At 32.8% G+C, this 72,089-nt stretch overlaps 2 protein-coding genes across 2 annotated transcripts; both read right to left on the bottom strand.

Annotated features, from left to right (window-relative positions):
• Positions 1-3,341: 3,341 nt before the first annotated feature.
• On the bottom strand, positions 3,342-5,269 carry LOC107625617 (glyoxal oxidase-related protein). The gene has a single exon (XM_016328302.3). It carries the CDS (start codon positions 5,184-5,186, stop codon positions 3,570-3,572), a length of 1,617 nt encoding a protein of 538 aa, XP_016183788.1. The 5' UTR covers positions 5,187-5,269; the 3' UTR covers positions 3,342-3,569.
• A 35,504-nt stretch (positions 5,270-40,773) lies between these two features.
• Positions 40,774-46,290, bottom strand: LOC107625616 (uncharacterized). Its single transcript, XM_016328301.3, has 6 exons — positions 46,132-46,290; positions 43,467-44,892; positions 43,313-43,388; positions 42,381-42,760; positions 41,304-41,402; positions 40,774-41,177 (listed from the first exon to the last, which is right to left on the bottom strand). The coding sequence occupies exons 2-6, from the start codon at positions 44,799-44,801 to the stop codon at positions 41,031-41,033; spliced, it is 2,037 nt and encodes a 678-aa protein (XP_016183787.1). The 5' UTR covers positions 44,802-44,892; positions 46,132-46,290; the 3' UTR covers positions 40,774-41,030.
• Between the last annotated feature and the right edge of the window lie 25,799 nt (positions 46,291-72,089).

The raw sequence follows: 72,089 nt of genomic DNA, 5'->3' as shown, positions 1-72,089 counted from the left end.
GGTTATAGCGCATTAGAGGGGGTTGTTGCCAAGAGGGTTGATCAAATCCTTGTGGCTTCTCCCATCTTTGATTCTTCCAACCTGATGCCTGTTCTTATTATAGCTTCCATTCCTTACAACAACATTGGAACCAAACTTGAAACCAGAGGGGTGAGAATTCATAATAGCTAAAGAAAATAAAAATTAATAAAAATTAATGAAAATAAACTCCTAAAACTAGAAACACTAATAGAGAAACGAAAAAGCAAATATTTATAAAAACCAATAATAAGGCACACGTTTGTAATTCCCCGACAACGGCGCCATTTTGACGAACGAGACTCTCGCGCGGTCTAGAATTTTCACAATTAAGTCCTCGTTGCAAGTATAGCTTCTAGACCGACAAGAAATCCTTTCGTACAAAAACTTGGTTGTCACAAGTAACAAACCCCTAATAAAATTGATAACCGAAGTATTTAAATCTCGGGTCGTCTCTCAAGGTATTGCAGGAAAGTATGATTTATTATTGGTTATGGAAGATTATCTTTTTGGAGTTTTTGAATAAGGAACAAGGAAAAGTAAATTGTAAGAAAGTAAATTAATAACTAATAAAGCTCTTAGCAAGGTATGAAAACTGAAAATCCTATCCTGGTTACCCTTATCAATTGTGATGAAAATTGTTCATTACTCCCACTTAGTTAACCCTTACTAAATAAAGGAAAGTCAAGTGGACTAATTAATTTGATTCCTCAAGTCCTAGTCAACTCCTAAGGAAAGACTAGCTTTAGAGGGATCCAAATCAGCCAGTAAATTCCAATTATCAATTAACAAAGGATTTGATAACTCAAGTGTCACCAATTAATCAATTCAAGTTAAGAATGTAAAAAGCTAAATAAAAATCATAAATCTGAAATAGCTCAAATTGCATTAAATAGAAATTCAAATCTAACATGAAGAGTTCATAAGCCAATTTGGCAATATAAATAATTAGCAAGTGAAATAGAGCAACTAAAGTAATAGAGTAAATAAAAGTAGAAGAAAAACTAAATTAAAGGAACATTGAACTTGGAATGGAGAAGAAATAAACCTAAAACTAAGAGAAATCCTAAATCCTAAAACCTAAGAGAGAGGAGAGAGCCTATCTCTCTCTAAAAACTACATCTAAAACCTAAAATTGTGAATTATGAGAAGTTGTATGATTGAATGAATTGATTCCTCCACTTTATAGCCTCTAATCTGTGTTTTCTGGGCCAAACACTGGGTCAGAAATTGCCCCCAGCGATTTTTGATACGTCCAGCACGCGGCAAATTCACGCGTATGCGTCGTCCACGCGTGCGCGTGGATTGAATTTTCTCCAGGTCATGCGTACGCGTGATTCAGGCGTACGCGTCGCCTATCTTCGGGGCAGTTATGGAAAATTAAATATTGTTGCGAAGCCCCGTATGTTATCTTTCCAACGCAACTCGAACCGCCTCATTTGTACCTCTGTAGCTCAAGTTATGGTCGATTTAGTACCAAGAGGTCAGGCTGGACAGCTTTAGCAGTTCCTTCAGTTTCTTGTATTCCTTCCACTTTTGCATGCTTCCTTTCTATCCTCTAAGTCATTCCTGCCCTATAAATCCTGAAATCACTTAACACACATATCAAGGCATCGAATGGTAATAAGAGAGGATTAATAATTAGCAATTTTAAGGCCAAAGAAGCATGTTTTCAATTATAGCACAAAAATCATGAAGGAAAACGTAAAACATGCGAATTGTATGAATAAGTGTGAGAATAATGGATTAAATCCACTAGATTAAGTATAGGATAAACCCTAAAAATGGGGTTTATCACCCACTTATAGCCGACCTTCTAACAGGTCGGACCAAGGTGCCACATCACTCAATCCACACTTCCAAGGAAGTTGTAACCTCCTCCTAATACCTCTCGCCCACTTCTAGAAGAGAGATCTCAACAATTCTAAGATAAATGGGCAGTTATCCACCACCAGAGGTGGAACTACTCCAATGGTGGTTATTGGTTCTTCACCTATAAATACACTGATCCCTCAGGTATTTTTAAGTTCCAATATATCTAAACTTGCTTTACTCCCTTGCTAACTTAAGCATCGGAGTGTCTTGCAGGTACTATCCCCACTTCTTCAAACATACAACTCGGACGGCGGCTCCTTGACACAGATCAAATTGGAGACCACTCCACTAAGTATTTGGGATTCACATTTTCAATCCAAATATAATCCAGTTTCAAATAACCCACGAAACAATAATTTTTAAGTAGATTAGAATTAAAATTAAAATTTGGAATAAGGGTAAAATTGAAAAAAAAAATTCATTAACTATTGACGGTTAAAAAATTGACTGTAGGGATAAAATTAAAACTTATTTGAAACGTTAAGGATAAAATTGAATCAAATTAAATATTAGGAATAATTTTAAAAAAATTTAAAAATATTAGATACAAAAAATATACTTTATCCTTTATATATATATATTGATAATTAAATATTTATTTCAACATATTTTAATCTTTTAATTTTGATCAACGCTAAAACATAATGTACTTTAATGTTAGTCTATTTGCATTTTGTGGAGGGACAACCTCAGGAGAAAGGAGATTACATCTTAGGCGCTTATCATCATCATCTCCCACCACTTGAAATCACTTGAGAAAGAAGAGACTTGCAACTCAAAATACCTCAATCTAGCACTCAAATCAATCTGCATTAGTAGTTTAGTACTTTCTACTAATTAGAGATAATCTATAATCTCCATGAAAGTAAGGAGTGTCGTTGAACTAAAGAAGCTCATCTTTCCATAACCAGAGTCTCAGAGTTGGGTTATTTGCTTTGAGTGTGAAAAAAATTAATTATGAACTAAGTATGTCCCACTTTAACATCACTTATGTTGTATTAATACACGACAACATAATACATTAATACTGGCACCAGTTTGTATTATAGTGCTGATTGATTTATAATTAAGAATAACAATTATACTTCAGTTGTTATATTAATCAAAATCATACCCGTGATTCCTTTTTCTTCTAAAGTCATATATTATATAATCTCATTTCTTTAAGCATAATATTCCACTAACTACATTGATTTCATAAGTGTATTAAAAGTAATACACTTTAGGGTCCCAAAAGTCACATTATGCAGCAATAGCATCTCAAGGAGCCAAAAGTATGAAGTGTAACTTTCACACCAACTTTCTCTGTCTCAAATAATTGTGATCCTTACAAGTTATAATAATCAATCTTAGTGAAACACTGCACACAAAATCATGAAGACTTGATCTATTGAACTGTCCACCTTTGTTTAAACAATAACACTAAATAATAAACTTCAAAACAAAACTAAACCAAATAATTCAATAATATTCCATTTGATCATATAATTCATTAGTGAACACAAATCAACCAACTGCGTAAACTATCCGTTCCTTTTAATACTATTAACAATTGCAGAATCCAAAACTAAAAATGTTTTACTGTAATCAAATACAATCCCAATGTTCCAAATTTTTCAAGTTTCGAAAAATCAGAACCCAACATGATTTTTTTTTTTTAAAGATTGCCGAAGCTACTACGACACGTGCACCCAACGTGCAACGCTAGGCACGCCATGATTCACGGCGAACACCATGTAATAACCCGGTGGCGCAACCATCCCATTCGGCGGCGCCGTACACCCAATCCTATACCTACCAACACCACCGTCCGGCACAGCAGAAGTAACGGCTAGTTTGACCAAACGTTGACCCTGTGAAAATGAGTGCGTTGCAAAAGGCGCACTCGCCAAATTCACCTCCACAATTTCCACCACAGGCAACTCAACCGACACAATCACATTAAACGTCGCTCCAAAAAGCACCGTTTCGGGAACCTCCAAAATCTCGGGTCGGATATTCGCCTTATCCGGACCCAAATACTCGGGAGAAAACGCTTCAATTCTCAATTCCGTTGGAAATTCAGCATCGAACTTATAGAACACGTGCGGGTTGCTCCCTGCAAGAAGCACCCTTCCATCGGGTAACAAATTCGCAGTTGAATGGTACATCCTGGGAACTGTTCCCGGGTTCAGAACCATGAACCGAAGGCCTAACGGTTCGTTAGGCCGGTAAAGAACCGGGTTCAAACAGGGATTCGATGCCATGTCAAATCCCTGCGAACCCGACATAGCGCCGTTAATGATCAAAACGTCGCCGTTTGGTAGCATTACCATGTCTCCCATTATCCTCCCATACGGCATGTCCTCCGTGACCCAAACCGGATCAATTTGAGTTGCAGAGATCCGGCCGCAGCTTCCGTGAGCCGGAGTATCCGTACTCCGCTCAAGAAACGCACCGTACTGTGCTCCGCCGCAGATAACAATCTCCGCATTGGAATAATCTCCTTGCAACGCAAGCATGACGGAGGACCCCGCGGAGGGGTAATTCCGTGGACCACCGTCTAGCTGCGGGTACACCGTAAGGACTATGTTCTTGGTGTAATCGTACATCACCGCCTTCGTGTTCGCGAACACGAAGAGGTGACCATTTGGGAGAAGATGAACGTAAGGGTAGAGGTTATCCATTTGCGTGTCTTCTGCTTCAAGAAGGAACGGGAACGAAATGGCACCATTTATGCGTTTCGGGTAGAATTCGACGGTGTTGGAGCCACGTCCACCAACTATGATAACGGAACCGTCAGGGAGGATCTGATTCGATGCGTACCAGCGTCCTTCCGTTAATTCGACGTCGTTTAGCTCAACCCAATCGCATGACCCATTTATGTCACACGGGTCTATTTTCCGGATCTTTTTGAAACCTTCTAAGTCGCCACCGGTTTGGAGGAGAGTGCCGTTTGGGAGAAACTGCCCCGATGAGCACCACGTGTCGGTGAGGATTTTTAACGGTCGGATTTGGTTGGTGTGGAGGTCGAGGAGGACGGAGTGAGCGTAGCAGTCAAGCTTCAATACGGCATCGTTTTTGTCGAAACGGCAGTGACCTTTGGGGAGGAGTTTGCGGGATGGGCCGATGTTTGTTCGGTCTAAGAGGACCACCGTGTTGAACCGGGTCACCGCCGTGTGCATTGAGGCGATGCCGGCGTCGGCCACGAGGAGTTCCCACGTGCCGGGGAGATCGGCACGTGAGTGAGTTAAATGGAAAAGAATGATGAAGCAGTAGCATAGTTGAGATGCAAGGACACTGGTCTGGTCCATGGCGAAGATAGTGTTTGTGTTAGTGAGTGGAAATAAGAAACTGAAGGGTGATGAAGTGAGGTGAAGTGAAGCTTCTATTCTGATTATTTTATATTATTATTAATTATAAAAGAATATTCTTGTTTGAAAAGTTAAAAAAAAAAAGAAAATGGATAATGGAGTGGGAATTGTACAGAGGGAAAAAGGTGTATTATTATCATTATTATGATAGTGGTTTTGTAGTTTTAGACTTTTAGGACTGCCATTAATTATTAGTTTGTATTTGTGGATGAGAGAACAATAATGGTTGTAGAGAGTAGACAATTGATGGGATGCAATATATATAGAGGAATGCTAGGCACCATCAACTTTTGTGATTTGTAACTATTAAATAGTCATGAATAATGGTTTAAATAGTGTGAGATTAGTATGAGATTTCATCCAATAATTCACTTTTCTTTGCTAATTACATACTGATCAAAATTTAACAAAATTACTGGTTTTCTAGACTTTTCCATATATATACACACTGTAGTGATATTTCATTTTCTGCTAATTGGCTATTGACTATTGAGTATTTTTTTATATGCATTCATTATCTGGTTGGACCGTTGGTGTCTTAGTGATATGTCCTTCCAATTTGAGCTAAAATTAAATATTTTTTGTGTTTCACATTTAAAAATAGGTATCATTATATATTTCTAGTAATATAATTGTTTTTAATAAATTTTTGCAAATATATAATGAACAAAAATTATGTAAGGATGATATTACAAAAAACAGAAGTAACAATATTATTATCTTTAACATTTTCCATTTATTTTTCATATGCAAACTTAAAACTTTATATGAAAAAGATAACATCAAGATTAAAAAAAATTGAAATATATAATTTATGGATACTAGATTTTGTTCCAGTCAAAATGCAAGTGAAAAAGACCAAAAGTCCATTGAGCCAGTGAAAAAGACTAACCGAGCAAATGACAGAATTAGGGTTTAAGTGACATTAGTTAGTATTTAGTAGTCAATTCTGGAATAGATGTTTATGTAATTTTATTTTATTTTTTTGTGAAAGATGTTTATGTATATGTTTTTGAATTTGATTATTCTTTTTATCTTTGACCTCCCTCACCAAGTTTTATAATCTATTGATGAATATATAAACATTTTTTTGTTTTATTTTATCAAACATTAGTGAAGATAAAGAGCTTAGAAGTTAGTCACTCTAAAACATGCTTAAATGCTCTCTCTTTTGATTTATTGGTTAGTTTTTAATTTGAATAAAATTCTTATTTATTTTTAAAAATAAGAAGTAAACTAATTTATAAGTAAAAATTATTTTGACCACAAGCTTTTATTATCAATTCCTTGTTTATTTATCATATAACAGTGTTATATATGCTATATATACAAGAGTTTTTACCAATATATTTTTAAAACTTTAAAATATTTTTTTTATGACTAAAAAAATTAAAATAATTTAATTACTCAAACATATTTTTTAACCATTTCTTCCATCCCCTAATTGATGATTATTATTTTTTTTTTTCTTTAAATTTGACCCCCTTTAAAAATATGGTCTAACTCCGTCCTTATAACGGTATTGACTAATTTCAAGTTGATTTATAATTTTATAAACATATTAATTAGTGGGTGAAACAATCTATCCATAACTAAAAGAATATATTAAAATATGAGAGGATATGGATACATCCTGTATCATAGATAGTATTGGGATGAAAATCAATTAAAAAAAACATGTGAAACAAAATTGAATTAAATATTTTCTACTTAATGTTTCCCTTTTTTTAATAAAATTGATATCTGCTCAAATTAACTCGAGAATTGATTTCAGTTAAAAGTGATTTTGAAGCAAGTAATATACCACTAACAAAGATGACATAATGATATACAGTGTGTGTGTGTATTTTTTTTTTTTTTTTTTTTTTGAAGAGTGGATTTAACAAAGTAAATGATGTTGAAATAGTATGTATCTGAAAAACAAAAAATTCTGGCTTGTGAGGGAATCGATTTCATTTAAGTGGTTGAAAACAAACAAAAGCAAAAGCAAAGGCAAACATGATTTTTTTTTTTTTTTTTTTTGAAAAAATAAATGAGTAAACCACTCCTAAAGTCTACAAACCTCATATAATGATGTCTAACTTAAATTACGAGTAATACTAAGAAATTATTTTTTCAGTTAATATTAATCAATTTTTTAAAGAAAGTATTTTATTCATTTTAAATTTTATACTTTAAATCATAAATCTTTAATATTATATTTTAAATTCTAAATTTTTTATAAAAATAAAAATTTTATGATTAAAAAATAAAAATTGAATAATGATAACTAGCTATAAAGTATGGTATGTGTGTACAATGTTGGATTTGAGTTTTTGTGGGGAATGTGAAATGGATAGGATTGGTTTTTAGCATACATGAAGAACCAAAGAAGGTGGGTGACGTGTGGGAAAAGCGAAGGTGTTGAATTTGGACAAATTTGTTTTTTTTTTTTTTTTTTTTTTTTGATTTTGGATGGTATTGTTTGATCTGATAAATTAAAGATTAATTCGTCACAAATTTAATTTTAATTTAAAAATTTGTTATTAGTCAATAAATTGTTATATGTACAAAATAAAATTTAAATTTTTAACATTTATTTATTCAGACTAATAAATTAATTACTAGATGAAGTCAAGTTGGCTGAATTTGGACACATTTAAATGTGGCTAAACTCACACACGGGCATGGTTCTTCAATGGCCGGTCCAATGTCCACTACTCCATATACCATCTCTCTCCCTGTATTATTCTTAGGCCTACTAATGTTCTTTGGTTTCTAATGATGTTGGACAGGGGATAAAAGTGACTCTTTCTTATTTATCTAAAACTAAAAGCAAATCACCAATCACATACATCTTCATTTAAAATGAACCGCATGATAGTTATCTTGGGATTTTATTTTTGTGTTTAAATTCTTTAAAATGAGCAACTATATATATGTAAAGTGAAAATTTTAAGAATTAATCGTTCAGAAGATCATTTTTTAGGACTTTTCACCATGCTATTAGAAGTTAATATAATTCACTTTTCATTTTCTTATCCTAAAACCTTGTTCATTTTAGAGGATTTATATTTTTTTTTTCTTTTTATGTTTTCATTGATATATGTGCGTGTAGGTTTACATAAAAGATAAAAAAATTAATTAAATCAAATTTTTAATTAATATATTTTTTCTTTTCTTTTTCTCTAATTGCAAGTTCAAGAAAGTATTTAAAATTTGTTGGGTATTTATTGGTTAAAAAAAATAATTGATTCTCTTGTCGAAACTATCTATTGTTATAATATGAGAATTATATTTGAAGTGTTTGTTTTAGTGTGATTATTTTGATAAAAAAAATATTTTTTTATTTTTTAGTATATTTAGTAAATTTCTGATAATAAAAATAAAAGCATTAAAAAAATTAAAAAAATATCTTTTTTGAGAAGTTGTAATTTACATCTTTTTTAAAAGATTTTTTTTTTAAAATTTCATGTAATAAATAAACAAAAAATACTTTTATATCGTTATATCTAAACATAATTAATAGATAAAAAGATTTTTTTGTATGTGTTCTTGCCTGGTTGAGCCGAGTTATAGCCTGTCCTCTGACGTAGGCCGACCAATTCTTCTAGCTGAAACCTGGTATACCTCGGCCAGCTAATACAGCAAGTGGAGGAGCACCTGCAAAAAACACTCTGACGCTCAAGTCAGTTAATAGAAAATGTGTGAGGAGTTATTATCTTGGATTAGAAAATCTACCTTTCAAATTCTGATAGCTCCGTTTTATAGCTAGAAAACGAGGATAACCGTTTTGCTAGTGTTTAAGAGGAATTAATCTCTTTCGGAGCGTTACTTGCAGAAAGATCGGTTACGATCATAACTCGGTAAAATCAGTGTGTCAGTTACAAAAACGGCAGCCGAGCTATAACTTTTTGGATGATGTATAACGGCCGTATCAATATGAGATACCCAAATATAAAATTACTTTTACTTTTTTATAAGATCTTTTAAAAAAAAGATAACTAAAAAAAAAAATCTTTTTTTAGAAGTTCACTCAAATAACCCCTAAATACGATTGTAAGTATTTAAAAAGTATAGATAAATCTCTTAACTATAAAAGAGTTAGATACAAAAATTACCGTTTTTGTATTAAAATAAAAATAAATAGATGACCCTTTTTAAAATAAGTCTTCTTTACTTTTTGATGAATCTAAAATATAAAAGAGAGAGTTATTTTAGAAAGGATAATGATTATATATATACATAAGATATTAAACCAAGATGAATGAAAAAAAGTATTGTTATATAACGGCCATAATAAGCAACCCTCCAGTAACTTCATTGAGCATTTGATCATTAACCCTTATTTTTAGTAAAGTATTATACAAGCAACCTCCATTAACTTCCCTTACCTAATTTTGACCATTTTTTTTCCTAACAATATTTAATTTTGCTCCTACCTGTATAATTAGTCGATAGATCCTTGTCCAAAAAGTATATATATTCTTTTGTTTAGTTTTTTGAAAAATGGTAGTGGCGCCGCCTAGTGGATATAGATTTCAGTGAAATACATAGGTAAAATGTATGATTAAAGGAGATGGGGTATCTTATAATATAAGAACCTTTTTATTATGCCAAAAATTTGGTACAATTGGTTGGTATCGAAAAGATTAAATAATTAATGTAAAAAATTATATATTCATGAAGTATATTATGGTTAAAAAAAATAAGAATGAATTAGATTTGATGGTTAAGTTATTTTATATTTAGTGTTTAAATTTATTTAAAATTTAAGACTATTTAAAATTTAAATTTGCTTGAGATTTTATATGCTTAAAGTATAATTTACTTGAAGTCCAAAGTTATACTAATTAATTTAGGATTTTTTTTCGATAAATAAGATTAGTTTTAATATGTAAATGATAAAGATAAGTTACAAAAAGGTCAATAAGTAATAATGGATAAAGTGGTAATTATAATTCTGTTAGTGGTAATTTAAGTTTAGAATCTTGAGTGTGTATATTGTGTAGCTTGGTTTATTTGGTTGCCTATAAAAGACCTTATGCATCTATTATAAAAAGGAATGAGGAGTCACAATAGAGGATTTTATTTTTCGTTCAAATTTGTGTCTCTTTATGCGTATTACTTACTACAGAATATTGTAGAATTACTTCAAGTCTTCTAAAGATTTCATAGGCTTTTTTATTTAAATAAATTAAGAGAAGAATCAAATTACTCGATTCTCCTAAATGGATTTTAAAAACGTGATTTTCCTAAATCATATAATATATAAATCGTCCTAGACTTTTGTGTTTTAAATAATATATGAATCATGTTATCCTGGGACGATCAATGCATGAAATGCAACGCTCAAAAACACATAAATTGTCCCAAACCTTTGTGTTTTATAAAATGTATATAAATCCTCTTAGACCACCATGAGTTACATTTTTTTATCCTAAATTTCATTGTCCTAGCACAATTTATGTGTAACTAGTCACCCCTCAAGACCCTAGCACGATTTATGTATTACTATGGTAAGGCGCATTAGGTTGGGACGATTTACATTTAAAAACATAAAGCTCATGACTATGGAATAATTTATGTGCTAAAAGAGGTTATAAATAAAGAAGAACCATGAATATCTATCCATAGTTAAGTTGAGAGTTTTAGGAAGATAGTTGAGAATATGTTTTTGTAGTTCATTACCACAGAAAAATTGATGAAAAAGTAAGAATGTAACGTTCAGCAGTAAAAAATAGGTCAGAATGTTCGTAAATTCTTTAACGAATTTAGAAGATTTACGAAATAGTATATTATAGAAGTAAAAAAAATTACAATAAAAAGTAAATAAAATTCATATGAATAAAATTAAATAAAAAATAAAAAATTTTATACACAACATAAATATAACATAAATATAGTACAATAAAATATACACAAAAAAATAAAAATATCATAAAAATTAATAAAAATAAGAATTTATATAACAATATTTGTCATATAAATAAAAAAATACAATAAAAATAAATATAAAATTATATAAACAAAATCAAATAAAATAAAAAAAATTTCATAAAAAATATACATATAAAAAATAGTATAATAAATAATTAAAAAAATAGTATGTACTCTAAAAATATAAGATTAGAATACTAAAATTAATATAAAAAATATAAGATCATATTGTATTTTTATGGACATGATAAATATTTTTTATATTACTTTTTAGTGTGCTGATCTTATATTTTAGAGTACGTATTACTTCTTAGTTCAGATGAGTTTTTTTTATCATTTACTAAACTATTTTTTATATGTATATTTTTTATGAATTTTATTTTTATTTGATTTTATTCATATGATTTTTATTTATTTTTATTGTATTTTTTATTCATATGACAAATATTGTTGTATAAATTCTTATTTTTATGATATTTTTATTTTTTTATCTTTTATTGTACTATATTTATGTTGTATATAAAATCTTTTATTTTTTTATTTGGTTTTATTCATATGAATTTTATTTACTTTTTATCGTAATTTTATTTACTTCTATAATATACTATTTCGTAAATCCTCTAAACTCGTTGAAGGATTTACGAACACTCTGACCTACTTTTTACTACTGAACAGAACGTTACACCCTTACTTTTTCATCAATTTTTCTCTGGTAATGAACTACAAAAACACATTCTCAGCCATCTTCCTAAAACTCTCAACTTAACTATGGATCAATATTCATGGTTCTCCTTTATTTATAATCTCTTTTAGCACATAAATTATTCCATAGTCATGAGCTTTGTATTTTTTAATGTAAATCGTTCCAACCTAATGTGCCTTACCATAGTAATACATAAATCGTGCTAGGGTCTTGAGGGGTGACTAGTTACACATAAATCGTGCTAGGACAATGAACTTTAGGATAAAAAAAATGTAACTCATGATGGCCTAGGACGATTTATATACATTTTGTAAAACACAAAGGCCTGTGATGATTTATGTGTTTTTGAGCATTGCATTTCATGCATAAATCGTCCCAAGGTAACATGATTCATATATTATTTAAAACACAAAAGCCTAGGACGATTTATATATTATATGATTTAGGAGAATCACGTTTTTAAAATCCATTTAGGGGAATCGAGTAATTTAGTTCTTCTATTAATTTATTTAAATAAAAAAGCCGATTTCATATGGTATCAAGAGCGTAAGATCCTTGGTGCCTTTTCTTTTTTTTTTTTCATGGCTCTCACCATCAATGATACTGCGCAAAATCGTCCTCTCCTTTATCCGATTCCAGAGAAACTGCACGAGAATAACTTTTTTACGTGGCAACAAGTCCTCTTCACAATTCTTGGCCAAAATCTTCATGATTATATTATTTTTGGAAAGAAACCACTGCAATATGCAATTAATGCAGAGAAAACAGCTGGTACAGTTTCTAAAACCTATTCTGATTGGGTTCTTTAGGATTACATCCTCAGCTCCTAGCTCCTAGCATCCATGGATGTGTACTTCAAAAATTATATGGTTCATTGCATCTCTGCCTGTGAAATGTGGGAAAAACTTCAAATCTCTTTTTCTTCTTCAATTAAATCCAAGTCCAAGCAATTCAAATCACAGCTCAAGAATTGCAAGAAACTCAATCTTACAGCCTCTCAATACGTTACAAAAATAAGAAATCTTGTGAATTCTCTCTCTGCTATTGGTGATTCAATTTCCACAAATGATCACATTGAAACTTTGTACGATGGCCTCACAGAGAAATATTCTTCATTCATCATCACTGTACGTGCAAAATCAGATTTGTACACTATCAGAAAGGTGGAGGCTCGTTTAATTTCTCACGATGACATGTTAGAAAATTTCAAACAAAATTCTATCGCCATGGCTCAAGCTCACCTTGCCCAACCTTCTTCTTTAAATTTTAAAAATTTTGGACGGGAAAGCTTTGATTCTAGAAGAGGCAGAGGTGGATGCTACACACGTGGTGGAAGAAATTCTTGGCAACTTGAAAATCTCTCTCAATGCCAATTTTGCAGATGGTTTGGACATGTTCTTCTTCATTGCTATCACCGTTATGATCAGAAATTTCAAGGTCCTTCATCTTTTAAATCGCCATCTGTTCCTTCCTCATCACAACAGGCTTCATCTTCTTTTGCAAACCTGAACCCACCTCCTCCTCCTTGCAACACAGCCCCTCCACCTACTTCCTATTTGGCCACTCTCTCTGTAACACCCTACCACACAGAGTCTTATACTTAAGTCATAAAGTTGAGGTGGCAAGGAATTACTACCTCTAAAAGTAAAAATATATATATAATAATAATAATTGAAAGGAATTTATACCGAGGAGCCTTTGAAGAAAGTTTAAAACAAAGGTGTAACGCTCACGAAAATGAAAAACTTGCGTACGAAGAAACATAATATATATATATATATATATATATATATATATATATATATATAGTAAAAAGGGAGTGTCAAAGATACAATTAACAAAGCTTCCAACTCGGTTCGCAAAGATAAACCGGCCAGAGTATATATATATAAGAAAAATCCGAAAATAACCCAAAGCAGAAAAAAGACAGCCTATTTCACTGAGTCAACCTTTAAGAGGGACAAACATAAAAATACAAGGTGGAGAATCTACATACATATGTAAATATAAACAACATACGTCCCTGAGCCCCTAAGAGTTCTTCGCTTCATCCAAGTCTCCAAAATACAGAGTGGTGCTTCTCAACATGCATCTGAAAAATAACAATATTGTATGGGATGAGAACCGGGGGTTCTCATATATATAATAAATAAGGTCCCGGAAAAGCCAGAGGCATTCTTAGAACGCCGACACTCAGATTATAAAACTTAAAGGACTAGAGTAAAAACCATAAATTAAGGTGGTTTTCTAAGGATTCCTAACTTAATCGAGTCTTAAGCCTAACTAAATCCCTAACTTCTCTGTCTTTCTTCCGTTCCTCCAACTCCGATGACTTTACATAGACAAACAAACAGATAATAGAAGACACAGGAAGAATACAAGTAATACAAATAGCAAGTATAACAATTAGCATGTTAAAATCACTTAGGCAATCCCAATTAATGCACAAGCAAGCAATTCAAAAAATATGCATATGATGAATGCCTTTCCTACTAGCCGTGAGCTTACGTGTCAGTTATTTTGCCAGAATCCAACACATCCGATAGTTAATCCAGATATCGTCCTCTTGAAAATCGGTGGGTGGTACACCACCAGGAACCCCACCATTGCGAGCGGTACACCACCACGAATCTCGCAAGATCTTCAATTGGAAAAACAACACACACATGTGGGCGGTAAACCACCACGAACCCAACACAATATTCTCTTTTAAAAACATGTAGGTGGTACACTACCACGAACCCCATATACGTCTCGACACTGGGCGAGCGGTAAACCACCACGAACCTTGCCCTCTCGACCGTTCCGGCCACACACACATCTCGACCGTTCCGGCCACACACACATCTCGACCATTTCGGCCATACACAGTCATCCTCAATCTCATCATTAACATCTCAAGCTCTCTTCACTTCCAAGTTACCAACCCTTCATACTTTGATCCCTCTACTATGTTTACAACTAAGGTTTAGGGTCTAAAAGAGTGAAAATAGAGGGTAGAGGTTCGAAATTTATCTTTAAAACACAAAATCCATTTTTGCTGAAACAGGGGCCACGCGTACGCATGGGAGTACAATTTTCTATGCTCGCGTATGCAAGCACCCTGCTCGCGTACGCGAGATACCCAACCCGAAAAGGTTGGTCGCATCGCGTGCAGGTGGTCGCGTACGCGAGTTATGCAAAACAGTAAAAATGCTGAATGCTGCAGAATTTTCAGCTTTGCACTCCAAACTTTAGACGTGCATAACTTTTTTTATTTTAAATTATTTTTCTTCCGTTCTTCGAACGATGTAACTTCACGGACCCAATTTTCTTATGGAACAATTTTAAAACCATTTGGGGGACCGGAAGCCGAGTTATGACTCGTCGAAGTTTGGCCAAAAACTAAGTTTTCACCAAAGACTTCTAAACCTCTATTTCACCAATTTCCTTTACCAAAACCAAAATTCTACATTTCAAAATGACTCCAAACTTACCCAACATAGCTCCATATTCAATCACAACCAACCTTGCCTCAATTTGAACCACTTCACTCCATAAATCCTCAAATATACAACCACAATTGTCAATTTATCAACATCCATATGTTCACATTTAAAATTCTCATTCATTAATATCAAAATCATCATTCATCAATCAATTTTACCAACATCAACCACATTCACATCAATAAATAATCCACCTAGCAATACCTCATCATTTTAATATATATAGACAACTAAAATCATTAAACATGCCCCAAGCACATATTCGACTTATCCTATAGTCATCTAACCTAAGTTTCTATGAAACGTTATATATTAAATATGAGAAACCAAAACCATACCTTAACCGATTTTTTGATAAACTCGGAACACCTGAAGCGTTCCCTGCAACACAAGCTATCAACCACCGCCCCTCACCAATGAATCCTAGCTTCCAAAATTGATCCAAAGCTTCAATTTCACAAGTTTGACCTCCAATTTGATTTTTCACCAACAACATTCAATCTAAACCACATATATCACTATAATTAATCCCTAAACTCAAAATCTCAAGAATCTACAAGAGAGTTAGGGTTTTTACCTTGTTCATAGCTCAAGTGAGTCAAACCCAACAAAACTCTCAAGTTAATTCGAACCTAAATACCAAAATTAAGAAAGATTCAACATGGATACACATTGAATTTCAAAATTGGGAAGGAGAGAATATGAAACTGACAAGTGAATTTCTTACCAAATTTTTGGATGAGTTTTGTAGAGAATTCTGAGATGAACGCGTGGCTGCTGACGGCTCGTCAATCGGAGCTCCTAATCAAAAGTTATGTTGGATTGAAATTTCAAGAGCAAGGGTTTTGTTCTTCCCCTTGCTTTCCACCGTTCTGCACTCTCTCTCTCTCTCTTCGTTTCTTATGCTGAATAAGCTATGAGCTCATGGAGGGTAGTTAAATATATTGGGCCTTGGACCTAATACAGGCCCGGTTCGTTCGGTTAGGCCCCTTCGGCCTAATCTTGGGCTAAATTCTTTAAAATTGGTGTCAAAATTCTTATTTTAATTAGTTCTACCTCACTAAATCATAAAATTCTATTTTCTAATTTATTTTATTAATATTTAATTTATTAACTAATTATTCACTAATTACTCAGAATTTACACCCTCTGCTGTTTCTGAAGCATTTTGGTATGCTGATTCAGGAACCTCCCACCATCTCGTTAGTGATGCATCCAATCTCAGTATCTGATTATGACGGCTAAGACCAACTCTATGTTGCTAATGGCACAGGTTTGTCTATTGTTAAAACTGGTTTTATGCTATTATCTATTTCCGAATCTAATAGATTATTTGTTTTGAAAAATATTTTACAAGTTCCTGAAATTGCCAAAAATTTGTTTAGTGTCTCAAAATTTTGTCTAGATAATAATGTGTATTTTGAATTTCACCCATTTGATTGTTTTATTAAATCTCAGGTCAACCGCGAGACTCTTCTTCGAGGATTCCTTAGAAATGGCCTTACACCTTCAATAATTTGGTTGCACAAACTCATCTTGATTGTAATATTTTTTATCAAGCTTGTCTTTCTCAATCTAATATTCCTAGTTTAATATGGCATAAGAGGCTTGGACATCCCTCTATGACTATAGTTAAGATTATCTTGCAATTCTGAAATATTCTTTTTGTTCAAAATAAAGATGCTACTTATCTATGTGATGTTTGCTGTCTCTCCAAAATATATGCTCTTCCAATTCCTGATTCTAAAACTACATATCACTTTCCTCTTGAATTAGTTTTTATTGATTTGTGGGGACCGGCCCCAGTTCACTCTCGATCTGGTTGTCGTTATTATATTAGCTTTGTGGATGCTTATACACGTTACACTTGCCTTTATCTTTTGCATGCTAAGTCCCAAATTTTTTAAATTTTCGTTCAATTTAAAACAATGATGGACAAACAAACAAGTTTTTCTCTAAAGTCCATTCAAATGGACAATGCCAAGGAATTTCTATCGTCTTCCTTTAATACTTTCTTGCAGGATCATAGCATAAATCATAGTCTCGCATGTCCATATACGCATCAATAACTGGGTATTGTTGAAAAAAAACACCGCCACATTGTGAAAGTTGGATTTTCTTTATTTGCTACTGCATGGATGCCTCAAACACATTGGAAAGATATCTTTCTTTCATCTATCTTTTTAATTAATCGTTTACCCACACCAGTTTTGAAAATGAAAACTTCTTATGAAATGTTACATCTTAAGAAACCTGATTATAGTATTTTGTGCATATTTAGTTGTGCATATTATCCACACACTCGTCCTTATAATGCACATAAACTTGATTTTAGATCTGAGAAGCGTATCTTTTTAGGATATGCACCTCAACATAGAGTTTTTAAGTATTTGAACTCTTCTAAAAAAATTCTTATTGCAAGAAATGTTGTATTTGATGAATCATACTTTTCTTTTCAATCTATGTTTACTGATTTAGTTACTAATTCATCTCCAATGTAGTCTAGTATTACTCTAACTAATTCTAGCTTATCATCCACTCCTAAATTGGTTAACTTTGCCCCTCCACCAAACACTTTTACACCACCAAGACCTTAATCCCTTCATGCTCCCTCCCTCATCGAACCTATACAAACTCTAGCCATTATGCTCATCCTCCTCATATACCAAAAAATAATCATCCTACGACTATAAGAGCTAAGGCTGGCATTCATAAGCCCAAAGCCTTGGCTGCCACATCTACTAATTTGGACTTAGTGCAAAATATTCCTTCATTCGTTAAACAAGCCAAATTCTCTCCTCATTGGGTTCAGACAATGCAAGAAGAGTATACTGGACTCTTGAAAAATTAAACCTGAACCCTTGTTACCTCCACTAAATTCAACTATTATTGGGTGTAGATTGGTATATGCTATTAAGAAAACTCCTAACAATTCAATTCTGAGGTACAAAGCCAAACTTGTGGCTAAAGGGTGTCATCAACAACATGGCATAGATTTTACTGAAATCATTAGTCATGTTGTCAAACCTCCCACTATCCATATTGTGCTTACCATAGCTCTCTCTAATAGTTGGTGTCTAAGGCAATTTGACTTTAATAATGTCTTTTTTAATGGTGACCTTAATGAGGTTGTCTATATGACTCAACTACCGGGATTTGAGGATCAAGACACTACTCTTGTGTGTAAGTTAAATCGTGCCATTTATGGACTCAAACAGACACCACGTGCCTAGTACAACAAAATTATGTTCTACTCTTACAAAATTTGGGTTTACTCCTACAAGAACTGACACATCTTTGTTTACTAAATTTACATCCTCCTCTACTATTTTTATTTTTGTCTATGTCAATGATATTATGATCACTGGAAGTGATCCACAAGAAATATTTAATTTGATCTCTAGTTTAAATAATATTTTTTCTCTCAAAGATTTAGGAAGCTTACATTTTTTTCTTGGGCTTGAGTTTAATACACTATCTGATTCAAGTATTCATGTTTCTCAAAGAAAGTATATCAGCGAATTGTTGAGCAAAGTTGGTATGCTTCATAGTAAGCCAATGCTTACACCCATGCTATCAATTTTGAAATTAACTTCTAATGGCTCTGAGTTATTTGAAGATGTAACTTTTTATAGGTCTATTGTGGGAAGACTGCAGTATCCTACTCTTACTCATCCGGAGATCGCTTTTACTGTAAATCGCGTGAGCCAGTTTATGCATCGGCCTCTTCAGTAGCATTGGCTGGCAGTGAAGAGAATATTGAGTATCTTTCAGGTGCTAGTGATTATGATTTATGTTTTTCAAAATGTACTGATTTTCGTTTAATAGCTTATGTAGATCCATATTGGGTCAATGATCTTGATGATTGAAGGTCGACGAGTGGATATTGTGTTTATTTGGGCTGCAATCCAGTGATTTAGTCGAGTAGAAAACAAGTTGCAATGAGTAGGTCATCGACTGAAACGGAATTCAGGTGTTTGGCAGATGCAGCAGCTGATATTACTTGGATGAAAAATCTGCTCAAAGAGCTTAGGATCTCTTCTTCAGTCCTACCAACTATCTTTTGCGATAACTTGAGTGCTGTGTTGTTGGCGGCTAATCCGGTTCTTCATAGCCGTTCCAAGCATTTTGAAGTGGACCTTCATTTTATCTGAGACAAAGTCAAGAAGAAGAGCTGGTTGTGGTTCACATCCCAGCAGTGTTGCAAGTTGCTGATCTTCTAACTAAGCCAATTTCCTTGGCACTCTTTCATAATTTTAGAAACAAACTCGGACTCCAACTTTTGGAAGTCATGAGTTTGAGAGGGGGTATAAATGATAAATATAAGTTACAAAAAAAGGTCAGCAAGTGATAATGGATAAAATGGTAATTATAATTCTATTAGTGGTAATTTAAGTTTAGAATCTTGAGTGTGTATATTGTGTGGTTTGGTTTATTTGGTTGCCTATAAAAGGCCTTATGCATCTATTGTAAAGGAGAATGAGGAGTTACAGTAGAGGATTTTATTTTTCGTTCAAATTTGTGTCTCTTTGTGCATGCAAAATATTGTTACTTCAAATCTTCTAAAGATTTCACACAATAAATTAGAGGAATTAGTCACATTAACGTCCAAAAATGCAAGTCACGAATTTATATAAGTAATGGGATACTTTATCTTTTTTCTTTTTAGTAATTTCAATTATGACTTTTTTTTTTATTATTTAAATTCTATCATTTTCATTCAAGTACTTGTTAAATTTTACATATTTTAATATAATAATTTTTAATTCTTTATGTTTTTGTATTTATTGTTTCTTATTTTTTGTTTTTTATAATTATTATTATTTACATTTTTATTGGATATGATCTCTAAATCCTAAAAATAATTTATAAAAAAGAATCATATCTATTTTTCAAATTGGAATTATTAATACAAGTTTGGTAGCCGCTACCTCTTGATAAGGTCTAAAAACCAAAATCAGGCGAAACACTTTCAAAAATATATTTTTATCGACCTTCTTACCAGAAACAATTTTGTTCATGATTTTTAGATCTCATAAAAAAGTGTGGAAGCTTTCATAGAGGTTATTACTGGAGCTAGAGTAACTTTGATAAGTTAATTAACATAAAATAACAAATTAAAGATAATAAGATTTGTTGTTAACTTAATTTTATGAGGAAAAAAAGGAGAGTGACTCGCATACAGTTGCCAAAAACGATTTTTCTAAGGACGACAACATAAATGGTGTTGGAATAAATTATTTTAATAACCCAGATTATCCATATTGAATCACCAAAAATATATATATCATAATGCGGAAGCGTACCTGAATTCATAAACATGAATTATGATTGGAAGAGTTTGGATCTTGTGGTTCTTTCAATCTTCCTCAACCAAAGCCTTCTGTATTCCTAGGAGGCTGAACTGCAACTCTTTTGATGGGGAAAGAGCAACAAAGGTGGCTTTGGTATATTGGGGACCGAAACCCTGAAGGTCTATTTATATTTGAGTATGGCACCCATTAAACCCTTAAGCCCAAATAAAATAGTATCTAAAGCTCAAAAATAATATATCTAAAATCCAAAAAAGATAATTATCTAAGGGACAAAAGATAATATCCAGTTTTATTCTCATTTAATTCCAAATCAAAAGTAATAATGACTTATTCAATTTAGCATTTATAACGATAAATGAGATCATCATTATATAAGTCATTTATAGTGAAATAGCATAATTTGTGATTACAGTTAATATATGTATTGCCCACAAACAAATTAGGAAATTAAAATAATTTCCTAACAATCTCCCACTTGGGCTATACATATATTCTTTCTTGACATAATCACACCTTATAAACTTTATGCGCGCATCTGAATGCTATTTCTCTCATTACTTTAACAATCTGGTCCGTCTCATACATTAGATATGGAACTACCGCAGCTTTTATCACATTAAATGCCGTGACTAAACCACGCCAATCACCATCCTAATATACTTAACGACATAGATCAAATTTGGATGAGTAATATGGAAATTACATGCCAAGTGATCTCATGCATGTCTATTTCCAGCTGGTCCAACTTTATTGAGATCAAACACGATACAAATATTGTAAAATGAACATTTCACATAACATGAATTAAACCATCAACTTAATTCTGCAGAAAAATAACTCAATATCTGTCATAGGACATATAGCATAAACTCCCACTAAACCAAAGCATCACAAATATTGACACCTATTTGAGCAGTGTGCTCTTGAAAGACTTTAGGGATCAATTCCTTAGTTAATGAGTTTGCTAGCATATACTCTGTTTCCATATGTCCTATGGAAATCTGTTTTTCTTAAACCTTTTTCCTTGACAACTAAGTAACTTGATGTCTGTATGCTTCGATTTTGTCAAGCTCTTATTGTTATTGGAGTATAGTACTATTGACTTATTGTCACAAAATATCTTTAATGGCCTTTCAATGTCATCTACTATATGAAGCTTAGTGACAAAGTTTCGCAACCATATGCCATGAAATCGGAATCAGAGTACCTAATGATCTCCAAATTTTCTGATCTCCGATAAATAAGCATGTAATCCTTTGTTCTCTTTAAACAACGCATTACGCGTTTAACAGCTATCCAATGATCCATATCCTGATTGCTCAAGTATCTACCCAACACTCCCACTATAAATGATATATCGAGATGTATGTAGACTTGAGCATACATTAAATTTCCTAGTGCTGATGCATAAGGTTTATCATGCATTGTTATCTTCTTAAGATCATTTTGGGGCATTGCTTGAGACTAAACTTGTCTCCTTTAACTACGGGTGTGTCCATTGGTCTATAACTTTCTATGACATATCTACTTAAAATCTTTTCGATATAGTTTTTTTGTGACAATCCAAGAATACATTGAGAGTAATCTCTTAGTATCTCGATTCCTAATACAAAAGAGGCATCACCAAGATCTTTCATTTCGAATTCGTTCGATAGAAATTTCTTAGTTTCATGCAACAAGCCTATATCGTTGCTGGCAAGTAGAATGTCATCAACATATAAGACCAAAAGGATATATTTACTCCCACTGAACTTGCGGTATACACACTCATCTATGATATTCACCTCAAAACCGTAAGAGGTAATGACTTGATGAAACTTGTGATACCATTGACGGGAAGCTTGTTTGAGACCATAGATGGATTTCTTTAACTTACAAACCATAGATTTTGAATCACCTGATACAAAATTTTCTGGTTGTACCATATACATCGTTTTATCAATGTCACCATTGAGAAACGCTGTCTTTACATCCATCTGATGTAGCTCCAAGTCAAAATGAGCTACTAGTGCCATTATGGTTCTAAAAGAGTCTTTCGATGATACTGGAGAGAAAGTCTCTTTATAGTCTATGCCTTCTTTTTGAGTAAAGCCTTTAGCGACTAGACGAGCTTTATATCTCTCGACATTACCCTTAGAATCCCTTTTGGTTTTAAATATCCATTTACAACCAATTGGTTTCTCACCCTCAGGTAATTCCACGAGATCCCAAACGTCATTGTCTTTCATAGACTTCATCTCTTCTTTCATGGCATCGATCCACTTTTCAGAGTTAGAACTTTGCATGGCTTGAAGAAAATTGATTGGGTCATTTTCTGTCAAACCAATGCCATCCTCATGTTCTTGGAGATAGACAACATATTCATCCGAAATTGCACTTCTCCTTTCTCTTATGGATCTCCTTAATGGCACTTCTTGAGGTTGTTGAGCTTGCTGTATGGGTTGGGTTTGAGGAGGATTCTCATTATTTTCCTGTACTGTAACAATATCTTGAGCAACAACAATATTCTCATTGTTCTCTTGTACTGTAGCTGGATTTACAGCAGGATTCTCATTGTGCTCTTGTACTATAACTGTATCTTGAACAATAATAGGCACAAGGTCCTGATCATTTCAGTTATAGAATCCTCATCAAAAGCAACATTCCTAATATTTCCTTCCCCCCCAAACTCAACATCCTCAAGAAATCTCGCATTTCCCGTCTCAAAAATAGACCTTGATGCAGGATTGTAAAACTTGTACCCCCGTGATCGCTCAGCGTAACCAACAAAGTAGCAACTAATTGTCCTTGAGTCCAATTTTCTTTCATGCGGCCTATAAGGTCGCGCCTCAGCTGGACATCCCCAAATATGCAAATGCTTTATACTGGGCCTTTTCCCAGTCCAAATTTCATATGGGGTTTTGTTAACTGCTTTGCTTGGCACCCTATTAAGGATGTACACTGCGGTCTTTAAGGCTTCTCCCCAGAGTGATTCAGGCAAGGAAGAATGACTAATCATACTTCTCACCATGTCCTTAAGAGTTCGGTTCCTTCGCTCTGCAACACCATTCATGCTAGGTTTGCCTGGCATGGTGTATTGCGGAACAATACCACACTCCTCTAGGAAAAGAGCAAAAGGCCCGGGACGTTGCTCACCTGAACCATCATATCTTCCGTAGTATTCACCACCACGATCAGATTTGATAGCTTTAATTTTCTTTCCAAGTTGAAGTTCAACTTCAGCTTTGAAAGACTTGAAAACATCCAAGGCTTGGGACTTTTCATGAATTAAATATAGATACCCGTAACGAGAGTAATCATCTATGAACGTAATGAAGTACCGTTGTCCATTCCAAGAGACAGTAGGGAATGGGCCACATATATCGGTATGTATCAGTTCTAAGACATCTTTAGCTCTCTCGGCACCTAATTTCCTTTCGTTTGTCCTTTTCCCCTTTATGCACTCAATGCAGACTTCAAAGTCCGCCAAATTTAGGGGTCCGAGAATTCCATCCGACACAAGCCTCTGAATTCTCTGTTTAGAGATGTGGCCTAGGCGTTTGTGCCATAATGATGCCGAATTCTCATTTAGTTTTCGTTTTGTACCTGTTTGCAGTATTTCATTATTATAGGAATTTGAGTCAAGCATGTATAGATTATCCACCAAATGACCAGAGCAAATATTATTCGAATTATAAAAGAGACTGACTTTATTGTCTCCGAATGAATAAAAATAACCTGATTTGTCCAAACGAGAAACAGAAACCAAATTTCGTCTAAACGACGGTACAAAAAATGTCTCTAATAAATCCAAGTAAAATCCACTCGTGGAACATAATCTAAAGGTTCCTATAGCTTCGGCTGCAACTATATTGCTGTCTGCCACGTAGATGTATCTTTCAGCATCACTTGGCGGTTGGCTCCACAGGCAACCTTGCATAGTGACACTTACATGAGTAGTAGCAGCAGAATCTACCCACCAAGTATCAACAGGTGCATAACTTAAACTAGCCTCAGAACAAACGAAAGTAAGAATTATACCCTTCTTTACGCGCCAGGTGGCATATTTGGTACAATCCTTCTTCATGTGTCCCACCTTCTTACAGAAGAAACAGGTTGAAACTTAATCTTGTTTCTTAGCCTTTTTCTGCTGAGAAGGCACATTCGCAGTAGTATCACGCTTTCTTTTATACTGAGAAGATGAAGCCATGTGAGCACTTTCAGTCTTATCTTGTTGTAGCCTTTCTTCTTCTTGCACACAGTGAGATATAAGCTCATTTAAGGACCAAGTGTCCTTCAGAGTATTATAACTCACTTTGAATTGCCCAAAGTGTGCAGGAAGGGAAATCAAAATGAAATGCACGAGTAAATCTTCAGACAACTCTAACTTTAGTGCTTTCAATTTTGAAGCAAGATGAGACATTTCCATAATGTACTCCCTTATGTTCCCGTTACCTTCATACCTCATGGAGACAAGTTTGCTCAAAAGACTACTTGCCTCCGCCTTTTCATTCTTAGTAAAGAATTTTTCAACATCCTTTAGGAACTGTTTGGCATCTTTATCCTCAGTAATTGAGCCCCGAAACGCCTCAGGAATTGAGCGTTTCATGATCATAATGCTCATTCGATTGGATCTCTCCCACTTCTCTATTTTAACCTCATTGAGGTTTTCCGGAGTGGAAGTGGATTTCTCCTCTCGAAGAGCTATATCTAGATCCATACAACCGAGGACAATCTCCACGGTATCCTTCCAAACTTTAAAGTTTGTACCATTCAGCATAGGAATACTGTTAATTTGCGCAGAAACATTGGTAGCTAAAGCCATAGTTTCTGGATTATAACAAAAGGAACATGCAGTAGATATTAGTTAATTAATGGGTAAAAATCCATATTGAGATATCTAGCACAACATTAATTTTCAATCTTTGGATAGAAAAATTAACTGTAAGTGATACTCTCATTGCAGTAATCGAATATTGTCAAAATTCCTGTCACACATTGAGCCTTTCTTTGGACCGACTTAATGCGCACATGGAAACTTAAACTTCGCAACCTATTTATTACCGCATATATTTTCTATTAATTGGCCAAACAATAAACTTCCTTTGGGCCGATTATTGACCGCATAATTAATAGAAAATAAACAAAAGTGTGCAATGCTTATTATTTGGCCAAACAATAAACTTCCTTTGGGCCGATTATTGTTCGCATAAATAATAAGTATTACTTTATTCTTAATCAGTTACCCAAATATTTATTTACCATTAATATGTGTATGTAATTCGGCCAAATATAGACCTTCCTTTGGGCCGACCAATATTCGCATGAATTACATAACACCATATTCCTAATGTTTTAAATAAATCAATTTTCACAAAAGAGGCTACTTTGGCAGCATAATGTTCAATCAATTTATTTCAAAACCAAATCTTTATAATAGATGGGTATAATAATCCAAATTGTTACTAATTTCCTTATGTAACAATTAAAAATATTTAAATCGTAAAAGGATTTAAATTTTAATGGTGTATTTTCAGACTCTTTAAAAAAAAATTATAATTTAACAGTACTTCATCGATATTTCAAAGGAAATTATCAATTTTACAAACAAAATAAAATAGAATATGCTTTACACTTTCTGCACGCAAGAATGTATATATGCAATCAAAGAATAATATATATATATTATACATATATATATGAATGGCCGAAAACACGATCGGTTCAACGCAAATAATATATTATATATACGGAGAAGCGTTTCATATACGAACCAATTTATATGTATGTATATACGAACCAATTTATATACATTGACGCACAACGCAGAAAAGTTCGTATGCGTGTAACAATTTCATAACGTGAACAACATACATATATATTGATTCGATAACAGAAGAAATAAATTGAATATTTTTTATGACTAAATTATGGATGGCTCTGATACCACTTGTTGGAATAAATTATTTTAATAACCCAGATCATCCATATTGAATCACCAAAAATATATATATCATAATGCGGAAGCGTACCTGAATTCATAAACATGAATTATGATTGGAAGAGTTTGGATCTTGTGGTTCTTTCGATCTTCCTCAACCAAAGCCTTCTGTATTTCTAGGAGGCTGAACTGCAACTCTTTTGATGGGGAAAGAGCAACAAAGGCGGCTTTGGTATATTGGGGACCGAAACCCTGAAGGTCTATTTATATTTGAGTATGGCACCCATTAAACCCTTAAGCCCAAATAAAATAGTATCTAAAGCTCAAAAATAATATATCTAAAATCCAAAAAAGATAATTATCTAAGGGACAAAAGATAATATCCAGTTTTATTCTCATTTAATTCCAAATCAAAAGTAATAATGACTTATTCAATTTAGCATTTATAACGATAAATGAGATCATCATTATATAAGTCATTTATAGTGAAATAGCATAATTTATGATTACAGTTAATATATGTATTGCCCACAAACAAATTAGGAAATTAAAATAATTTCCTAACAAATGGAACTATGGAAGAATTTTTTTTTTTTTTTTGTGACGAACTATGGAAGAATTAATGTACGCGTGTTGGGATCTATTAATTAATTAATATAATCAAAGTTGTAAATATTAGAAAAATCGATCGGCTTATAATTTTTGGTTTGAAGTGAACCAAGGGTTCATTTGAAAACTTTAAAAATAACTTTTTTTTTTTTTTAATTTTTGACTTATGAAAAATAGTAGTATATCTGATGTAATTTTTAAAATTAAATTGTAATTTTTTAAGAAACTATTTAAGAGTTTATAGAGAAGTTAAAAAAAATGACTTCTCTCATAATACTTCTATTTTTTATCACATTTCTATAAAATAAATATTTTTAGAGTTAAAAATCTAAATATAAAATAACTTATTTATAAGTTATTTTTAACAAAATTATTTATTATTTAAATTATTTTATCAAAAAGAGTTTAATTAAGTTGTTTACCCAAATTGAAGTTAAGTAAATATATTACACCTTTTTAGACGAGAGTTGTGGGATTCTTATTGTCAAACAAAAATATATCTAATAGAAATTACCTGGACTATATAATGGGCTTTTATAACCTGGAATTTTGTTGTTTTAGCATTTTTTTTAAATGATAAATTAACACTTAAAATCGAAAACTATAAACCAACCGATTTTTTTATTTTATAACTTTTTTTTTTACAAAAAATATGAGACTCGAACTCGCAACTTCTTAATTGAATATGAGGAGACTATGTCATTTGAGCTATTACTCATTAGCTTCATATTATAACTTTGATTACATTAATTAATTAATTAATATCATGCCAATACAGGTACATCATTTTCTCCATCTACATTATTATCCTTAGGAAAGGACGTGGCAACTGTACGTGAGTCGCTCTACAAAAAAAAAAAATGCTTACGCTTCTTTCACTTTTATTTACAAAGATTATGGAAAATATTATTGTCTTTTAAATTTTATTTTTTAATTAATCTTTAAATTTAATAATTTTATTATATTATTTTTTAATTTTTTTAATTATATTTCTTAAATTTTAACAATTATTAATATTTTTATTTAATTTAAATTTAAAAAATACAAATATTTAACATCGGTAAGTAACTATTTTTTATATTTTACGTTTTTTAAAAAATTAGTCATTTAAGTTACTCTATTCACCTTATTTTATTTTTATGTGTAACTACTAATCCTATCTTTCCAAATTTTAGCAAACGAGTAATAGCTCAAATGGCATAGCCTCCCTATACTCAATTAAGAAGTTGCGGGTTCGAGTCTCCTATCTTTGGTAAAAAAAAAAAAAAAACTACTAATATTCGTCATTGTATTTAGTTTTTTTTATTATTATGTAGTTTATAGTTGCGATTCTTTATTCTTTTGACAAAGTAAATAATCATTTATTTATAGTTTTAGTTTTTTATTTACGGTTTTTTTTTATTTTTTATTATTTACAAAAATTTAGCAATTTTTATTCACAAAATCTGCCACTTCAATTATTTTATTAAACTTAGTTTCACAAAGAACATGCACTATATAGGCATTAGTAAAAATTGATATTTAACATTATATTAACACTTCAAATCGTTAATGGTATGTCTCGTCTAATTAATTTGTTTGTGTTTTTTATTATTTATATATTATATATATATGGGAAGTTCTATGGTCACATTGATTTTAGTGATTAAAGGTGGCATAAATTTGACCAATAAATAAAATAATGACACATGACCAAAAAAAATTAAATCTAAAACTAAAATAATTCTCTCTTTCTTATAATTTTTTATAATTACTTTTATCAAAATAATTTTTTATAATTTTTTTTATAATTATAAAAATAATTTAAAAAATATTAAAATAATTTTTTAATTATATTTTTAATTATTATTTTATTATTATTTTTATTTTTAAAAAATAATTTCTTATAATTATTTTTATAATTATTTTTACTAAAATGATTTTTTTATAATTATTTTTATTTTTTAATTATTTTTATTATTATTATTTTTAATAATTTCTAAAAATAATATCAAAATTATTTTTTAAGTATTTTTATTATTATTTTTTATCATAATAAATTTTTTATAATTATTTTTTCTTTTTGTAATTTTAAAAAATTAAAACTAAAATAATATTCTTTCTCTTACAATTTTTTATGATTATTTTTAAACTAACACCGAGAAGGAGAATATCATTTTGGTGTTAGTTTTTTGAAATTATAAAAAAATAATTATAAAAATTATTTTTTAAAAATAAAAATAATAATAAAAATAAATAAAAAATTATTTTAGTAATATATATATATATATATATATATATATATATATATATATATATATATATATAAAACTAGGGGTGACAAACAGGTCGAAACTCATCGGACTAGACCGCATAAACTGCTAGACCGACTCGCATAACCTGCCAAAAAAGGTAGGTTAGATTGGAAATTTGAGAAAATCAAACTTAAAAAGTCCATCTAATCCATATTGCCTAATTCGTCAAATAAAAAAAATTTATCCATTTTTTCGTAATAACCTCATTAAGATTTTATATTGGAAGTAAATTATTGGTGCAGATTAAAATAGTTCAAAGAGGTAATTTTTTAAAAAATAAATTTATTCAGAATATTTTTTCTTTTCAAATTATTATCATACTCTTTAACGTACTCTAAATACCTACATAACATATAATGTCAATCTAAGTTCTAGTAGGGGTGTTCAAATCCAAACCGATCCAAATTAAACCGTTCATCCAATTCGATCCAAACCGAAAATCGATTAAAACCGCACTAATTCGGATTTGATTGGATTTTATTTTTTGCAAACCGCTGGATTGGATCGGATTTCGGATCTACTTTTCATAACCGATCCAATCCAATCCAAACCGCACAATGTGCTATAATCAATGTTCTGAAAACCGGTTCGAACCGGCCGGTCGGACCGGTTGAACCGTGAACCGGTGGCTGTAGCGGTTCGGGCAATAGTAAAAACCGCAGTATTTGAAAACCGAATTTGAATCGACGAACCGGCCGGTTACCGGTCGGTCGAACCGAACCGGGACCTGGCCGGTTTTTTAACATTGCAGCAAAACGCCGCCGTTTTGTGCTGCTGAGGGAACCCTAATTCTGAGTTTTCTTTCTCCTTCGCAGGTTCGCAGCCTCCAGCCCTCCACTTCCTCGTTCCTCCAGCCTTCCAAGGAACAGAACACCACCCAGTCACCGCACTCACCGCACTCACCGCACTCACTGGACTCACCACCCAGTTGTCAACTCCAGACTCCAGGAGGCCCTCAACGCACTCACCGCTGTCGCACTCACGCCCTCAACTCCAGCCTTCAGCACGGTCACGCCCTCACCGCCGTCGCACTCACGCCCTCACCGCCGTCGCACTCACGCCCTCAGCCACTTCGCATGTCACCTCCGTCGAGCTCTGCCTCTGAGAAAGCAGTAGAGAAGCGTTGAAGCGTTGAAGCGTTGTCCTTCAAGCTCTGAGAGAAAGCAACAGATTTCCTCATTTCCAGGTAATTTTTAATTAGGTTATCAACATGATTTTGTGATGCAATCCGATTCTGATGAAACTGTGCTCTGATGAACTGAAGTCTGAGTCTCTACTCTCTAAAAAATGAAACTGTTATGAGTTCATTTTGTGATTTCATTGATTTTGATGAACTGAACTGATGAACTGAACTGATGAACTGAACTCTGGGTCTCTACTCTCTGAAACTGTTTTGAATTTATTTTTTGATTTCATTGATTCTGATGAACTGTGCTCTGATGAACTGAACTCTGAGTAAACTGTTATGAATCTATTTTTTGATTTCATTGTCATTGATTCTGATGAACTGTGCTCTGATGAACTGAACTCTGAGTAAACTGTTATGAATTTATTTTTTGATTTCATTATTTCTGATGAACTGTGCTATGATGAACTGAACTCTGAGTCTCTACTCTCTGAAACTGTTATGAAATAATTTTGGGATTTCATTGATTCTGATGAACTGAACTTTGATGAACTGAATTCTGATTTTGTGAACAAAGAATTTTATTGAACCTGAGATGTTGTACTTGTTTGTATACTCTGATTTTGGATTTTGGATGTTGTTTGTTCATTTATTGTGAAATTGAGAGTTGAGATTATTGGGTTGGATTGCTGGTAATATTTAGGTATGGAAGAAAGTATCAACCAAGACCTACCTAGGAATAATAATGCTGAAAAAAATTCTACTTCGAATGAACGTTCTCCTCCTCCCGCGAGTAACGAAAATCAATCACAAACTTGTAGTGTTAGGGGGAAAAGTGATCCTGCTTGGAGATACATTGCTTTACAGAATATAAATGGAAAACCGCATTACCAATGCTTATTTTGTCTGAGTACTTGGATCATTTTGATGATGCTATGTTGGGTTTGATTGGTTATTTGAGGACTTTTGAACTTTGAATTTGTATTTGAATGAGATGATAACATTTGGTTTATGTAGTACTTTTAATTTGAATGATATTTTAAAGTTTAGATTAGACTATAATTATATTTTCATGTGCTTATTTACATTTTAATTATTATTTATTATAAAACGGTTTTTACGGTTCAACCACGATCAAACCGGTTGAACCTATGAACCAGTGAACCAGTGCTTAGAGCGGTTCAATGACCGGTTCGATTTTCAGAACCTTGGCTATAATATTATTATTTTATTATTATATTTACAATTATACTTATAACATGTTCAATTTGTTATACATTTTTCTATTATTCATGTATTATTATTATCTAATAAATATTTTATGTTCAAAATGTTATTTATTTATTTATTTTAACTAACCTATAATTTTATTTCTATTGTTATGTTATCGTTGGCTTTTTAAGATATTGTTAAAACTTGTTATGTCATTGTTGATTATTCAAAATTTGATATTGAGACTTGTTATATGTATTTAATTTTTTTTTATTTAAAAAACCGCAAATCCAAACCGATCCAAACCGCTTGTAATCGGATCGGATCGGATCAGATTTTCAAAAAAAATTCATCCAATCCAAACCGCACCGCACATAGATTAAGCGTTCGGATCGGATGACTTTTTTCCTTAAAACTGCACCGCGAACACCCCTAAATTGAGTAAATTCTAATATTTGTCCTTAACGAGAGAGGTTTATTATTAAAAAAATTTATTCTGTACATTAGAGAGTTACATTGAATAAAAAAATTTCCACATATTTTTCAGTAACTTCATTAAGAGTTTTTTTTTTGTTGTAAATTAGTCATGCAAATTTTTTATTATCGATATGCTTTGAAAATAGTTTAACAAGGGAAATATTTTTTAAAAAAATTTAAACATAATAATTTTATACCAACATATCATGATTTTCTTTACATATAATATTCATTCTTCTAAGTTCATTCATAGAGTACCTTACAAAAATTATATTTAAGTAACTTTTTTATTTTATAACTATTTTATATTTTAGAATTTAAAATTTTGTATTTTTATTTTTATTCAAGGTTTATTTTTATGTTTTATTTTAGTTTTGTTAATCAAAAAGTATTTATATTAGTTTTAATTTTTACTTTTTAGGATAAATAAAAATATGGGTTTTTTTATAAATTAAATGATTGAAAATTTATTTGTTATAGCAAAAAGTTAAGTGTATTTCTTGACTATAGGAGTAGATATAATTAACTCTTAAATGTAATCAAAATAAATATAAATTTATTCAATTTTTTTAAAATTTACATTAATTATTAAAATCATGATATAATGGATGTACTACTATAAAAAAAATAAAAATGACTTCGCAACTATTTTTTTTGTTGAAAGAAAACATGACTCAATAACTGTAAAGTCTAATTTAAACAACTATAGATAAGTAAAATAAATAATAAAAAATGACATAAAATTTAACTTTTTTGTTATTTGATATAAAATTAAATATAATAAAATAAATCAATGTTCTCATACATAATGACATAAAATTTAACATTATCCTTTTTTAGATCCATTTTTTTTTTAGTTTTTATCCTTATTTTTGTTCTTTATTTTAATTTTATTAAACCAAAAAGTACTAATATAATTTAATTTTAATTTTTAACTTTTAATCATAAATAAAAATATGTGACTTTGTATGCATTAGATAATAAAAAAAATTCATAATAAAAAAAATTAAATTTACTTCTTCGTTATATTTATAGGAGTGTAGATAATTCACATAAAAGTTGCTAGATTTTTTTTAACCTTATTTTTAGAGTAGTATTCACTTTTGAGTGTAATAATTACAAACTAATATAAAGTGGTAACTAATTGCAATTGAAGAGAACCTAAAAGGAGAATAAAAATGGAGGAAAGAAGAGAGAACATGGCAATATAAGAGTGATGGTGAGCCAACGATGAACATGTGGATAGATAATGGTAAAAGAAAAAGAATAATGAAAATAAAAATTAAAATTTTAAAAGAATAATAAAACTAAAGATAATTTAAAATATTAAATATAAAATTATAAGAAATAAAAGTTTTTTAACCATTAAAATTATGCAAGAGAAAGAGTGATTTACATATAAATTTTTATATCAGCTTCCAGTTAAATAAAATTGAGAAATAAATAAATTTATAAATATTTATAAATTTTTGTTTTCATTGTTACACGTAATAACAAAGGTAAAAAATGTATTTAAGCCAAGAAAAAAAATTTGTTACAGAAATCAGCCAAATAAAAATCTGATTCATCAATCAGCCAAATTGTTTTGTATAAAATAAAATACATGTACTAGGAGATGGTATTAAAGAAATGGTTTAAAAATATTAGGAGTACTATAAAGAGTTGTAATGTCCTAGTCATTTAGAAATATATGTACTCAAATTTTAAATAAAATACTCTACATAGTCAATAATAATTTAAAAATTAAAAAAATATTTTTATCATCTACTTATCTAAATTATTGGGATATTATAAATTTTTATAGTACTCCTAATATCTTTTAAGTCTTTTTTTTAAATTATTTTGTATGGAATAAAATATTTTTTAAATTTTTAAATTATTATTGATTATGTAGAGTATTTTATTTAAAATTTGACTACATGCATAAATATTTATCTTCAAATTTAGTCTTCTCTTTAATTACTTTACACGAAATAAAATAATTTTTTTAATTTTTAAATTATTAATTATGTAGAAGAGTATTATATTTAAAATTTGAGTAAATATATAGTTTAATAAATTTTTTTAATACTTTTTTAAATTATACCACAAAAAAATATTTTATTCCATGTAAAATAATTTTAAAAAATGACTTAAAAGATATTTGAAATACTATAAAAATTTGTAATAGAGTAATAGCTCAATGCATAGTAATTCGAATCAGCCCCATTCGAATTATGTAGAAACAAAACTAAGGAGTAAATCGAACCAAGTTGCTTCGATTTACCTTCACAAAACGCTTGTGCATAATTCGAACTATATTGTTTCGAATTATGTAGGAATGTAATTCGAAAGAAGTTGCTTCGAATTACATAATAATATATTGTGGTTGATTGATGAATCAGATTTCTATTTGGCTGATTTGTGTAACAAGTTTCTTCCCTTGGCTTAAATATGTTTTTAACCCTAATAACAACATAATGATTTTAGTATTATATCTAAATTAATTCAAATTTAACTATTCTATATATTAAAAAATTAAATAACTTATAATTTTTTTTTATTTAATTATTCAATACAAAATTTTTGAATGCTTGATATCTTAATTTTTTCTTAAAATGATAAAATATGACTTAAAAAGTAACTACGAAAAATAAGTATCTATATAATAGTTATAAATCTAGATATCTAAATCAAATAAGAAAATAATTCTTTAACAACTCAAAAGTTAACACAATTGATAGTTATGGATCAAAGTGATAAACAAAAATAAGAGTTGTGATAATGGTATGGTGGTAATTGATTGCGGTTGGGGTTAATAAAAGAAGGAAAAAAAGGAGGGGAGTAAAACAATGCAACATAATAATGACGACAAAACAATAATAGTTATACATTTAAAAAGAATAATAAAAAAATAATAGTATATGATATGATGAGATGATATAATCAAAATAAAAATTAATAACTTAAAAATAATAATAAAATTAAAGATAATTAAATATGTTCAATATAAGATTAAAAAAATAAATATTTTTATCTATTAGAATTATGCATAAAGATAAAGTGGATTTTGAATTTAAATTTTTAAATTTGCTTCAAATTAAATAGGTTTGAGAAAATAAATAAATTTAATATATAAATAATTAATTTGTAAATAATGTTAGTAAATTTTTATCTTGATTTTATTACACATAATAACAACATAATTCTTTTTTCTTATTTTTTAATTTAAATTTATTTTTTTTATATTTCTTACAAATATTAAATAACTTAAAATATTTTATTTTTTTATAATTTATTTTTTAATTATTGAATATTTTTTTATAATTATTGATATTAAATTCGGATAACATTTTTGTCTTTTTTTAACTATATCTTTTTTCGATAACATATACATATCTTTAATGTGTGCTTTTATAATTTAGCATTTTAAAAGTTTTTTATAGTAATTTTAATTTCAACAAAATATCATATAACTAAGGCTACGTTAATTTTAAAATGATGAAAAAAATACTTATTTGATAAATTTAAAGGGTGGATAATATATTAACACTAATACTAAAATATGATATAAATAAGATCACGTCAATATTAAAATAAAAAATAGTGATCTAATAAATTTGAAGAGCGAAAAATATATTAAAAAAATAAAATTAATTTCTTAAAAACAATAGAAAAGCGGCTGAACATGCACGTTAGTGTCTGTTGAGCCGCTAGTATATATATAACTAGAAGTGGCAAACGGGTCGAAACCCATCGGACCAGACCGAATAAACTGCTGGACCGGCTCGCATAACTTGCCAAAAAAGGTAGGTTGGATTGGAAATTTGAGAAAGCCGAACTTTAAAAGCCCATCTAATCCGTATTGCCTAATCCGTGAACTTTGACGGGTTTCGGCGGGGTGGCGTAGGCTTTTCCTCCGGGCTAGGCGTTTTTTTGGCCAGAGTCTTTTTTTATAAATTTCTATGATGTTATTAATCTACAAGAGGATGAAGATGATAATTGAAAATGTTATAAGTTATATTTTGAATTATATTTTATGTTTGATTGATTGTAAACTTGAAGATGTTTAATTATATATTTTGGACAATATTTGTTTTCCTTTGAATAATATTGATTTTATTATTTTATTTCAAACAACTTGGTTTATAATTATGTTTATTACATATTTATGATTATAAACACTTTAATAATTGTGAATTTAAAAATTATAATTTTGTTATGTCTTTAAAAATTATAAATTTATTAAAATGGTTGTAAAATTATATATATTGTTTAATATTTAATGTTTGATAAAAAAAATTGACGGACTTAGCCCGCCAGCTCGCTGCTAAAAGAGGCGGAAAAGGAATTCAAAACCGTGTCACTAAGCAGGACGGGACGGAGTAGGACGGGATTCTCCGTTTACCACCCCTGTTCATAACACATATAAAATAATAAGACATACAACACACAAAATACTTTTGGTACACATCTAAAATTCATTCAACTTTGTATTTATATTTTTTTTACATAAATAATTTTTAAGATATCCAAAATAATAAGATAACATATAAAATACTTTTAGTACGCATCTAAAATTCATCAAATTTGTGCTTATATTTTCTTAACATAAATACTTTTTTAACACAAATAATAAGAAAAAACTGATTCTCTTTTGTTGTGTTGGTTTGGGAATAGCTCAATGTATATAGCATTTCTTCTACAGTAAAATCCAGAAACAAGGTCGTTAAACATGTTTTTTGAGCTACACATACAAAATTAATAAAATAAAAATTTCTGTATACTCAAAGAAAAAGAAAACGTTGTTTGTCATAAAGCAAACGTGATCGTTATTACTGTTAGGCTAATGTTCAATAGTGTTATTGTATACATTAATTAACATATCTAAAATTTTAAAATTGTATATTAAATAATTTTTTAACATATTCTAAATTCATCTAAAAAATAATTATGTTTATTATTATAAAAAAATCATATATATCCATCTTAAAATTGAAAAAATTAATTTTAATAGTTTTATTTTAATTTTAATTTAGTTAGAGTTTAATTTTAGTTTGTTATTTTTATTTTGTTTGGTTTAAATTTAAATTTAAATATTCTAATTTTAAGGAGACAAAATTTTTAAAATTTTAAATATATAAGAAAATATTTTAGATATAATATTTAAAAATAATTATTATAATAAATAATTACAGATTAAATGATGAATTATGATGGATATTACTTACAGAAATAAAGGATCTCCGACCGATCAGTATGGTGGGTTGTGTTTATAAGGTCATCTCTAAGGTGCTGGTTCGAAGGATGCGGAAGGTGATGCCGGACCTGGTAGGCGAGACTCAGACTGCTTTTGTACAGGGTAGGAAAATTCATGATGGGGCTTTGATTGCTTGTGAAACAGTGCACTGGCTAAGGTTAAGGAAAAGAAGCTCAGGGATAATTAAACTGGATTTTCAGAAGGCTTATGATAAGGTCAAATGGAGCTTTGTGGATTTAGTGCTGCAGAAGATGGGTTTTGGACATAGGTGGCGGGGATGGATTAAGGAATGTATTTGTTCGGCGTCTATGTCAGTGCTCATTAATGGGTCTCCCTCTAAGCCGTTCAAAATGGAAAGGGGCCTACGTCAAGGGGACCCTTTATCTCCCTTTTTGTTTGTACTAGTTGTTGATGTGCTCCATAGAATGATCGGGGAGGCGGTGAGGAATGGGCGTATAGCCTCGCTCATGGTTGGCAGGGATAGCATTGCGTTATCACACTTACAGTTTGCGGATGACACGATACTTTTCTGCCCGCCAGAGGAAGAAACTATACGGAATTACAAGCGACTTTTGCGGTGCTTCGAGCTGATGTCTGGTTTGAGCATTAATTTTGACAAGTCCAGTTTCATTCCGATAAACTGTGAACAAAGGTGGGTGCAAAAGATGTGTATCTTGCTGGGGTGTAAGGAGGCCTCACTCCCTATCCGATACCTTGGCATCTCTTTGGGAGCAAACCCGAGACTAGTTAAGACGTGGAAGCCAGTGATTGATAAGGTGGAAGAGAAGCTGAGTCTGTGGCGAGCAAAAACTCTTAATAAATCGGGTAAGCTGGTGCTCATTAAATCGGTTCTTAATAGCCTGCCTGTTTACTATCTCAGTTTGTATAAGATGCCAAAGGTAGTAGCAGAAAAATTGATTTCCTTACAAAGACGATTCTTGTGGAGTACAGACGATGGGGGAAGCGGGATACCACTAGTGAGATGGGATGTAGTGATGGCCCCTAAAAAGGCGGGTGGGTTGGGAGTGGGAGATGCGGTGGTTCGAAATACAGCTCTTCTTTTCAAATGGTGGTGGAGGTTCTCGAAGGAGGAATGTCCCTTATGGAAAAAAGTAGTGTGCTCTTGTAATAACATGAATCCGTCTGAGATGCTACATGGTCAACCTATTCCTTCAAGAGGGGGTCCGTGGAGAGACATTTGCCAGCTACAAATTCGAGAGCCACAAATCAGAGAGCAGATGATTAGAGGCTTGTCAATGGAAGTGGGAAACGGTAGAACGATCAGGTTCTGGAAAGATGACTGGTTAAATGGTGGTGTCTTGAAGGATTTGTTCCCTAGACTCTTCTCGGTTTCAAACCTTAAAGGATTTGTTATAGGTGACTGCGGGTTCTGGGATGGGTTAGAGTGGATATGGAGCTTTCAGTGGAGGAGACAGTTGTTCCAATGGGAGTTGGAACTCTTGAACCAACTCCATGAGAGACTGCGTTCAATTAAGCTAGCAACAGAGCGAGAGGATAGGGTGGTTTGGAAATTTGATAGAACTGGTATCTTCTCAACTAAATCCTTTGTGCAAGTCATGCAAGAGGCAGTCCTTCCGGAGGAAGTAACAAGCTATAGCTTCACTAGTGCTATTTGGAGGGGTTTCGTCCCACCAAGGGTCGAATTATTTTCTTGGTTTGTTCTGATTGAGAGGGTGAATACCAAAGAACGACTGTGCAGATTAGGGGTCATTAACCCGCTTGATAATCTATGTGCCTTATGCGGTAAGTCTGTTGAGTCTGCTTTTCATCTGTTTCTTGGGTGTGAGGTCACATGGCAGGTGTGGGGTGCTTGGCTTTATGCGCTTGGACGAGAATGGTCTGTCCCAGGTACACTAAAGCAACATTTTGAGAGTTGGACGACTGCTGCACCACGAAAGGATGAGAGGAAGAGGTGGTTGATTGGATTCTTTGCTGTAATCTGGGCAATTTGGTTGGAAAGAAATAATCGGGTGTTCCAGAATAAAGGATCAGCAGTTCATGAAATCACTAATAGGTCCTCTGTGTTCTCCGACGAGTGGAATGGTGGGGCATCCTTTGATTGTTGATGGCAATGCCGAAGATGACTCGGGGCTGCGCTACCTGTTTCAGTTATTAGTAATCTTTATTTTTATTTGTACGTATGGCTTCTGAATTCTGTATGCTCCACCTTGTGTGTTGAGCTATTTATTTCAAAAAAAAAAAAAAAGTTATTTACTATGGACAAAGTATAGGAATGTTGTTAGTGCCATGTGAGATCGACAACAAATCCAACCGCACAAGTACTTCAGTTACTACTTACTAAGATCCAAAACTTCAGTTTAAAGTCAAGTCCAAAATAAATAAAAATAGGCTTCAGAGTAGAGTTCAACTTGCACTGGATGATTAGCATGAAAGTACTTGTTTGGTTTAAATTTTCATTATGTATTTTTCAATTATTTTCAGGATTTTTTTTAAAAAATTGTGAAATTAATAAAATTTTATTTTTCATTTTTATATTTTATTTTTAGAATTAAAATAAATAAATAAGAAACAGAAACGCAAACATTGTCCTTAATGTTTTTCGAAAACTCTGTAGCTCTGTAAACTTTGTTATGCAACAAGGGTCTTGTTTTTTGGTTGGAATAGGAACTTGTTTAAGCATCAGCATGCGTAGGCCACATTAATTGTTGTTAAATTCTGGTGCTGTGAATATATGGAAATTGATGCTTCAACAATGGATGACATCACATAGAGAAGTTAAGTCCAAAGAAAGAGCATGGCAGCTGCATGCAGAAGTAGATGGGATATAAAGTAGAAATGAAGGATGTAAAAAGGAAGCAGAATCTTTTCCTGCTTTCAATTGATAAGGAAAATGAGCCAATCCAAAACTGAAGTGCATAATTCCTAAATTATGCTACTCTGTATATTTCGATAATATTTTGATTTACTGTAGGTTTGAATAATAACTATTTCGATTGTGAATTATATTCTATCACCTTTTATATTTTGGGAGATGGAAGAAAAGATAGATGAAAACAAACAACTCATCTAGTCATCTCTAAAATTATTAGGACAAATTGCAAGCCCTTATTCCTTCACCATCACCACCATTGTTCATCTCCCATTGCCACTTGGCGTCTTCAACACAAACAAATTAAAAATTCGTAGCTTTGATCTCATTGCAGTGAGTTTGCAAGCATTTTTGTATAGAAAAATATGGACTTGCAGCAGTTGGAACAGTATCATTCTTAACCTCATGAGAGTATTGAGTAATGAGTATTCAGACATTATTAAAAGTTACTTTTTACATACAAACATACAGGATTTCCTCATGTAAAATTTGAGTTATCTCAGCTTTGTTACAACAGCAAATCAAATGAATTCAATTTCGGATGCTCCCCAGTTAAACTTATCACTGGGAGTGGGGACTGACAAATAATTCAGTATAAAGAGAAAGGAACGTTAATGAAGCGTTGTTCCTCTCAGTTGGAATCTGGCAAAGACACCACATCATCCTCAAAGAGCTTGACCTCGCACAATCTTCCACCTGCTTCATCGGCAAATGCTATCTTTTTCCTTTCTTTTCGCACTACCTCTTGGGCTGCTGGAGGGCCACCTTCACTTAATTTCTGCATTTAATCAAGGATCCAATAATGAGTCAAACATGAAAAAGGAAATAGAAAACCATATAAAACTTGTTTTAAAATCAGGAGCTTCGAGTCTATTAATACTATGACCGAGGAAGAAGAACATACCATTATCTTACAGAAACGGTTGCAATCCCTTGCCATGAAAGACAAGCATCGTTTTGCAGCTTCTTCAGCTCTTGTGGCATTTTTAACAGCCATTCTTGCCTGAAAAATCAATTATCGATAATTAACAACAAATATCAAAATACATCAATTGACAAGTATGGCTCCAGCCCTAAATAGCAAGAGCAAAAGCTGAAGTCACTATAATCTGCTCAGTACTAATCATAGAAGGAGTGTGTCATGAGCCACAGAACATGAAGGGAAGATATTACAATTACAATAACAATTACTGTAATGAAGACAGAGCTTTCTGAAAGGAGCCTAAATAATCATTTAGAACAGAAAATCCTCTGGTAAGATCATGTGTGTTACACTATAGAGAGGCCAAAGATGAAAGATCCAACAAATATCACAAACTTGCTTGTCAAAATCTATCATTAGAATTGCAGCATAGGTAGCACATTGCCATAAAGATTTGGTTTCCTCCCTCTTTCCAGATTGCAGAACAAGCAAGATCTACAAGAACTAATCTAGTGTTGCAAAGCACACACAAGAGACACCATATATACTATACAAAGTATTCTCATGGAACAACTACTCGAATTAAAGCTTCTAAAATTACGAGGGTATAAACCTATTCCAAAAATGTCAAATGTATACTTCCAAGCGAAACTTTGGTTAGTTGGCCTTTTATTTGTTTATAAAAAATACTATTTTTATTTGAGATGTTCATTTGTAATTTACTATGCAAGCTCTAACTTCACGATTTGATCCTCTAGAGGATAGAGCTTGTGTTCCTTTCAGGAATTTCAGCCTTCGACCTCATGCTTAACCGAAAAAGAAAATAACTCTTAAATGTAACCAAGACAAGAATTGTTCATAGTTTTACCAATTATACAAGCATAGAGATTAATTGTACCATATTTAGCCATCATAGCATTTTCTTCTTTTTTTCATTTTTCTATCATCAGAGCACTTATATAAGCTTCATGCGAGCTACAAGGATATAACAAGGCTTCAATTCAAATTTCCAATATTTAAGCAAAATCCTTTAAGATAATAGGTTTCTGATTATCATACCTCATTTACTTTATATCTCAGTGATGTATTTAGACAGAACTCAGATCGTAACATGTCATCCACAATTTCCTTCATTGACTTCAATTCCTTTGTGAGTTTCATTGTCAAACATTCTACATCGTGCATCTGCTGCTGTGAAAATGCTATGGCACTCTTAGAGCAACTCTGAACAGAGTTAAACCCTATGCGGTTGGCCGGGCGAGAAGGACTCTTGAAAATCCCTTTAGGCTGGGAACCTCTTTTAGAGGTCTTAGGAGTAATAATAATTTTGTCGGGGCTATCAGTAAATCCTGGTCTCATATTATCATTAAGCCCTTCATCAGCATCACTCTTATTAGTCTGCTCACCATATTGTAGTTTACCCTTGCAACTTGAATGCACTGTATCCCAATATAAGGATCAGGATGTAATAAAAAGAAATAGCATATATAGAAAGAACAAAAAGTCTAATTATATATTTATGATAAAACAATAACCCATCAAACACACAATATGCAAACAAGGAGAATTATTGAATGAACATCTATGTTGTATTTTATTCAATAGAAAAAGCCAAAGCCACTAACTAGAAAACCATATATTTGACAGAGAAATGAACCCACAAAACACAAGATTTCTGGAAAAAGCATTTTACTTTAAGACAAGCATATTTTGTCACATTGTTGGTCAAGATGATAGAAATATTAACTGTTTCAACTTTCAAGCCTTGTATGCCTTCTTCACCATCACCATCATGGATTAAATTTTCAGTTATTAGGATTACTTCTCATGTAGTGAATAGCTAGCTATACAACAGATTTCTACTCTTTCAACAGTCATGATTTTCTAAAAAGTTATTTCCTTTTTCATGGTAGTTCACTTTGTATTTCAATTGGCATTTATGATCTAGATCACTACATAAAATGTTAAAACTAAATATCTTAGGCACCTACTCAGATTGTTTTTCTGAATTAGATGTACGGACTCCATGGCTTTACAAAGCTTTTCCTGGGAAGTGGGTGAAATGGTCTGCAGAGAAACCAAGTAATGAGAAGCAGCAGAAAATGAAAATTGAACTAACACAAAAATTTAGCAAAAAAGAGTCACCTTTCTGGTTGATAACAGCCTTTCAGGACGATGCACCTTTGAGCAATCTTCATGTTCTTCCCAAGAATTCAATTCATCAGTAGCCTCATCATTGATATATCTCTTCTCATCATCATGTTCCAAAGAAAATGATTCCTTCTCCTCACATTGAGATGAATCGTCTGAGACACACACCAAAGACTCACCAGGATTGAGGCCATGTTCACTAGTAGAGGTGGGTTTTGCCTGAACCTCAGCACCAGCTGTAGACTCATCATCTTTACAGCCGTCACATGGGGAAGCATTATCATCTCTAGACCCTGGAACCAGGGGGTCAAGGCCTTCATTATTGGCCTCAATGCGTAGTATAACTTTGGTGTTACTGTCACCATCAGGTTGATAATCCGAAGTATCAGAGTTTTGATCTTCAACCAAAGATGCTTCCAGTTTGGGGATGCAATTGGGATCTGGATGAATGATACCTTCAGCACTCTTGAATTCTATTGCTGGAAAGTTTGGAGACTGGTCATTGTTTAGGTCTGAATCACTCATAACGTTATCCATATTAAATGGCCATTCAATCCGTAATGGAATAAGATCAGCATGCTCTTTACAGTCATAATTGAATTGATTCTCCAAATTCCATTCATCAGTTATCTCTATCCCTTCTTTCGCTACTATGCAAAAATAGTCATCTGGCCTGTCCATACAATCACTTTCAGGAACCTCAAATTTCACTTCAACAAGAGCAGTTGAAACGCCACTGACGGGTGGGGACACCTCATCATGTAGGACGTCTTCAGCCTTGACAACTGGAATAATCTCTTGGGTAGAAGTAGAGATTGGGTCTTTAATGCAATTTCTCTTCTTGGCCTTCTTTGATTGTTTAGATCTCCAGCTACCGAGAGTCTCCATGAAATCAGAATCATCCATTGCGATTTGCTTTTTCTTGTGATCATCCAGCAATGGTGAGGCTTCAACTTTAATTTTACCTTTAGCCGGGTCAGTACTTTGTTTTTGTTTTCTCTTCCTTGTTTTGCACCTTTGTTTAATTTGGTTTAGCGTAAAATTGTCAGAATCATCCTCGACCAAGTTGATTATCAGCATATCATCATCATCATTAGGACTACTTTCTGAAGAATCTGATTCACTTTTCACTGTTACTTCCTCCAATGCATCAATGCAAGATCTTTCAACTTTTGCAGCATTATGATTAAAGGAGAAGCCATCATATATGTCTTTGACATCTTTAAATGAAAGTCTTGGTCGCCCACAGGTAATATTGAGGACTTTTGTAACTAAACCACCATTAATAGCCTGGATGAAATGCAGTTGGCCACAACTCCGCAGCTCCATTTGGATTCTCTATTAGGTATTAACAAATCACAATATTTGCACTATTTTCTTCCGATGTTTGCGACTAATAGTCAATCAAAAATTTGAACCACTGAAAACAGTAAAACCTAACATTATTAGAAGATGAATCTAAGGATCAATCAATCATGTTCGCACAATTACACATGCTTTGAAACTCATAAAGAAACTGAGGTAAGGGACAGACAGAAACCATTAAATGCAAATCTAAAGCACAAGTTTCAAGATATCAACATTTTCTTCATCCTATTCAACAATGGGCAAACTCTAGCGCACTCATGCAACCTACATTAATTTCAACATAACAGTACCACAGTAGTGTTTTTCTTAGTAATAAGAAAATTGCCACCAAAACAAGATTCTACATATGTGTAGGATACAAGCTAAATCATTCTGATTAAATCAAAGATGGCAAATACCGAATTTCTAGTGGCAGCACTACCAAGTAAGAATCCTCAAATAGAAGCTGAAGGCAGACCAACCAAAAACAAAGAAAGAAGCAAAACTAATAAGCCTAGATACCAAAGGTATGCTATTATCGGATTAAACAAATCTTGAGAAATTATAAGGCATTGGTTTCAAGCCATAAGCACAAATTACCAAGGGTTTGATTAACCTAGAACATTCAAAATCAAACTCAGTAGCTGGGAACTTCAAATACTTCTCTCCACATCAAGAATTACAGAAAATTAAATTGACAAATAATAATAATAATAATAATAATAAACGCAGAATTTTGAATTTATCCTTCAAACACTATAGCTCAAAATTTGGGGGAAAACATCAGCAATACTTCTGAAACGCAAAAACAAGTCTGCTTCCAAATTGTTACACAAAGAAATATAGAATCACTAAAAAACAATAGAGCAAAACATTTTCAAAGCTGAAAATAAATATCCAAGCAAAATAGGACTGAACCGAGTTATTGTGGAATTGGAACAATTCAAGAAATAAACAAAAGTTGAATAAAATATTTTACACTGATCCCTCTCTGCACAATAAGCCCTCAGAAAAACGGAAAAGAAAAAGAACAAAGGAAAACCGCCAAACTTCGAATTCAAATCTGCACAGCAAATTCCTTACGAGAAAAAGGCATATGCACGAATTTCTTAAATATAGAGAGACACATTGACATTCTCAAACACTAATTAAATCACTAGAAGAACAGCAATGAACAAACATAGTGCGAAATTGAAATAAAATTGAAGAGAACAAAATAGCAAACAGATTTAGCATTTTTTCAGATCTATAAGACAAGAAGACGGTATTGGAAATTAAAAGACGGTATCGGATTCATTCAGTAAACACTCACCAGAGACGGAGTAAACGGAAACGAAATGCTGCGTTTGGAAGGAGGAAAAGAAGAGAGAAAACACAGATCTGAAATCTGACCTAGCCTAGAGCACGCTCGTGAGAGTGAAACAGAGAGAAGGCGCGAGAAAAAGAAAGAAAGAAAGAAAGGGGGTAACATTGGAAAAAGGAACAACTGAGTTTTCTTATGTATAAATTACGAATTAAAAGCGCGCCAATTCGTTTTGGCGGGACTGACTGCTGCACCTTGAATAATTTAATCCCGTACTTAATAAGAGTCTCTAAATTAGTTAAAAAAAAAAATTAACTAAATTTATTCTTCAAAAATTTTAAATTAGTCGTGTCGATCATTTCATTATTTTCGTTGCTAATATGGTTAGAGTTTGCAAATGTGACATATTACGAATTACTAACACTACAACACATATTTGATAGTTTTAACTGGGGCTAACAAAATAAATTTATAAAATTATATCAAATCAACCCCAAATTAAAGAGTTTTAATGCTTTAAAATTCTCTCTTAAATATATTTTGATTTGATCTAATTTCATAAACTTATCGTATTAACAACCAATTAAAACTCTTAAGTGTGTGTTGTGGTGTCATTTAACGTATTACGTCAGCAAACTTTGACGTCGTCAACAAAAGAAGTGACGAAAGAACTGACCTGATTAATTTAAAATCTATGAAGGACAAATTTGATAAGAAAAATCTTTTGGAGACCAATTTGGAGAATGAATGATTTTTTAAGGATGAATTTTATCATTTATTCTATGTAATAATTTATTGGGTTAATTTACTACCAATTTGGTATTTGAAAGATTCAGTCACTAACAAAAAGATTCTTGAAAAATATTATCGATAAAACAGCTCATGAATGCTTTAAAAATACGACAAAAAGAACCAATAAATATTATAATTTTTGTAAGTAACAAAAAAAAATTTATATTTAGCAAACAACTTATTCATTAGATCTAAATTTTTGTGGCAACATTTGAATAAATATTTAGAAGGTGCACAAAAAAATTCGGAGCAAAATTTGATCTCTAGATTTTTCTTTTTATTTTTAAAAAAAGGTTTAATTACTCTGTTAGTCCCTATAGTTTTGCAAAATTTTCAATTAGGTCCCTAAATTTTTTTTTCTTTTAATTGGGTCCCTACACCAATTTTTTTTTCAATTAAGTCCCTTTTGGTAGTAGTTGCCTTAGTTATATAGGGACCCAACTAAAAAAAATTTGATTTAGGGACTCAAATAAAAGGAAAAAAAAAGTTTAGGGACTCAATTTAAAAAAAATTTGGTGCAAGGACTCAATTAAAAGGAAAAAAAGTATAGAGACCTAAGCGAAACTATAGGGACCAACAAAGTAATTAAACCTTAAAAAATTTTGGTCATTTACAATATAAATTTTTTTTAAAAAAAATCACTTAACAAAAAATTATCAAATTTTAGAGATGAAAAGATCATATTTTTCTAATAATGTTTTATAAAAATTTGCATAAAAAATTTGATCTCTAAAGTTCTTTTTTAAAATATATATTTAATATATAGTTCTTTTTGTTGTGTTTTTAAATTTTTTGAGAACTTATTTGTTGTTAGCATATTTTAAATTTCGCTTTGTGAATAATGTAAATTTTTGGGTATCATTTTAGTAGTTTATTTTAATTTATTAAATCTCACCTAATTAGATAATTATATAATCAACTATGTCATCAAAAAGATTTTAATAGAATTACGACTTCTTATTTTGAAAAAAAAAAAACAAGAATTTAGTTTTTATTTAAAAAGAATTATATTAGTCGTAACTAGAATTTAGTTATTTTTATTCACTTTTAAGGGCTACTTTGAATCCCATAACGTAGATTAAATAGGTAGGAGTCTTGATGAATCGGATCGTATATGTAAATTCGCGGTAATTATTCGCATCCGATCCGCAAATTATGAATGTGATCTGATCCGCAATTTGATTGGATCGGATAGAATTTGATCGAATCGGATAATTCAATCTGCACTCTTAAAGGATCGGATCGCAGATATCTGGTCTGTATCTGTAGATCCGCGTATGCGCATATTAATAAATAATATATGTATATGTATATGTTAGTAACATTACTTCAGCAACCTTAAATCCCTAATTTCACATTTCTCCCTTCGAATTTTGGCGCTGCAACTTTGAGGCATTCACTCTCCGCCACACTCAGACACTAATCAGCCACTTCTTTTTTGACCGCCACCGAAAACTGCTCGCCGGCTATTCCTCCTTCCTTGTCGCATTCTTCTTTTGCAGTGTTGCCATTGTTCCTCGCGTTGCCGCATTCATCCCTCTTCATCACATTTTCGCCGCTCCTTCTTCAATGACCGTGGTTCTCACCGTCTCTCCGCTCCGCCGTTCTCGCTTCACATTCTTACTGTCAGTGGCACTCAGTTTCGGCCACATCATTGTCCACCAATCTGTTCCACTGCCATAGTCTTCTGTTCTCGCCGCCTTGACGTCCTACGTGCTCGTCGCCTTGCCGTACTCGGTTCCTGCTACATCGCCGTCTTCCGTTCTCGCCAGTTCACCATCTTCTATTCCTGCCAGTTTGTCATCCTCCTATTGTTATTGTTTATCATGAATTATGTTGTTGTTATTGCTTATTTGTTTATAATTAGATATATGAATTATACTATTATTATTGTTTATATGAGGTGCAGCTATTTTAGACTTTAGTGTTTTTTAGGGTTGCTGATTTATGAATAAATAGGTTTAAAAGTGTAAAAAACAGAATTTTATTGGATTTTTTTATATAGAAATATATTTTTTAAATAAGTTTCTTTAATGTGGATATACCCGTTATCCGATCCAATCCGCAAATGTGTGGATCGGGTCCGACATTTAAAAAACTGGATATTATATTCAATCTGATCTGATGAGAATTGTGCGAATTTGATCGAAATTTCAGCCATATCCGATCCGATCCGCGTATACCCCTATAAATAGGATATTTCATTAAAGTTCACTGATATCAAACTCGAACCAAACCGGTTATGATGGTTTGATATATAAACCATTTATGCAATTAAACCGATCAACTCCATTTTAGCGCGTTCAAATTCAGTAAAAATTGTTCTTAATTAGACTCAGCATACTTAACAAGTTCTAGCCCTAAGCACACTGGTAATAACATCAGTGTGCTTTTGGCAAGAATTCCCAAAGGTTCAAAGAAGGGTACTCAAGGGAACCTATAAAGCATGGAACAATTAGGCTATTTTACTTGTTAAATATACTATTTTTTATAAAATATATTAAATATATGTAATAAAATATATTTTATATATTAAATTAATTAATTTTGATATAACCATTTTGACTAATGATCACCGGTTCGATAGAATAACACGGTATTTTTGACCCGGGGTCAATTGTTAGGTCGGTTTTTTTAATAACTATACTAAAGCTAGGTTATTATCTAAAAACAAGCATTATATGACTCAAGTACATTGTCAAATGAGTAATGCTCACTGCATCAGTGGCTGGATATAGTACAAAGTGAGTAAGTATTCTCAAATTTTTATGGGAACGAGGATAAATGAGCTAATTTACAAAAGTAAAAATAAACATAAATTGTAATTTGGGACATGAAATATAAACACAAGAAAATCTATGGAGTTAATGAATACCGTGATGAGAAAAGATTAAGTTTTTGTGCCTCTAAGATACAAAGGGAAAATAAAGGTCAAGGAGTTAGACGCTTTAGTTTTAAGTTGTGGTATATAAGAAAGATGAAGAATAAACATGAAATAGACATTGTCCTCGATAAATAGTAGAAGAATAATGTGGTAGATAACATAAGGGTAGGCGGATCATCACATTAAAACTAGTAATAGATGGGGAGATTTTTATGTGATTAGTGCTTATACACCATAGGTCGGTTTGGAAAAATACTACAAGATAAGATTTTGGGAAGATTTGGAGATTGATCCAAGAAATAACTATTATGACTTGACTCCCGAAGTGGGTATAATACTAAAAATTGGCCTTAGTATGCCTCTTTTGGGGAAACAATGGCCCAAAAAGGTGAAATTTAAGCCAAATCCATACTAAATTATGCCGAAATCAACATGGATCGAACTAGTATTTTCTCCAGATTTTCTGCCATTTACTATAAATAAAGGCATGAAATTCACCCCAAGTATGCAATCTTACACAAAACATTACCTTTTGGACCTTTATTTGCTTAATCCTCTAAGTCACTTGCAAATACCCTCACCACTATTCTGTTAGATCATTGCTCACTGAAAATTTATCTCTCTCCTTAGCAGAAGCTAACCATTCTAAGGATTCAGATTAGTACTTTCATAACATTAGGACTATTTGTCCTCGACTGTACCCCGATGGGAAGCAACCGAACGACATGACAACTGTCCAAACTAGAACCAAGATTTATAGGATATCTCAGAAGGCACTGATGAAAACCCTTATCTCATTGGCACCACACCAATCAAGGGACGCATTAACTAGGATGTCGTTTGGAAGAGGAGCAGGTCTCCTAAATTCAATCAATGAAATTTTGGTCACATATAAGTGCTACTTTCATGAGTTATTTAATGAGAACCTTTCACAATTGAATTGATTATACATATGGGAGGAGAACTAAAACTTCAATCAATATCAAATAATTTGAGAATTTGAATTTAAGAATGCCTTAAAAAGATAAAGAATGGTAGATTAGTAGGCCCAAAAAATATACTAATTAAAGTTTGAAAGGTTTAAAAGGAAAGGGTGCGTCATGACTAACTTACTTTTTAATATGATTTAAGATCTATAAAAATGTCAAACCGATAAAGGAAATAATATCATGGAATCTATCTTCAAAAATAAAAGAATTGCACAAAGGTGTTCAAATTATAGAAAATCAAACTCATGGACCATATTATAAAAGGATGATTAAACTAAGGTTGACTCTAGAGACTAAAGTTTCAAGAACTACTTTGGTTTCATACTGGGTAAATATACTTTAGAGACTATATACTTATTAAGAAGAATGATAGAGAGCAAAGCTACAAGAAGGATCTACAATCAAGATCACAACTAGTGTCAAAATCCAAAATAGTGTAATAAGAAATTTCTCATAGTTGTAGGATTACAACAAGGGTTATATTTTAAACTCACACCTTTCTACTTCAGTTTTATAGGTATTTTCGAGTATATTTTAGAACACATACCATGGTTCATATTTTATGCCGGTGACATATTCCTTTTAAAAAAATTATGGGAGGATATAAATTAAAAGTTGATGCGTGAAGACAAGTATTCAAGTAGGTTAGTCAAAATGACAGATTGCTTATTACTTTTAAAACTTAAGAATAGATTTTATTGCATTTCTATAAGACCAATTATGTTGTATGTAGTGGAGTGTTGGCCGTCAAAGGATAAACATAAACATAAATCTAGTATAGCCGAAAAGAAGATGTTTCGATAGGTGAGTAGTTATATGTGTATGGATAGAATAAGGAATGAGGATATTAAAAAAAGTTGGAGTCAAAAGATGGTAAAATCTCATATTAAGTGGTTTTGACATGTGTGAAGATTGATAGAATATCCATTGAGAATGATAGACCAAATGGAAGATAGACTAGTGGTTAGAAACAGTAGAAGTCCCTAAAAGTTTGCATGAGGTGGTCATGTGATATCCCTGCATGACAATCTCCACACAAACGTAACATATGATAAGGTTCAATAACATCATCTAATTCATATAGTCGTCGCTACTTAGTAGGATAAAATTTTATTATTGTTATTTTTTATTTGTTAATAGATTTTATTATTGTTATTATTGTTGTTGTATTGGGAAACTATAACCTAGAAGTTTTTTTTATACTTCTTTTTTTGTATCAAAATGGGACTAACGCCCAAAACTAAATAACCTCCATGGTAGATTGGGACATAACCATCTCTCTCTACAATCAAAATTCAAAATACTCCCTAATTCACTTCGAGGGTGATCCACAAAATGAAAACCTTGATGGATTGAGGCTCTCTTTGGTGAGCCAATCGGCACAACGGTCACCTTCTCTATTTGATGGGTGAGCTTCAGATTCCAATCTCTTTAAGTGAGAGTTGCAATAAGTCTTACGAGGTTATTTGGGTGCTCTTCAAGCTTTCATTATTGTTTCAACAATTTAAAAATAGCTCGAAAATAGTATCAACAACCAGTTTCTTGAATCCAAGGTCCCATGCTATCTTAAATCCATGGATAATACCCCACAATTCAGCTTGGAATGCGCTACATACTCGCAGATTCGCCATGTAACCTACCACCCATCGACCTTAATGATTATGTAGTAGCCCTCCTAGCTGACTACACCTGGATTACCTGCTGAAGCTCTATTTGTATTTATTTTTATTTATCCATCCATTGGTGGGAACAAGCAAACATGCACTTGTCTTTGTTGAGGTACTCTCACAATCAGTCTTTCTTTCAAAAGGCATCCAACATTATCTTAATATAGGGTTCCATTACTGAGCTTGTCTCTCTCAATCTTTTATAAGGAGGGGAGACGATTTTTTTGTTCCTCCATATGCAAATCCACCAATAAGTTACCATGAATTGAGGCATCCATAGAACTTGTTTGGAATTTCCAATATCCATTTTAGGGTTCCAACGGATCTATGCATCAAAGGGAGCTTTAAAAAATACATTCACATGGGAGGGAAGAATAGCTTTGCTCCAAATACAAGAGGCTTTTGGACAATCTCTCAAGACGTTCAGCATAGATTCATCACAATTATTACATATATGGCAAGAGGGACTTGCATCAAATAAGCGATTCCTTTTTAGGGATGTCATGAGCTTCTTATGTATCACTAACCACATAACGCACTTTATTTTCTAGTGACACTGTCACTTTCATACAATATTTCATACTTGATTCTGTTCTTCTTTCTGATTAGTTAAAACTTCATAAGCATTCTTAACTAAGAAATTATTGTTCGTGCTCATAGTCCAGGAAAACTTATCATTTTCTAGACTATTACTAGGAAGGGGGTATAACACTAGTTCTGTTTACCATTTTTTTATTTAGAGAGCTTCCCAAGAACTAGAAATTTCATTGTCCATCCGAATTCATAGCATTTAACTTTTATCCATTTATCAAACTAGAAGTTAGTGTTACCATTTTCAATTGAAAAGGAAATATGTTCTCAAATTTTTTTTTATATTTTTGAAATACTCTTCTAAAAGGGGATATCCATGGTAGCCATGTGCATTCCTTCAAGTATATTCTGCTGTCTTCCATACTTGTTCAAGAGAGTTTCTATCCACAAAGTGCCTTCTTCAGTCATAAGCCTCCATAGGATTTTAAGAAAGAAAGCTTTATTCATCACATGAAGTCTCCTAAATCCTAGTCCTCCCATCCCATAGATTTTGGCTTGCATAAAGTTTTTCAGTTATTTGCATATACCTTTCTTTTATCATCTTCTTCTCCATAAATAAAATATCATCTTCTTCTCCCTAAATAAAACTTCTTTGAAAATTTTCTATCTCGTTATAGATTTCTTTTGGTATTTGCAAATACACCATGTCAAATTTAAAGTAGGACTCACCACTACATGAGCCAGAATAATTCATCCCGCCAATAGAAGACAGCTTGCCTTTCACCCCTTTAACTTGCCTTTAACTCTATCAATGACTTTCTTATAGTTGTGAGTTCGTTTCTTGCTATTGGTGGACAAAGCTCCTAAATATTTTTTCAAAGATGATTCTTCTTTAAACTCACCCTATCTTGAGATGTTCTGTTTCATGTTGCTATCCACTTTCTTGGAAAAGTATACTGAAGTCTTTTTAATATTTACTTTTAAGCCTGACATAATACCAAACAGTTCTAAGACAATCAAAACTATATCAATCTATTCAGTTGATGTTTTCCTGAATAAAAGATCATCAACAGAAAGTATATGGGATATGTTAGGTTTAGCTCTTCCTACCTTGATTGGAACCCAACCTCCTTCATCAACCATCTTCTCTATGAGTTGTTAAAGCTTGTCCATTATAATGACAAAGAGATACAGAGAAATTAGGTTTTCCTGTCTTATGCCTCTGGTATGGGTAAAATACTCTATTTTAGTTCCCTTCTACAACTACTTATATGACATAGATGAAATACATTCCCTGACAATTCTCACAATATGTTAGGGAAGAATTTGGATCCTCTAAATTTGAATTTTCACTTTAGAAAGTAAAGTATGATCTCTCACCCTTGAATGGTTTCTCTCTCATATTTTTTCTTGGTCCCACTTATGAAATAAATGGTGAGAGATCACACTTTTTCCTCTAAAGTAAAATTCAAAATTTAGAGAATCCAAATCCGTTAAGAAAAACCAAATTCTTTCAAGCAATCTGTCAAAAACTCCTAACTTAGCTTATCATAGGCTTTTTCGAAGTCAATTTTGATTGTCATAAAACTCTTTTTGCCCTTCGTCCTTCTCATAGTGTATATTAACTCCTTTGCAATGAGTATATTATCATGGATTAAATGTCCTATCACAAAACTTCACTGATTTGGTGCAATCCTCTAAGAAATGGTAGATTTAATTCTTGTAAAAGCAATTTGGTTAGGCATTTGTAGATGATGTTATACAAAAAAATAGGTTGAAATTGGGCTATGAACTCAGCATTTTGGACTTTAGGGATTAAAGCAATTAAGAATTGGTTGATCTCTCTTATAGCAATCGGCTCCACCCATAAATATTTGATAAACTTAAAAATAGAATCTTGTAACAAACACCAATTCTCCTTAAAAAATAGCAGGAAATCCATGCTCACTTGGAGCTTTCAGTGATGCAATATTAAAATGGAAGCTTTGATTTCTTCCATTCCTGGGGGACAGCTAAGAGCTATCCAATATTGTTCTTCCATGGTTGGGTAAGTGCATTGAATATACAGCTTTGGTATATTTCATAAATCTTATTGATAAAGATTTTGGAAATAATTCAAAGTCATTCTTTTCACGGTCTCTTGATCATCGTTCCATTCTCTATTGATCTACGCCTTTATAATCTTATTACGTCTTCTTCTAACCAAAGTTTTGTGTGATAAAATCTGATATTTTTGTCCTCCCCCCTCTACTATTCACCTTTTTTATGCCCTTTAGACAGTTCAAAATTTTTTTCCCTTTTTTTTTTAAATATTTTCAAAGATTTCTTTTTTCCAAATACACATACTATTTGATATTTGTTCTAATACATTTAGTAGTCTTTCATCATTCTTCTAAGCTTCTTTGAGAAATTCCTTAAAGTTTGGGTGAATTTTTCACATTGCTTCAAGTCGGAAGGGCTTTGGGATGATGGCCAGAGTTGATGGTCAACAAAGAATGATAGTCAGAGTTGATTCGAGAAAGGATTTCAATTTTGGATTTTAGAAACCTTATTCTCTAATCAGGACTGGTAAGAACCCTGTCAAGTTGTTTAAAAATAGCATTTAGATCACACCTTGTATCCCTTTTTCCTAGTAAATTTTGAACCCACATAATCCATGTCAATTAAGTTGTAATTTTTTATGTTGTTATCAAACTTTCTGCATGCCCTGAGGTTAGCTCTAGCCCTTTTTTTTGTTCATTTTCATCGATTATATCATCAAAGTCCCCAATTAGCATCTATAGATTATGTATTCTCATGGCTAATTTTTTTAATTTTTTCTATAATTTTTCTTGCCTTGTGTAGATGGCGGTGAGATTCTATTCTGATTCTCCCATGTATTAAACTCTCAAGTGCATATATTGCTTGTGGGACTCCGAAATTGTGATCTTCACTATAACACCCAAATGCTACTAGAGAATCCATCTACTTCCTCTAAGAAAATAAAATACTTAAAACTCAGAACTTTGACAGACTCCATTGCCATGTTACCACTACACCTTGTTTCGAACAGAATCATGACATCTACTTCTTTATTATTATTTTTGATTTTTTTAGCATACAAATGGTAGATTTATTCGCCGCCCCTCTCACATTTCATGGAAATTTTTTTATAAAAAACTTAAACACAGCTAAAGAAAAGAGGATACTAATCATAGGGTTGGACATCATGTCTATTACATCTCCACTTTCTCAGGGAGGACCACTTCTTGGTTATCCACCGTATCATTTAGTTGGTGGTATTCAAATATCTTCATAGCTTCTACCAATTCATCAAAGTTGGCAGGTCTAAAATCTGATGATCCTTTGCCGATTTTGGTTCTAAGAGAGGAATGTCAGTATTCATGATTTGAAGAAAACATGAGGGAGTAGGGTCAACCCAGTTTTTTTTATAGCATATAGGGGAAGGTTGTAACAGCCCAGACCACCCGCTAGCACGATATTGTCCGCTTTGGCACACAAGGCCTCATGGTTTTGTCTTTGACAATAGGGATGATAGCCGAAGCCCCCCACACTCACTCGTCAAAACGCGTCATGCGAGGGAGAGGTATCCACACCCTTATAAGGCATGCTTCATTCCCCTCCCCAATCAATGTGGGACCTTACAATACACCCCCTAAGGGAGTCCAGTGCCCTCGCTGGCACATCGATTCGAGCTTCGGCTCTGATACCATCTGTAACAGCCCAGACCATCCGCTAGTACGATACTGTCCGCTTTGGCACACAAGGCCTCACGATTTTGCCTTTGATGATAGGGATGATAGCTGAAGCCCCCCACACTCACTCGTCAAAACGCGTCATGCTAGGGAGAGGTATCCACACCCTTATAAGGCATGCTTCGTTTCCCTACCCAACCGATGTGGGACCTTACAATCCACCCCCCTGAGGGAGTCCAGCGCCCTCGCTGGCACATCGATCCGAGCTCCGGCTCTGATACCATCTATAACAGCCCAGACCACCCGCTAGCACGATATTGTCCGCTTTGGCACACAAGGCCTCACGGTTTTGCCTTTGACGATAGTGATGATAGCCGAAACCCCCCACACTCACTCGTCAAAACGCGTCATGCTAGGGAGAGGTATCCACACCCTTATAAGGCATGCTTCGTTACCCTCCCCAATCGATGTGGGACCTTACAATCCACCCCCTAAGGGAGCTCAGCGCCCTTACTGGCACATCGATCCGAGCTCCGGATCTGATACCATCTGTAACAACCCAGACCACCCGCTAGCACGATATTGTCTGCTTTGGTACACAAGGCCTCACGGTTTTGCCTTTGACAATAGTGATGATAGCCGAAGCCCACCACACTCACTCAGCTTCTCTTCCTGTTTTTGTCTCCATGCGTTCATTTCTACCCTATTTTCCTATATTTTTTTTGTCTTCACTACGTCATCATGGGTATCAGCAGACCTTTTTCAGATTATAGTCTTTTTATCAAAATCTTGGGTTCAGAAATTTTTATACTGTTAGTTTATGTTGATGATATCATTCTTACTGAAAATTCTATTTCTGAAATAAACTCTATTAAGCGTACTTTAAATGAGCACTTTCAAATCAAAGAATTGAAAAAACTCAAATACTTCTTAGGTATAGAGGTGGCTTATTCTGAAGAGGGTATCTCTCTTTCCCAACAGAAGTATTGTCTTAATCTTTTGCATTATTCGGGTTTACTGGGGGCTAAACCAGCTACTGTGCCGATGGATTATGCAACCAAATTGCACCAGGATGATAGTCTTGCTCTCATTGATGTTTTTTCTTATGGTCGTCTAGTTGGTCGTCTCATTTATCTCACCACTACTCGCCCGAATATCACCTATGCTACCTAACAACTCAGTTAATAAACGGCTAGGCCTACTGGGGCTCATCGTCGTGCCGCTATTAGTGTTCTTCGCTACTTAAAGGACAGTCTGGGCAAGGGTTTATTTTTGCCACGAGACTCTCCCACTCAGCTATGTGATTTTAGTAATTCTGGTTGGGCAGGTTATCCGAATACTAGGCATTCTTTAACTGGTTATTGTTTCTTTTTGGGTAAATCACTCATTTCTTAGAAAAATAAGAAACATACAATTGTTGCTAGATCTTCAATTAAAGTCGAATACCGTGCACTTGCTAACACCACTTGTGAACTCTAATGGCTACTGAATTTGTTATCAGCTTTGTATATCCCTTGTGATCGTCTTGATGTTCTTTGAGATAATAAGAGTGTTCTTCATATTGCTGCTAATCCTTTTTTCATGAGCGCACTAAGCATTTGGAGGTGGACTGTCATGTGGTGCGACAACAAGCTCAGGCAAGGGTGATGAAACTTCTTCCCATCTTCTTGTTCAGGGTGATGAAGCCTTTTGTGACTAATCTTTTCAAGCTGGAAATGCTAGACATATACCATCCTCCAGCTTGCAAGGGCATATCAAATCATTCAACCCAATTGGCCCAACATGATACAGAATAATATGCAACAAATGGAGTCCAATTACAGGACAAATAAAAATTTCTTTTCTTCTTTATTTTACCATAAATATTTTTTTCTTCTAGAAAGATTAGTTGGGAAGTAGTTGAGCAGTAGTTAGATAGTAGTCGTCATAATGATTTATCATTTCTATAAATAGCTCGGTTTATGTCTTGTAATGTACACATTGAATATATAAAATTCTAGTTATTTAGAAAGTTTGTTACAATATGTAAGTAAAATCAACCTTTCAATGATCACAAATATAAATGAATTTTCTTAGATTTTGAAGTGTTGATGATTGATTGTTAGGATTTGAGATTTTATACAAAAAGAAGAATGAAAAGAGGAGGTGTTATAAGAAAGTTTTGCTTGTATTTCTCTAACACGCAAAAATAAGATATGACTTGACTAAAAATTTTGTTAATGTTTATGTCACTTACTTCATTAACTATTCATATCTGTTGGTACAAAAAATGAATTTTTCTCAACAAGAGGGCATTTCGACTGCCAATGATTTCAACTACAGAAGCTATAGTTTCGACTACAAAAGCGGAAACAGGCAAGCTGAAGTCGAAGAAAGATGAACAAAGTCGAAGTCGAAAGGTAGTTATTGCCTTTCCTTGAACATCAAAACTTACTGCTTGTCCTTCAATTAAGTAGAGAAAATGGGTGCGAGATTTGAGGAGCAAACTAAAGAAAACGTGGGACTTGAAGACCAAGAAAGACGTGTGTGTCAAAATTTAGGGGGGTCAAGGTTTTTCATGGTCAAGACAAGGTTATGGCCGAGAAAAAGGAGAAAGTAAGATAGTGGACAACATGCTCCATGGCAAGTTTATCTCCATAGTATATAAATAGTAGAAACTCAGAAGAGGTCTGGGACTTCTTCAAAAACACTAGATCATCACAGGTAAGCCTTCGCCAAAATTTTCAGTCCCAGCCACACAACAGAAGACCATAGAGCACAAGTGCATGTGAGTGTTGGAAGTCCACTTTTATTTGCTTTTCTTTATTTTCTTTTTTCGTTTCTTTTCATTATTTGCTTTACGCATTTTGTTTTTACTTCAGTTCTTCAAACATTTTGCTTTCTTTCAATTTCAATTTGAAAACTTCGTCTGGTTTATTGCAATTCTTTATTATTTGCCACAATTTGAGCATCTTATATATTTTGACACAAACGCTAAGTAATTTTCGGGTCGAGTCCACTCTTTTTCAGAAGAGTCATATCTACTCTCCGATACTTGAAATCTTGACACAAGTTTGATTCGACATCCTGTCGAAAAATCCTGTCGAAATTACCAAAAATCAAGTGAAACAATATCAAATCAACATTAAATTCGCTTGAAATTTTTAAGACGAAAATTAAAATATTTAAAACATCAAGAACTAAATTTAGACCAAATATTAAAAACTAAAATAGTATTTTCTCTAACGCAACAACATGACTAACTATAGAAGCCACCTCGACAGTCCTATTTTCTTACATGTGCACTTATATCTAAAATAACTGTTATCATGTTAAAAAAATAATTAATTCACCTTTCTCTCTTTTATCATGTGCTCTTGCAGTCGATCTGTTGGGAATAAATAGTATGAGCACAATCCAATCAATCATGTATCAAATAATTTGTTATTGTTATTATATTAAAATGTTAATATAATAAGGTTCTTGATTAAATTTAGATATTTATCATTGTGATAGTGATCATAATATTGAGAGATAAATCTTTTATAATTTAATCTAAATTGTTCTTGGTTATAGGATTATAGGACATTATAATCTGAAAAGATCAATATATATATATATATATATATATATATATATATATATATATATATATATATATATATATATATATATATATATATATATAATGGTCTTCATTGGATAAAGATTAATAGATCTCATTTATTAAATTATATATATAGATGGTACATATAGAGATATGACCATTGAACTGACTCACTTTGAGAATTTCTAATGGTTATAATTATCGAATATTTTTCAATAGGATATTCTCAAGATGAACATGGTAATAGAGTTTTCTTTGACTTGCGACTGTCATAGTAATTAACAATGTATTTATTATACTTTGATTCCAGACACCTAATACCCTAGGGTGCTAGTTGAATGGATATTGGGTATAATTTAAATACTTGTAGAATTAATTATTAGTCAATAAGGAATCCGTCAACTCTTGGTAAAGAGTTTGAGCTGTATGATTATAATGATTGAGATGAATAAAACCTTGGCCAAGGGGATTGAATGAATGAAGAAATGAGGTTCTTAAGTCATTCACAGTTCATTATAATAATGGTAACAAGTTAGAGTCTGACAATTAAACCATACTCTAAGGGTTAACTAAGAGCTGGAAAGATGGAAGGAATTATACTTTGTTCTTTTCAGGTTCTTAGTAAAAATATATTACTTCATACTATCGGGTCGTTAAGGAGTGTTGCTAGACGCCAACTTTGATTAGTAAATTTAGTATGACTAATTTACTACCCGCTTAGTATTGAACCTATGGGGTCACACACTAACGAGTGTTCTAACCTTTGCTGTAGAATTATTTAATTATCATTTTGATTTGATCAAATAAATAATTATATTAATTCAAATGAAATATTATTGTATTCTTTGCTAGCACCAAGAATATAATAATAATATGATCATTGAGAATATTAAATAATATTTGAGAATAATTAGTTATTCTATTTCTAAATTTGAATTCTAAATTTGGATGAGATCCTAACTGATTCTGTTTTAAATTGAGTTATGATATAATTCATAAATTTAAAAGATTCAAGTTTAAAATAATAAGATATGATTTAAATTTGAATGAGACTCAAATTGAAAATCAGTAATAAATCTCATACTATATATATGTATGCCAAGAGTACAGGAAATAGATGAGAATAAAACACAAGAGTTTTATTCCTTCACCTCTACACACATAAACGTATGTGAGCCTAATTCTTAGAGAAGAATTTTATGGCATGCAAAGAGTTGCAAGAGGTTTCTCGATTTAGATCAGATGTCCATTAGTCAAGGAGTTGACGGCAAAGGTTGGTCTCGGCGTGGATACGCATAGAGTCTTCGTACAATCAAAGAATAAAGTTTTTACTAGCGTACACAGGTATTTAGATCTGATCTATATATTATTATTGGAATAAAGTTTAAGCACAAAATAGATCTTTAGGATTACTTTCTTTTCTTCCACTACGTGTTATGAACACATGGTAATCCTACAGGATCCGCTTTTCATCTATCCATTTGGTCTTGTGTTATTACTCACGTTACCAAACATATCTGTTTCTTATGGGAAATAACTAAACATGTAACACCCTAACCACCAAAGCTCACGCTTCCGGCTGCGCAACTCTGATAGCTCGGACATTACGACGACACTTATACTATTTAATACTAAGAATTGAGCCTGTTTAAAACTTTAAACCGCAATACCGCTCCCAAAAATACTTTCGTTCGATAACGTACATCCATGGATACCATACAACTTACAAAAACTCATAAAGGGTACATCCATATACATACATATACATATATAATATTACAAGCATTAACCAATACAATCCCTATCCCTCTTACATAATATATCAAGATAAAGGCGAGGGTTCAATAAACCATAACTAAAACAATACAGAGCATCTCAACAACAACTAAATAACTCTTCATGACTTCTGTGCCCATATCCTGAAAGGGGAAAAATGTAGGGGGTGAGAACATCATCCTCGAAAGGGTTCTCAGTAGAGGGTTTTGGGAATTACTGTAATAGGATACGTGAAGATAAACCGTACTAGTGACTGATAACTGTCTTATGCCTCTTTTCAAAAATAATGGTTTACAATAAAAGTAAAGTCTGAAATCTTTTCTGAAAGAGGAACCATTCAATTCTCAAAAACTCAAAAGCCTTTCAAAACGATTTATCTATGCTGAGACAAAATAGCCTTTCATATTTTATTCCAAACTAGAAACACAAAACCGAAATCAAGCCTCGGTTCATCTCATTCCAACCACGGCCCTAGGCCCAAACAATTCAACCATCAACCAATCACCACAGTCCAACAAAGTCCCAGTAGCAAACACAAATAGGAAGATGCAAGCACAAACAAACAGTTATTGCAAGTAGAACAATTAGCAATTAATCACATAGGCAAACCAAGTATAATATGCATGCCCAAGCAATGTCACATAGATGCATATGATGCATGCCTGTCCCTAGTGGCTGATGATATCATCTGTCGGTTATAGAGCCAACCCGACAAGTCCTGGTAGCTAACCATTGGACTGTCCCTCTGTCGTGCATCCCCAACTCGAGTTATACTCATCATAAACTTGATCATAATCATGATCCATATCCATCACCTTCACTGGTGAATATTTACGAGGGCGAGCTCATCTGGGACTTTCACAGTGCCCGGCCACACTTACGACATAGGGTCAAAAGAGCTTCGAGTCTCAACCTGGAGCACGTGGTGGCTAGCCACTGCTTCCTCCCAGAGAAACTCTCATCTCCGATAGTGGAAGTGCAACATTCACATTTATCAATGATTCAGCATATACATGCATTCAATCTCATCCATGGATCAACATCCATCTCAGCCATCCGGCTCACGGTTCAGTCCAGAACCAGCCAATATTCATATCATACACAGCCATTCCGGCTTACGGTTCAATCCAGAACCAACCAGTATTCATAATCATACACAGCCATTCCGGCCCATAATAAAACAGCACTTCCACATTCAACATAATCAATTCATAAAATCGGCATTTAAGCCATAAATCATTTTTTTCCCAAATCATTTCACTTTGAAATCAAGTTTCAACTCTTTTTAGCCTTGGCTTTAAAGATCTCATTTCTCAAATCATCTCAGGCTCATAAGCCACTTTTACTCAAGGTAAATTCCCCTTTTAAAACCATGCCACTCTCGGCATCCTCTTTTCAAAACTTCCATAACCATGGAAAGTTAAAGATTCATTTTGAAACATTCAAAATCATCCATTCAACAATGGGATTTCATAACAAAGTTTCTCGGCAGAGTCCCAAGTCTTTAGGGGAGAATAACATAGCTCATTTTGCCAAATTCATTTAAAATCATTAAAACCTTGACTTTCCGATTTGAGCAGTAAAATAGGATCTAAGCCAAACTGAGTCACGTAATCGTTTACTTCTTTCAAAGCCGTTTCCTTTACTTAGGCAAAAACCAACTTCAACCCCCATGATAAATTCTAGAACGTTTCAACTGTTCAAAATTATTTTAGTCTTGCAAGAATTCAGAATTCAGAGAGTACTTAAAACCTTTCTCAAAACAATTCAAAATGAAACTTGTCAATAGACATTCGGGTTCTTTCAAAGTCATTGAAAGTCCTCTAATTGAAACCCTCAAGTCAAATTCAAAGGCATTGCCCTTGTCACATTTAAAACAACTTTAAAACATAAGTTTCATCTAAATAACTTTTTCCTGAAAGAGATACAATGCCATTCTTAAAAAGCAAGACTAAATCACAATTTCCTCTTTACTAATTCATTTCGAAAGCATGAATCATCCTTTTCTCGATAATTCAAATAAAATAGTAGAAGTCTTTAACTCATCATTTTCCAGACAACATTTCAATAAAGACTCGGATTTTATAGGAATTTCGGCAGCATCTCCTCTAAAACTTGGACTTTACCACCCGGTTTGGGTCCCAACTAAACCGTTCCAAAATCCTTTTCAACAGCCCAAAATCCAAAATCAGTTCAAGGCAAGCCAAATCCAACAGTCATCTCAATTCCATATTTCAAGGAAACCGTTTCAAAAATCAAATCGTTATCAGCCGAATAAACTCATTTCTAAAGCTTTAAAGAAACGGTTCAGTAACAATCATTCATCAAAAATCAAATCATTTAAAGCAAGCCAGGATGAATTCAAGAGTGGATTCTATTTTTCACATTCTAAATAAAATTAACTCAAATCAATTCTCAACAGGTTAAACTCGATCTCAAAGCTTTAAAAGAATCAACTTGAAAAGCATTTCGTTTCACAAAACCACACAACAATTCAACCAACAGACGTTCATGACCAACCAAGGCAAATCAAGCCATACATAAGGCTGATACAATCACCAAATACACATTCACTCACATCAGTATCCATATGTAATAATTCCAATATATAAAATATAGTTTTTGGAAAGCGGCCCTACCTCAAAACGCAAATTCCATAACCCAAGCGCGTCACCGGAAGTCTCTATCAACCCGAAGTTACCGGCAGCTCACATCACGGCTTTGTTCACTTTCGCAGCAGCAATTACAACCCTTACGTGCGACATGTGGCTCCGATAGCTTAATCCTAGAAAACGTTATTATTGCGAAAACCTTAAAACACAACACGAGATATGAACTGGCCAGGTTTCGAGGCAGAGGTACTTACGGTAACTAAAGAATACTGACTGAACCAAAGAACACAAACCTCAACGATGGTTCCGTTAGTAGTTCCAGCAACAGATGAAGCAGTCCCCAAAACAAATACTAGTTGTAACATAAATCTCCAAATAGAGCCAGCAACCATCTCCAGTAAAAGCAGCGACAATGTCACTTACTATAACCATTTTATTTAATACAACTAGCGTCAGCAACAATGCTTCTAGGTAGGAATGAATTGATGGAACAAGAGGGAATCGGAAACAGGGTAAGGCTTACCCAACAACAGCAGTTCAAAATGGAGCTAGGGCAAGGCCAGAGCAACATCAACTCCACAGCGGCAGTGGCGCCTTGTCAGAATCCAAAACCTAGGAGCAGAGGCAGAAAGACATCTCCTTTCCCTGATTCACGCGGTGCTGTTCTTCGTGGTGCTCAATCAGCGATGGCACGAGCTCCGGCGGCAGCGGACTGCAGAGAGGTCAACGGCGGCGAGGCAAGGTGCATACGGCGGCAACGCGGAAGGACTCCGACGCGGTGGTTGGACCTCAGCTCGGCCTCAGATCCGTTCTCTCCTTCGCGCCTCTCCCTCTCTCTCAGCCTGGTTCGGCTATTTGTGGATGGACTGAATGACGGCGGCACAGGGACGGTGGTGCGACGGCAAGACGTGGGTCGACGGCAGGGCGCGGCGGCACGCTCTCTTCTCTCTTCCCTTGCGTGACAGCCCTCAAGACATGACTCGACAGTGCGGCAAGATGGGACGGCAGCGTTGAGCAGGACGGCGGCGCGATGGCGGCGGTGAGACCAGCACGCCAGCACGAGTCTTCCTCTCCTTCTCCTTTATTCCGCGGCCCCTTCCCCTTACCCCATTCTTCTTTCTTTTTCGTTCTTTCAGAGAAAAGGGAAACTTTGTGTGTGTACTGCCACTGCTGGGTGTTTGGGGGAAAGGTGTGTTGCTGATGGGGAAACCGGGTTAGGGTTTTAGGGTTTCATTTTGAAAATTAGGGTTAAAGGCGTTATGGTAATTTCACATAAAATTGGGAATAATATGGTAATTGAAACCCAATGTAAATCCAACACTTATTGTACATTGGAAAAATACTATTTGCTCATCAATTTTTACAAATTATTTTTAATAAAATGCCCAAATCAAAATAATTAGAAATAATATAATTAAACCCTTTATTTTCCAAAGTAACAGTATTAATATTTAAAATATTAATTATTTAATCCAAATCATACAAAAATCCTTATTATTTCACAACTACCAACTTTATAATATAATTATAACAAATAATCCAATAATTATCAAATTGGATAATAATCATAACTTATCTCAAATTCAATAAATCAAAACTTACTTTAATTTTCTTTAATAAAAAAATTTTTGAAATTAAAACTACAGAAATACTGAATTTAAAATTAGCTAATAATAGTCATTTTTCAAAAATTTTGAATCTTACAAAACATGTAAATCATTATGGAAAAGGAAAATTCTATGGTGCTGACCTCCTTTGTCAGCATACTACGTTGTCCAGACGTGTCATCTACAGAGCACGATGCGTGGAGAGTGACCGAACGTACTTGCTTATAGTGTGATGTCTCCCGTTCCGTATCTCACTCACCATTATTAGGATAAGGGCTAATGAAGTTTGTTAAGGTAGGTGGCTCACTGGGCCATTTTCTCTATGGGCTTGTTGGGTTTTAATGTTTTATAATGCAAAATAGATATGATGTAAATTGAGGCCCAGGAAGTTGAGCAACTGTAGGTGCCAAAGGAATCATTAGAATAGTAATGAACTAATAGGTGAGAAAAAAAAAAAAAAAGAAAAATAAGGAATTATTTTAAGATAGATTTGTATGCAAAAAATACTAATTTGTTCTTTAATGATATTTTTTAAGAATTAAATTATCTTATAATAAAATTTATTAAAAATTTATTTTTTAAACATATGTATTAAAAAATTTATTAAAAGTAATAGATAAATCAATTTGCTTAACGAAAATAAGAGTTTTTAAGAAAAATAATAATTTATTCAAAACTAATTTGGTATTTGTTATTTTTTTTAATCCAAATTACTGTGAATAACATGATTTATCTATTACTGCACTAATATTTATTTTCATTCCATAGATTTTTTTTTTTTTATTTAATGTGACAAAGTCACATTGCAGCTCCACAGTCATCATACATAATAAGGGTCCATTGCATTGAAGGATTAACCAATTTTATTACCAAAAAGTATAAAGTAATCATGTACTACTCAAATACTATCCTAAACCTCAGCGTATCCACACCCTAATGCAACTGACGTATTATTTCTAAGACTCGTCAGCTAGAACATCAACAGGCTCTCCTGTGCCTAACAAGCCTTCACCATAAACCCCGAAAATAAGTTGTCATTGCGAACAAACTAAGTTCATTGTGGACTAACAACATAGCACTAAACCAAATTACAAAAGGGTAAATAAGATTAGCAACTCAATAACCAATTATTTTACTACAAAATCAACTCTTTTAATATTCCACAAAGTCCTCGTTAGCATTACTTACAAAGTACAAATTATCCATAATTTGCCGAACTAGCCACAAATTATCCCTGCATCACTAATTTCATTTATAATACAAACTCATTTTCTAATACTTTTAAGTTTTAACATGAAGGAGTCTTTCCTTATTTTATTTTTTTTTCTTCTTTTTTTCTCACCTATTGGGTTATTACTATTCTAATGATTCTTTTGGCACTTACAGTTGCTCACCTTCTTGGACCTCAATTCACATTATATCCATTTTGCATTAAAAAACAACATTAAAACCCAACAAGCCCATAAAGAAAATGGCCCAGTGATCCACCTAGCTACTTTAACAAACTTCATTAGCCAATTCATTATCTCTAATAAAGGCAAGACACGGAACGGAAGACATTACACTACAAGCAAGTACGTTCGGTCACTCTCCACGCATCGTGCTCTTTTGATGACACGCCTGGATAACATAGCATGCTGATAAAGAAGGTCAATACCATAGAAGCTCCCTCAGGGAAATTATTCCACGTACTAACGTAATGCTTCAATAAACCTTCTTCGCATATAACTTTCATTATACATGAGTATTACCATGTTATATATATAAATACCACTAAATGCTCGTGTTTTCAATTTATTAACCTCGATTTTATACTAGAAGTTTTTATATAATTTGCTTCTAATCTCGATAAAGCTATTTAAAATCAATTGAAAAGAATTCAATGATTACATGAATAACTTAAATATTTTCAATCAACTCAATTCACTGTGAAAGAACAATAAGAGTAGCAGTGAGACGGGGTAGGAGTAAGTTTTTGCTCTACCTAATTCTATCTCACCTTCTTTTTACTCCACTACTATTCGCTCCTATGAGTATCTGCCTCACTCTTATCCGTCTCTATAAAAATTAAATAATATTTTAATTTTTATATATTCATATATAAATTAAGATAAAAATTTAAAATTCATACTTAAATTAAAGTACAAACATAAAATTTATACAATGTCAAATAACTTGAAATTAAAAAAAGTTAATGTTGATCACTACATATTTAACACCACAATAAAAAAAATTACATCATTAAATATAAAAGAGTCTTCAATCCTTATTCTTGATCACTTTCCACATCTTCATCATCATCAAAGGTTTAGAGGTCAAGATTCAAACTTGAAAATCAAAAGAGATAATTAATTAGTATTAAGTACAAAGTTAACATAAATGAATATTAAGTAATATATCATCTTTACTCCCTAAATCTGTCCACAACCAACTTTGGCCATACATACATCAAAACTTCAATAATGCTTTTTTTTAGCTTTCCACGATGAAGAGAAATTACATGACCACTTGTACTAAAAGCATATTCAGAAGCAACAGTGGACACCGGAATAGCATATATATCTTTGGATATTTTTGCAAGAATTTTAAATTTTATGTGATTGTTCTTCCACCATTTCAAAACATTAAAGTTAGGATCATTTGGAGGATGAATTTCTTCCTCAAGATAATGATCAAACTCAACATTCACACATGAACCCCTTGTTATTTTTTTTTTAAGATACACTATATGATCATCACCCCCCAAATAGGCTTACATTTTCGCTTTCATCAACTTTTTTTGGACCAACATGTGACACATCCAAACTCATTTTTTGATTATACTCATTAACCAACTCATTACACAACTGATGAATTCTATCAACTTGCTTAGAATATTCTTTTAGATTTGGATACATTTTTTCAAATTGAAACTCAATCCCAACCATCTTGTATTCAGGGTCTAAAACAACAGCAACACCCATAATATTATAAATCTCATTCCAATACTTCTCAAATTTTTTCTTCATGCTAGATGCCATATTAGCAATTAATGAATTATTAAAAAGTTGTCATTCATCCAATGAGACTTTTATTTTATAAATCCAAATAAAATAAAGATTGACCGTTGGAAATTTAGAATCAAAAAATAATTGAGTAACATCATAAAATAACTTCAATCTATCACATTTTTTTGATAAGTTTTCACTTCTCATTACTTAGCACAGTTTTATATTGGGTTCCTTCTACCTTAATTTAGGAAAGACAACTCTATACAACAAAGCAATTTTTAACATCAAATAAATTGAGTTTCACCTAATTGAGCAATCAAGAACTAATTTCTTAGTAAATAGAATCCCTGTTTTAGCACACCAACTCACAAAAGTTTCGTTCTTTTTTTGCATTGCAGTCCAATATAATACACTACTACGAATCTTTTCAATACTTTCTTTAACTATACTTAAACCATCCTTCACAATCAAATTCAATATATAAGCATATCAACACATATGTAACAGTTTAACCCCAACATCAAGAATGAAGAATCTAAACACCCCAGCAGTTCATCTATCATAGCATTATTACTAGAATAATTATTCAATGTAACAGTAGACAATTTTCTATCAATGTTCGTTCCATTTTAACAATATTTTTATCAACGTTTAAGTGAAAACTTCACTTGTATGGGGACAAGGAATATAACAAAAGTTGAAAAATAAAACAAACATGCATGTATTTAGATTAATGAAACTCAACATACAAAGACAACACAATGTATAAAAAAAAGTTTATGAAAATTTTGAACTACCTCAATTGGCGCATTTGCAACTTCCACGAACTATCAATATAGTGAGCCGTGACAACTATGTATCCTTTTTCTTGATTGGAAGTCCACATGTCGCTAGTTATTGCAACTTTACTATCATTTTCATCTAGTTGAAGAGTTAACTTCAGCTTCTCATCCCTAAACATCTTTAAGATGTCTTTCCTAACAGTGTTTCGACTAGGCATTTTAAATGTTGGTTGCATTGATGCAAACGCTCGCCTTAGTCCATGGTGGTTCACACAACTCAAAGGATACTCATGTAGGATAATCATTTCGGTGACACACTTTCTTGTCTTTTAAGGGTCAAACACAAAGCCATCTTCATTTACTTTTTGTATTTGTACTTGTTTTGCTAGTGATTCAACAATTGATGATTGCCTTGAGTTATTCTCTTACAATATCGGTCCACATGGTTCCTCAATAATTTAGTACCATTCTTCAAATTTGCATTAAGCACACTCTTGCAAAATTTGCATTAAGCACACTCTTGCAAAATTTGCATTTCGCCTTCCATTCACCCTCAATTTTCAAACGATCAAAATACTCCCAATAAGCACTCTTAACATTAGTCTTATTGTCACCTTCAACAGGAGTTGATCCTTCTGGATTTGAGGTATTATTATCCGTTGCTTCTGGAATTTCTGAAGTTGGATTAGCATTACTCTAAACTTCAATTTCATTATCAGTAGGAGCAACACTATTGCTTTGTGTGTCTTCTCTAGCGTTACTAACCATGAAATTATCTTAAAGAACCTACATTGAAAATATTAAAAAAAATTAAAAAACTAATCAAACTATATAGAACCTTGAACAAACAAGTAGACTTTATACACTCTATATCAAAAAGAGATAATCAGTTTATTTATTTTATTAGTCAATACAAACTCAAAAATTTATCTATCATATATATTATTACCATTCTCCATATCACAATCCAAATTCCAGCATCTCAAAAATTTGTAATTTACTCCAATTTTGCATAGCTCCAACCCCTTCATATTAAGACAACCTCAAGGCTTTCGAAGAAAATTAAAATACACAAAAATGATAAATCATAGCATAAATGCCTAATCCACATTTAAATTCATAATGTTCCACCACAAAGTTAAATTATCAATTTTATTTAGCAACAGCTAAGTGATTAAGATGATAAAATCAGCAACAATTAAGTAAGAAGAAAGTCAAAAATACAGTACAATAATCACCCATCCACAGTTAATAACACAAAATCAGATTATCAACCGTCAACAAGACAACAACAATCATAAATAATATTAATGAGTCTAGTTTAACTATTTTAACAGAAAAAATAAATCATAAAAATTAACTCAGAAAAAAAACTGAAGAAGCACAGTAGGAGTAAGCCAGTAAGTAGCGAGCAAGGAGAGCTTACCAGAGAGACGATGAGGAAGGAAGGAGGGACAACAAGGTGAGCAGAGACCGGAGACCGCAAGCCGCAAAGGTGAGCTGGTAAGGAGAGAAATGGGAGCGACGTGAGCTCGATGAGGGACAATGACGAGGTGAGCGAGGTGAATGAGGAAGGTTGGTGAGCGACGACAGCTGTGACGACGCCGACTGGCTATAGCACCAGCTACGAACTGTGATGGCGAGTGGAGCTTGGCTGTGGTCTTTGAAGAAGAGGTGACTTTAGTGGAGGCCTTGAGGGTCGGCATAGCAGTGAGAAACTGATGATATGAAGGATTAGAGAACCCTAATTCCTAAAATTATATATATGTATATATCCGAAACGGGTAGGGACAGGTTCATCCTAAACCCGACCCCACCCCGCCTCGCTCAACAACTCGTTCTGATTGAAACTCGCATCGTTTCGGGTCGGGTTTAAATCTCGCCCCGATAGAGTAGGGCGGATCGAATACCTGCGAATTCGAGTACTCCTATCACCCCTAAAAAACAAATAAAAATTATTTATACTAGAATAAATGGTTATCTTGATTCATTAGAAATTGACAAAGTAAGCAAAACTCATAGTTCAATTACGTGCTTATTTAAAATAAAAAACCTC

The sequence above is a fragment of the Arachis ipaensis genome, chromosome B2 (genome assembly GCF_059453495.1).
Source record: "Arachis ipaensis isolate K30076 ecotype BB chromosome B2, ASM5945349v1, whole genome shotgun sequence".
NCBI classification, from domain to species: Eukaryota; Viridiplantae; Streptophyta; class Magnoliopsida; order Fabales; family Fabaceae; genus Arachis; species Arachis ipaensis.
The sequence above is the reverse complement of the archived record's forward strand: the minus strand, read 5'-3'. Positions and strand labels throughout refer to the sequence as shown.

Coding starts and splice junctions, on each gene's coding strand:
- LOC107625616 (XM_016328301.3), bottom strand. CDS start 44,801: ATGGAGCTGCGGAGTTGTGGCCAACTGCATTTCATCCAGGCTATTAAT. Junction 42,761..43,312: donor AATTCAGAAAAACAATCTGA/GTAGGTGCCTAA, acceptor ATTGGGATACAG/TGCATTCAAGTTGCAAGGGT. Junction 41,178..41,303: donor ACCGTTTCTGTAAGATAATG/GTATGTTCTTCT, acceptor GATTAAATGCAG/AAATTAAGTGAAGGTGGCCC.
- LOC107625617 (XM_016328302.3), bottom strand. CDS start 5,186: ATGGACCAGACCAGTGTCCTTGCATCTCAACTATGCTACTGCTTCATC.